Source organism: Haemaphysalis longicornis, unplaced genomic scaffold, assembly GCF_048455015.1.
Source record: "Haemaphysalis longicornis isolate Haplotype H1 unplaced genomic scaffold, Haemaphysalis longicornis Haplotype H1 scaffold_6, whole genome shotgun sequence".
NCBI classification, from domain to species: Eukaryota; Metazoa; Arthropoda; class Arachnida; order Ixodida; family Ixodidae; genus Haemaphysalis; species Haemaphysalis longicornis.
In genome coordinates this window covers 126,766,248-126,838,336 of record NW_027526407.1, presented here as the reverse complement: position 1 = coordinate 126,838,336, position 72,089 = coordinate 126,766,248, and the positions used below count along the sequence as shown (strand labels likewise).

The window sequence follows — 72,089 nt, the reverse complement described above, 5'->3', positions numbered from 1 at the left end:
CCCTTTCTCACGGTCCTACCCCCAAAGTCATCTTGTCCGATTCTCAATCTGCTATACGGAACTTTGCCCGAGGGCTCATATCAGCCAAAGCTCTCAAAATTCTTCTGCACAACCCCCCCAAGACGCCCGTGGAGCTCGTGTGGACGCCCGCCCACACCGGCTTAGGGGGTAACGAGGCGGCCCATACAGCAGCTCGAGATCTTACTGTCCGAGCAGGCCCTTCGGTTACCCCTAACCACGGAGCGCAATCCACACGACATAGCCTTATTACGTACGCGGCTATCACCGCGCACTACCGCCTCCTTCGCCTGAAATACCCCCCAGCCCACTCCTCCCTTTCCACAAAGGAAAAACGCTTGTGGCGGCTCCTTCAAACTAATATTCTTCCGTGCCGCGCCAGCCTTTATCGCATATACCCTGATCAATACCCATCACCCCTATGCCCCACTGCGGAGATGTCGACACCATCTGCCACGCTATGTGGGCGTGCCCTCGAAACCCCTTACCCCTAATCCCCTCTGTTGATCAATGGGAGGCGGCGTTGGGCGGCTCTGACCCCGGGGTCCAGAAAGCCTTGGTGGAACGTGCTGCCGAAGTCACCGCTGGGCTGCACCCAGTGGTCACCAACCTTTCCTAAATTGCACACTGCAATAAAGTTTATTCCTCCTCCTCCTCCTCACCGCAAGGAAAGTCAGTGCGTTTATATTCTACTGTTTTCTCTAGATTGTAAAGCGAGATTTTTTGTTCCAAATCGTTGCTACCTGAGGTCTACCCCGCCTTGCAATCAAATACCGAAAGGCACGTTTCCTGTAAAGTGCAATAATTCACCTTGCTCTAAGCTACGGCTACATTTTCAAACATGTCGCGATCTATGATGGAAACTGTTGCCAAAGCCCTTTGGATATACTACAAGGCAAGGCCTTTGTTCTTATTTTCCCTATTTTTCTTTTTTTTTATTTTCCTCATTTTTCTTAATACCCTGGTATTACTTTAGCGGTTTTTTTTTAAATTCGATGAACACCCCCATTCGTGTTGTAATCATGTCGCAGTACAGGCCAGTAAATTTTGTACTTACTTAAGACACCGAGATTTTATTGCTCCTTGCTTGGATAACGACGAAACCACGGATAAACCATAGCCGAGTACCGAAACATAATGACTCTGGAACCATCGCGGAGTCTCCAAGCGTAACCAATCGTACACTTTTCTTAAGCAAGGATGGCCGCATAACCAAGCACACACTTAGCTGAACGAAGTATTTCCAGGTGGGGCCGCTACCTCCCTGTTTGCCCAATCGTCGCGCCCGTAGTGCAAGCGATTTTTATGAGGCCAGCACATTAGCCCTTCAAAGATGCCGATTCCAGGCAATTTTTTCAAGTGGGGATGGGCCACAGACAAAATCGCAGAAACTACAACTTTTGCCAAACCGCTAGAAGCATGTAAACCTGTAAAACTGACTTGCTGCTCAGAAAACCCGGGTTCAAATCCAGTCAGATCATATTTCTATCTATTTCAAACAGAATGGTAATTTCTGTCAACCCGACAAGAAGAACAAGGTTGTTATGAAATGGGGCGCTGAATGCCTTCATTTTAGTGTTTGCAGAATTTGGAACGATTATACCGGTGGTTGATGTAACTAAATACATATTCGGGAATTAAAAAAATCCTGTTGGGCAACGTGAAACGTAAAACCACTGCCACCTACACCAACTGGTGCAGGCTAGAACTTTTGAAATTTCCGGGCATTGAAAGAAGCCTGGAGATTGCAAAGAATTGTCTAAAGGTTTTGCTGTCATAATATTAGAACTCCTCCTTGAATGGACGCATACGCGCTTGTTTAGCCATGTCTACATCAAGGGTTTCGTTCATTTTCGTATTGGGGCGCTTGATCTCGCAGTCCAATTGTACGCCAATGGATCAGTCTTCTAGAGTTATGTGCCACCGCTCGTTCTTTACGCCGGGTATTGTGATTCTTAAATATAACAGAACATTTAGCTAAGTGTGTAATATGCACTCTTCAGCTTCCTCATTTCCTCTCCGGTTGCATCGGTGTGCCCGGAACCCCGTCTCTCGTCCTGACTTTATCGCTCATTTGGTAGAACGCTTCGAAGGCAGGTTGTCTAGAATACTATTTTCCCCCTGTCACACGCACGCTGACACCAAAGTTAGTCTTCTTGCTTAACTGGCCATTAGGTGTTTTGATTTACCATATCAGCATCCTTTTAAGATAAAATTCTGGCAACACGGGAAGCATACTCGTACAGCGCTAAAGTGGAACACAAACGAGCGTCATTAGTTTTAGGGCAATTCTATACTCATGGGTACAATTACTGCAACTTGTGAAGTTTTGCATCGAACATCTGGAAGATGTACGTTTGCATATCATTTTCTTACTTGTACTGGGTACCAAAGAGAATTTTAACATTGCCCTTTTGAGCGTACCTTTTTTTATAATTAAGCATAAAGTTTTTGTTTATGCTTTGGTGGAAAAGTCATCATTTTCAAAAAATCTGCTGCAAGGACGATACGTGGTTTTCAGGATAATCTGCATAGACGAAATCACGAAAAAAAAATCTCAGTTTTACCACACAATACCCTTGATGGAGTTCGAACCTGACAAGCTGCAGCTGTTCTCTAGTCTCGTTTGAATGAGGATCGTAGAATACTCCAACTGTTGTATTACTTAGATATTGCCAGTCAGTCCTATATGAAGATCAGTGGCCACGTTGACTCTGCTGTAGATCTTCTACCGTCGTGGTGCTGTCTCTATTCCTGCGGTGTATTTGAAAAAACAGGTATGTTTTTAGGTAATAATAACCTCTTTGGAGTAGCGGTAATTTTTTATAGTGAGTTGAATATTATGCCCTCCTATTTATGAAAGTGTTATACAAGTAGGACGTTTTGAAGTTAATGTATAAACAGAGCGTTTTTTTGTGTAGGTTCGCAATTTTTAAGTATAAATATATGTTGTGCGTGATTTTGTTTTAAACATTCAGGGGAAGTGTGACATGTCGTGCGTAGGTAATATATTATACAAAATATAAAAAAAGTACATTTAATTGCCATTTCAAGTAAAAATTACGAAACTACCAGTACAGCATCTACAATAACAAATTTTGGACTTTCAGCTCTGATTGAACAAAATGAGTCTGCATAACGCACGTATGGCTACAATATTGTGGTCTTGCATTTCCCCTTTAAAACTGTTACCAACTTTTTTTTATAATCTTGAACTAGTTAAATTCCTGAAAAATTCCAGCATTCTTTTTTTTGGAAATGCACTCGGGAATATGACTTTCCCTCTTTTTGCGCAAAATGCAATGTAATCCCGTTGTTACGATAAGCACCTGCTTTGCCAACAAACGTTCTGATGTCTCCAGTTGTTGATCAGTGATATAGGTTTAGCACACGTAGCTTCTTATTACTTCTTTTCCAAAGCGACTCGCTTTAATATGACTCCGAATAAAACAAAACATCGTCATTGGAGTGCATATTCTGCGTTATAAATTGTTGCAACAGGCGGTGATATTTAAAAAGTACTGTTTATACCTATTGTGTCATAAAAGAAATAGAATGGGCTGTTTAAAGCACCACAAACTTTCTATGATTACGTTTCTCTAAGAATACCAAAACTTACGTTGTAAATTACAATTGCCTTAAACACAAAATGACCAATGCGGCGAATTGTTCAATAAATGGATGAAAAATGCAAGACCAAATGCAGTACTCTACGGCAACATAACCATTAGTAAGTTTGAGTCTGATGCAGCACCATTCACAATACAAGTAAGAATAATATGAAGTAATGTTGCTAAAAAGAAACCTGCCTTTCCGTTGTTTCTGTTTGTCTAAAATTATTTCCACAAGTTTAGGCAACATTTCCATTACACCAAGAGCGTCTTCAAATTCTACGCCTAGCAGCGGGCTTTTGTTCTCCGGTGAAGTATCTTTCTGCGAGGAAAAAAAGTTCAAAAAATGATCGTCAAAATTGAAATTTGAACATTGGCAAAATAATTTCTCTTATGTACTGACCCATCAAAACATAATTTCATACCTTATGACCTAACATTGCGCTGCTAAACTGGATATAATTTTGTAAATGTGTAAGAGTTATTGAAGTGTAAATTATTTCACCCGCAGTATATCCAAAAGACTCCCACCTCCACTCCGTGAACTCCTGTGTAGATGCGACGCCTAGGCGGAGCGGCGAAGGGACCGCGTTTTATAGCGCGCATAACGTCTAGGGGACTGCGTAAGCCGGTCCCAGTCGATGACGACGTTGGCGTACTTGTAAAGCGGCGTGGACTCTAGGTGTTTGAGCCAAGCGTGGATGTTGCTTCGCTGGAGAACGGCACACCGGTTATATGCGCAGCGCGCCCGAAAGAGAGGAAACCGCGGAAGAGAGTAATGGACATGCGCCGGCCCTAGCGCGTCTGCCGCGGCTATGACGCAATGTGCCGCGGCTATGACGCAACGCAATCCAACACAATCCACTTTATTCGAATCCAATGCAAATCCAATGCAATCCAACCCAAGCCAAGCCAAGCCAAGCCAATCCAATCCAAGCCAATCCAATCGAATCCAATCCAATGCCCCTCGCGAGAGAGTGTTCGCTATCGGAGAGGAGAGGGGGTGAGCGGCGGAGAGCGCAGCTGGCGCGGCTAGGAGAATGGGGGAGGGGTGGACAACGACGACGACAACGACGCCGTACGGACAAGGCGAGAGAATCAGATGCTGTGCATCTAAAATGCTTTGATTGGTAAAAAAATGTTAAGACAGTCGTAAAGCTGCCCGGCAGTAATGTTCATTTCTTGCTATCATAGTTATAAGATAACAAGTGTTTATAAAATAACTTATATTGAATAAAAGCAAGGATTGGGATTTTGACGAGGGGTTTTATGATATTCAGCGGATTCAGCCTAACGTACTAAAAATAGGTCTCGAAAAAGTCAAAAGGTGCAGTCCTGAGCTTCTACATCGTTAAAACATTAGCAATGAAACACATAAGAATTGTATAAAGAGAGCACTACAACTGCGATTGCTCCAAAAGGTCATTTGGAAATCACTTTGAAGGCGCCTATTTTTTCCAAAGTGTGACGGAAGCAAAGGAAGCGCGGATGTCATGTTTGTTTTATAACTGTTGGGTAGTCAACCGCGCATGCGAGGTAATACTGCTTAAGCGCCGAGTCATCTCTTTTTATTAAAAGGACTGACTGATCTGCCTGTTTTTCTGTTCCACTTTTGTTTAATGTAACAGCAAGTTATCAGCAAGGCCAAGTGCGCTTGTAAGAAAAAAAACGGGATGCTCTTGAAGAGATTTTTATAAGGACTTATGAAAAGTTGGGCTTGAATGTTTGTATTCACTTAAGTATCACCAGAGCGAGTCCAAATCCCCAAGTTATTCAGGATACACCAACGAAAGCAGCAATTTTGAAGAGATTTTCAAGTTTTTGCTGCCCGTGATCTTTATTCTTGCTCTGAGCGACGTCTGCGCCGAGGCATACCGAAAATGCAAATAGGAATTAGAGAGGGTGACTATTATCTCTACCTTTATTGTAGCGCAGTAGAAAGTTTCTCGGCGCATTTTTTGTCCTTTTGTTCTCTCGGTCAATTCAGCAATGATTATTCCCTTATGGCACACACCAGATTTGGTTCACAAAACCTAGTTTCATGTGTCTGCAAATGAAGCGAGCAATAAGGAAGGTGAAAAGTAAATCCCGTTATAGTATTTCTGTTTATTTTGATTCATTCAACATAAACAGTATCATACAGAAAACCACGTTGTATATTGTGATGTGTTAGAGGAAACAGATCTGACAAACCATACTTGAGGGTAAATCGACGTGTAAAAAATATGTCGATGGAGTTACGGACACTTTGGTGGCAGCTGCCTCAGGGTAACAGCTTTACCAGAGGGTTTTAACAGCATAAGTAACGTGTTTCCACGGCGGCAGTTCGCATTGGTTATGTTGGCAGCAGCTCTGATCTTTCTAAAAGATATTGGGTGTAAGAGAAGTGTTGCTTGCTCGATTACGGGGGGGGGGGATAACACGATCTGAAATTTTTACACAAAAATCACTTGGGCATGACAAGAAAATAATTCGTTCTTGTCTGAGAGTCGACGGTTTGTTGTAGAGCAACGACGAGCTTTTAATGCTGGATGAAGGCCCTTGTAATGGCGAAATCACGTACGCCGACAAAGGTCGATTATGACGCGTATTATTTTGTCGGCGGGATGCTATGACTGCAGTTCACTCACCGCCACCGTTCTGAGAGGGCGCCATCTTCATGAAAGTCCTTGTGCAGGAAATCGATGGAAGGCGAAAGACACACTCGGCCTCCAGATATTTCATGCTAGATTTGTAGATGATGCCAACGCCGTGTACACGCATGGGCATGTCCAACGCTCCATACGGCCAGAATGGTTCTGCAATTTGGCGAGCCATTATACCACATAAGGAGTGGTCTTAAACAATATTATCTAATATAAACGTATGACCAAAATATGGAAACAAGTCTTTTAATAGCCACGGCTTTTTGGAGGAATCTGAGCAGTTTTTCTGCCTTGGGCCAGGTTACAGCTTCTGTATACGAATAGTTCCTCACGGTTGCTATTCTTTTAATAGCGAAGTTGCACTTGGTTGAATATTTCATGAAACGAGAAATGATAACGTGGGCGTAGTGACGTGGATAGAGCATCGCGTATCGCGGGGGAGAGCAAAAGCCAAGCACACTGCAGCGCAATGGGGAGAGCGGGTGTGGGAGCAGAGCGCAGGTGGGTAGATTCTCGGAGCGGATGAGAGGGGACGGCCGACTAGACAGTGCGCACATATATATCAGTGCCCGTGGCGGTGGCGTATCGAATATTCCCAAAATGTTTAAAGTCGCCTGCACTCCCAAAGAAGTTGCCCTGCGTGAGCGCCAGCGACGCTCTGTGCTCAAACGGGTGTAATAAAAGGAGAATATGCGGCATTTGTAAAGCTGGGTAAAGCGTACCTGTTTGTTTAGGGAAGGCCACCAGCTTCGCTGTAAGCATCGGCGTTTCCGACATTAGGGCAGACACACTGGGACACTTTTTGATGGCTGCGGAACACACGCGTGTGCGCTTTTCGTATCGGCGGTTGTGTCAAAATGAAAGACTACAGACTGGCTTTGCGGCGTTGTTGCTATTCACGGAACGTTCTTGCTTCACGTCGTCCCAGCATAAAGTGTGCTGTATTTTTTTGACCACGTAAATGGCTTTTCTCTACTTGAGTAATTTGCTAAAAGAGGGCGCTTCTAGTCGCGCCGTCTCAGAAATCTTCGTGCTCTGTGTTTGTATTTCGGCGCAAAAAGTTTTCAATTTTGAAGGTTTTCGCCGTGTCGGGCAGTACCCCATTGGCGTTTTAAACGTGGTGGAAATTCTAAACTTTATACTCAAAATGGCGCCTTTTGGCTTTGTGCGTTAGTCTTGATTTTAGAATTTTAGAATTCCCTCAACAACTGACTGAAATATGTTAAGGGCTCATCGAAGATACTTGGAAAGATGAGAGCATCGCTAACGTATTTAGCGAAGCTGTGTCATTTTGTATGGCCAGCATTGTCTATACCTTGTCAAAATGTTCTTGCTGGCATTTGAGTACAATTGTCTCCTCGAAGGCTGCCAGGCAGGCTTCAGGGCAGGGCGGTCCCCTAACGATCAAATCGTCAAGCTGGAGTGTTATATTAAGAATGCTTTCCTCTACAAAAAAATATTGTATGACGGTATTTCTTGATCTGGAAAAAGCGTACGATACCGCGTGGTGGTATGGCATCCTAAGCGGCCTAACGTCCTTCGGAATGTCGCATAACATGATGAACACACTTGCCAGCTACTTGTCTTAAAGAATCTGTACAACAAAGAACTGCACTCTCAAGGGTTCATGTGCAGCAAAATGAAGTGCCACAAGGTGGAGTTTTAGCTTGCACCCTTTTTTGTGAAAATGAATTCCCTTAGGAAGGCGCTGCTACCGTCGATTTTCTGTTTAGTCTATGTAGACGACGTTCAACTCTCTTTTAGATACTGTAATCAACGACTCAGTGACAGAGCATCCGCAGCTGGTTTTTTGCGATTTGATCAAAGACTAAGAGTGAAATTTGGAACAGATACTAAATGCGAAAGTGGCTCTATGAACTCTATGTTTTGCTCACTTGAATAGGCGTGTGGCGAAGGATGAATTGGTTGTCAATGTGCATGCGTGTGTATTTTGGTTTGACATGAAATGGCTTAAGATTTGCTGGCGTTTATTTTGAGAATGTTAGAGTTAGACAAATCCCAAAGTTTCTCATGCCCTTTCTATGCTTTACCCACTATGTCTTGTACTGTTTTTTTTTCGCGACCAGATACAAATAATCTGGTGTCAACCGCGTAAAGAGTAAACGTATTTTTATAAATTTTAGGTAAATCAGTAAGATAAAAGTAAAACAGAATTTGCCCCAAAATGGTTCGTGGTGCCCCCCAGATGAAAATATTGAAGAAGATAACAGCCTTTATTCCACTGCAACACAATGGTTCCATAGCTCAGGCGATATTTTACAGGGTTGCAAGATAGCCAGTGCACGCAAAAGTTGTCAAGTTTGTGTAGGAGTAATTAGTGGGCTTGTCCCACACGGGGCACCTTGAGCAATCTTGGTGACGGTGTTGGCGACACCGCGGACCCACAGCCCCCATACATAAGCTGAATGCAGCCATGGCGAGGTGTTTTTAGGGTGAGGGGTAGAAACCTCAAAAGGAGGCCGTCGGAGCCCAGGTCAAGCTCCGGTGTATGGGCTCCCTGTCTGTTTACCAGGCAGGGAGCTCCGGGACCTCTTGAGCTATCAGGGTAAGGCTCACGAAGAAAGTATCCCCGTCCCCTGGTTTTGTACAATGATATATGACAGTTTCTAACCCCACCCCCAAACTTGATCCTCGACCGAAAAGGGGCTCCACCAAAGTTTCTTTTTAATCTCTCGCTAAATTGAGTCTTCCGCAACCGAGCACCTATCCTCGATTCATAGCAATAATATCGGTAAACTAAACAAAACATCTTGCTTTACAGTAGGTATTTCTTATTTCAAAGTTTCTTGGGGGTATCGTTGGAGAATCGTATCAGGCCAAAAAACATCGAACCGGTGAAATCGTTGTCGAGGTCAGTCGCCAGGATCTGGCCAATAAGCGTGTCGCGCAAAGCAGCATCGCAGATCTGGCCATCCGAGTCACGACCCACCGCAGCCTAAACAGCTCTTAGGGCTTGCTCTCGGACTATGACCCACTGAATGAAACAAGGCAACTTGCTGGAGGGCTTTCGTGGTCAGATTGTAACAGCGGTCAGAAGAATACTTATAAAAAAGACGATAAACACATACCAACAAAGCAGCTAATCATACCCTTTGACAGGTCGAGCTTTCCGGAATCTATCAATGCAGTTTTCGTGCGCGAAATGCGCCCAGCCCAACCACCCGTGCTAAAAGTGTAACGTGCAACAGTCTTTTTGCGTAAACTACCAGAGTCCATACATGGCCTACTCCAGAACACGTGAAAAATTCCAACTGGAAAACAAAATCTAAACAGCAAAACCCATGAAAACATCACCTTCTCAGAGGCACAGAAGAGGTACCTTCCCTCTGGGCAGGTACGCGGACGCCGCTTGCCGAAGGGCGGAGCGGAGTCTGGTTTCGGCTGGGACCCAATACCGATAGTCGGACTTTCTCTCGCCGCTCCCCCACTTCCCCTGGGTTGACTTTTGCAGCCCAACTCGTCTCGGCACCGCTCACTCAGCCAGCAGCGGCAGTGGTGGCATCCACGGCCGGTAGGGATGCTGCTGCACCCACTCTTTTCTCCTCTCCACCAGCTTGAAGCACACGCGACGTCCCGGAGGAGATTGAGACGGAGGAAACCGCAGTATTTCCCACCCCCGCCGCACTGGCTCTGCAACCCGGGGCACTCCTGACGCCCTCGGCGGTCGCCACTGCAACGAAGGGCACCGGGAAGTTTGCCAAATCCAAGGGGTCCGGTCCCCCAGGCATCCTTTCCAAAGCTGATGACTATATTGTTGTGGGACCTTTCCTGTGTGCTGCGGAGCGGAAGGAGCGGGTCCCATCATCGAAACATCCCTAGAAGTTTAAAAAACCGCTTTCAAGAGTACAAGCTCCGAAAGGCCTTACATAAACAGTCACACTCATGAAGCTCGAACACATCATAATGGGAAGGAAAAATATAGTTCAATGGAACTGCAGAGGCCTACTAAATAATCTTGATGACGTGTATGAGATTCTGTATGGTAATTAGCCAAGTTTATTGTGGGTCCAAGAAACAAATTTAAATTGTAAACAATCAAATTTATTAATAGATATAACGTGTTGAGAAAGAATAGGGTTGGCTGCACACTCTTCGGGTGGTGTAGGCATAATAGCCCCGAAATCTCTAGCATTCCACCCTATTGCTTTCAACAACGTCCTTGAGGCTGTAGAAATACGCACAATAATTTTTAATGGGTTGATAACAGTATGTTTCATTTACATTCGTCCTGATTTTGCACTTTCTAGCTCTGACTTCGAGGCGCTGGTCGACCAGCTGCCCGAACCGTACATATTAACATGCGATCTTAATGCGCACAACTCTCTTTGGGGCTCTCCTTCCACAGATGCCCCAGGTGTCCTCATAGAGAAATTTCTTACATCTTCAGTAGCATGCCTCTTCAACACAAATAAGCCCGAAGACGCTATTATAGGGCACAACACACACTCATATCTTGACCTGGCTATTGGCTCCACAGTTCTCTTTCCTCTTCTTGAGTGGGATGTTGGCACTAACCCACATGGTAGTGACCACTTCCCCACCTTACTAACATATAAAGGTAAAGGCCCATGCAGTCCATCTTCCCAAAACAGGTTCAATGAAGCAAAACCTAACTGGAGCACATTTACAGAGACATCCAAACTCCACCACACACCCATAAGACACCTGCACGTTAAAGAAGCTACCCAACTCCTCATGGCGCACATCCTCGACGCCGCCGAAAAGTCTATTCCCCCCGCCTATGCTGCCCCGTGCCACCAGAGGAGGCCGTGGTGGAATGAAAACTTTAGGCGCCCGCGACAGCCCCAGAACAAGGCGCGGGGTATCCTTCGTAAGTACCCCAAGTCGGGTAACCTCATTTTGTTCATATGGGCCACGGCGTTAGGAAAACGTGTGCGGCCGGAGGTAAAACAAGAGAGTTGGAAAACCTTCTTGACATCCATAAATTGTTAAAAAGACACACAAAGTTTGGACACGAATACAAAAAAGAGAGAGAAGAAGGGTAGCAGGAGGGAGAGGCCAAAAAAACATCCCCCTCGCGAGGGGCACGATCAAATGCAGAGCATTACCGGGGCCGCACGACGTTAAGTAGTTTGCGTTACGTTAATGTTGTTGCACTTCTTGCTGTTGATTGTTGTAATGTAATTAAATGAGGAGACGTAATTACGTGGTCACGTGACATCATTTATTGGCAGGTGGGTATGACATCATTTATTCGCAGGTGGGTATGATTATTGTGGCGCAGTGGGAAGAGCACCATGTACCTCGCGTTCCGCCCACAGGTAGTGAATGCGTTGTATCAGCAGCTTCTTGACGTATTTTGAATGAGTCAAGGATATAAGGCGCGTTCGTAGCCCTCCGTTCTGTGTCGGCTTTGTGGCGCAGTGGGTAGAGCACCATGTACCTTGCGTTACGCCCGCAGGGTCGTGGGATCGAAACTAGGCGCCGGTAAGTATTATTTTTTTTATATAGTTGTATTTGTAGTTGTAGTTTTTTTATATAGTTTTTATATATGTGGCGCACTGCGCACAAAGGGTGCGGACTACGATGGACAACTAGAACGGGTGACATCGTGAGTTAAAGAAATGCTCTGCCTTTAAAAAGGACCATAAACACACTGCCTGCCTCTGGTTAGTACAACAGGGGACACATTGGAAGACCCGGCTAACGCACTTGCACACCCTTCGAACACGTGTCCAGTTCAGCACAAACAAACACTTTCATTAAACACAAAAGATCTTTTGAAAAGAAGTCCCTGCGTGATAACAACAAGGCGCACACATCTTACAATTCTCCTTTTTCAATTCATAAGCTGAAGGCTGCTCTGAGCACATGTAAGCCTTCAGCTCCTTGTGCAGACAAAATCACATAAACCATAGTACAACACCTACACCAACATTTTCTTGAAGCACTCCTACATCTAGATAACAACATATGACTTTCGGGGCACATTCCTCGTTCTTGGAGGGAGGGCATAGTAGTGGCTTCCCCGAAGGAAGGAAAGGATCCTCCCTCTCCCGCTAGCTATCAGCGCATCGCCCTTACAAGTGGCCGGTGCAGGCTCCTCGAGAAGATGATAAACATGAGACTCGTGTACTTTCTTGAGTACCAACCGTCTTCTCGAGAGCCGCCCGGCAGGCTTCAGGGCAGGGTGGTACACTAACAATCAACTCGTCGCGCTCGTGTTTTATGTAAACGATACTTTCCTCCACAAACAATATTGTATGACGGTATCCTTTGATCTGGAAAAAGCCTACGATACCGCGTGGCGGTATGACATCCTAAGCGACCTGAAGTCCTTTGGCATGTGGGGTAACATGATGAACACACTTCCCAGCTACTTTTCTCAAAGATCCTTTCTTGCGCGAGTTGAAACTCCACTCACTACAGTTCATGTGCAGGAAAATGGAGTGCGGCAAGGTTGAGTTTTAAGTTGCACCCTTTTTTGTGAAAACGAATTTCCTTAAGAAGGCGCTGCCACCATAGATTTTGTTTTCAATATATTAAGGCGAGTTCAACTCACTTTACTATCCTGTAACTTGCCTGTCTGTGAGCGCCAAGTCCAGCTTGGTGTTAAAAAGCTAGCCGGCTGGGCAGATACCAATGGTTTTAAATTTACTCCAGGGAAGTGCACTTGTGTTTTGTTACCCAAGAGGCGTGGCATCCGGGGAGATCCAGAGATTAAACTCAGTGGTGTCTTGATTCCTGTCGAAAAGGAACACAAGTTTTTAGGTATAATCTTCGACGAAAAGCTCACATTCATCCTGCAATAAAACAAATAAAACATATTTTCTTAAAACAATGACTATCCTGAAGGTTCTCTGGCACATTTTTTTGGCGCTGACAAACAACTTCTTCTACGTGTTCTTACCAGCTTGATAGGTTCCTGATTGGACTATGGTAGCGTTCATTACGGGTCAGCCAGTAAAACATCATTCAAAATGCTAGACCCAGTGCTTCATCTGGGGCTCCGCATTGCGTGTGGCCCCTTCCACACTAGCCCGGTCGAAAGCCTGTATGCGGTGTGTAACAAATGTAAACTACAACGTCAGCGAGCATACACAGATCTCTTTTATGCTTTTAAAATTTTATCAATGCCTCACCATCCTTTTAAATCAGTTTTCTATGATACATTCATGACTGAACTCCTTTTAAATTGACTATCGTTCTCTGCGCCCTTCTCCCTCAGAGTCAGGGAGGAAGCGTCACAGTTTTCTCTCTCCTTTTTAGACACCATCCAAACTTTTGTAACAGATTTTATTGCACCATGGCATCTCCGCCTTATATCATGCGACACATCTTTTACACATATAGAGACAGACCGAGCTCCCACATGTGCAATTCTGCAACAATTCTTGTATTTGCAGCAGAAGTATCTTTACGCAGAGGCGTATGGTGTACTTCCTGTTGTTAACCACATACTTCAGAGCCACATCCCACAATCCATGATATATACAGATCCCCTAAGTGTTGTGCGGGCATTGTCGTCGACAAAGCCATCCAAAAACAATGTTGTCAATCTGATAGTCAAGGGTATTATGTCTGTGTATGTCTACAAATTTGAACTGGTCCTCTTCTGGGTCCCTGGCCACTGTGAAGGAAAGTTTGACATCCACCTCAATGCAGCCTGGCAACTGCCAGGCTGGCCACCTGGCCACTGTGCTATAGCTGGGAACGAAGCCGCAGATCAAATGGCTGCTTCTGCTACACTCTTTAATACAATTGACATAACCACATTACCCTACACCGATGTGAAACCACATATCAGAGAAAAAATTCGCAAAACATGGCAAACACACTGGAGTGAAAAACAGAAAACAAGTTTCACGTAATAAAACCTAAACTTTGGATCATACACCTGCGACGCAAGCAATAGATGCACTGAAGGCGCCTTGTCCAGGGCACACACATGCAACGCACTCGCACCTTCTCACTGCATCTCCATGACCGCTGTGCAGCAGGTGAGGAGAGGCCCTATCCATGATCCATATCTTCATACAATGTAAGGCACTAGACATTGCACGACGCAAACACTTCCCACAAATATACACAAGACGTATTCCACCACACCCGCCATGCTTCTTAGGAGACGATGCCATGTTTTCTGTTTAGCGCACCTTTAGGTTCCTATCAGAAGTTTACTACTTACAACTCATCTCATACCACAGGGAGTTTTACCCCTGGTCTTCTACACCAAACACCTTTTTTATCTTTTAACCACTGTTGTTCATCACCCTGGCCCTTTACACCTACCATCCTCATATATTTAACTGCTTTTGATTCGTGTTCCCTTCTCATCAAATACCTTGTGTTTGGCGCTCTTTGCCCATGTCGGCTTTGCGCCAATAAACTCAAACCATCATCATGAATTCGTGGCTTGAGAAATCAAATGCCTTTCTGATGGCTACGAAGATCGCCAGTGTGAGCTACATTTTATCAACACTTCTACTTAGCACTTCTTTTTAGTAGCAACGCCGTCTCAGTGGATAACACCAAGCACAAGCAATGTCGTTGTTCTACCATAGTGTCTTTTATTGAAAATTGTTTCATATTAAAAATTTTTCTTCATATTTCAAAAAAAAAAACAAGTAAAGAGACTGCCGTGTAGCTCCTGACAATATTTTTCTCACCACATCAAATTACCGGTATTTCATTTATGTAATTGCACAGAAAAAACAACCTGGTTCCAAAATCATATAAAGATATGTGCAAGATGCGGAACACGAGCATCAACCATAGGCTACACCAGAAAAAGTTGAAGACTATATACTTCGGTGGCCCTTTTCGTTTTTAACGCAATGAACATGCGGTAGAATTTCTTAGTAGTTTTGGGGGAGGAAATACGGTGTTAATTGTCTGGTATGTAATTTTAGAGCGATTTGATGTTTTCGGAGGTAGACCCGAGTTTACAAAATTGGCATTGAAATAATCTGCTAGGGCTACTTCTGTTAGCCTTATAATTTGTACTTTAAGCATTTTCAACACTTTATTGACAATCTTGCAAATATTCGTACTTTTTTGTTCGGTATCGTGCCATAAAGAAGGTTCATGGTACATCAACTCTGCCTGTCTTCATTCCGAATTTATTTTTTGCTATATTTTTAGAATTCAGCCAGCCTATGAGGAACCTGACGTATAAAAAACGCGGCTTGTAAAGTTAGGTTTTAGCGAACCATGTTTGTTTGATAGGCACCTATCCAATGAGGCGTAATATTTTTCCACTTCACTATACTAAAGAAAAGATAATTAATATACACGAAAAAATACCTGAAATATTTCGCAGTATGAGTACTTTGCCTTTTTCATATTTTATATCGTTCACACGTTCTTCTCCAGCACATGCAACTGGAAGGCGTTCATGTTCGCCTTTTAAAATGACGTATATCTATACTGAGGAGAACTCCAAGTCTGCGTTGATTTGGTATATGTTTAGGCGTGAAATGTTGGTCCATGATTGCTACTTTCGAATGGTATGCTACGAGCTGCTTGGACCATGTCATCAACGCTGATAACGAAAACATCAAGAAGGAAACGGCTGGTCTGTGTAACTTCGTTGGGCAGGCATAGTGCGGTGTAGAACCCGCATGCGCAGATTTTCATGGTAAAATGCTGTGGAAGGCGGTGGTCATCTATCAAATTTATGCTTAGGTCGCTTGCGTCAAGTTCGTTGTATTGCTTTAGTGTTATGTAGTCAAGTAACTGATTCATAAACCGCAAGGACGCACGTTTGTTAAGAAACGTTAGTTAAAGTTTGGGCCTTCACTTGCCAGCTAACTTTCAGCAGGCCTGAACATTTTTTGGTTATATCAGCGTCAGTCGGAATGCGAATACTATCGGTGTTTTTCAGTTTGCGTGAAACGGTGTCGTCATTCCTGATCCAGAAAAACCGCTATCAGCATTCGTGTTTCTTCACTGTAGCTAGCGCAAGCAGTATCTTCGATTTCAGGCAAAGATGTTCTTACGGAAAACACAGTGGTTCACCCACGATTTTATTCATGATGCTCTTTCCAATAAATTTTCGGGATATCTCTAAATGGAATTGACCTTGTAGTATTTTTAAATATAATGACATAGTTCTACTTCCAAGCTTCTGGATTTGGGCCCAATGGCCCGCCTCCATGTCGCCGGCGGCTTTGGGTTCGCCTATCACATCAGCTATCTTACTGACCAGCTCATCATCGTCTCCGTTTTGCTTTTGAGGAACTCGTCAAAATGAAACGTTTGCCGCCGCGAGTGCTGCTCACGCTCAACAACCCTGTTTCAAAGTCTACGGTGCTACGAATTTATTCCGTGCATATGGTACGTTCATTTATTTCTTTTTGCTTATTCCAATACCTTCAGGGCCAAGAGGGCGCACGTGATAGAAGAGGTAATACACGCTGAGCTTGACTTGGCTGCCTTCAATAACAAAGAATCAGTGATGCTTTTCATCAAAGCGTGCAGTTCGTTGCATTCCGGTGGTGGCTTTGATACAAATGTGTTGAAGCACACCTTTGTGCGGCAGGATGACACTGTAAGGATGAATTTGTTCAAAGTGCGTGAGGACACGTATGAAGAAAAATAAAAAAGGTCGCGCTTGACTTCACTATTAGTCACATACATTTGATATGAAAGGAAGAATTCGGCTATTTTTCCTGTTACTGAAACGTGAGGTAGGTATATATTCCTTTTTATTGAAAATACACTCGATGTCCCAGAGAAGTTGCACACAATAAATATGACAGCACGGTTCCGAATGCACTCGACGGAGTTAGATAGAAAAAAGTAATTAGATATAAAATAGGAGAGGGATATTCTGGTCTAGATCTGACGAGGGATTCGTATAACAGCAGTTTTAAAAAATTAGGCTCCAGGAAAAAGTTACAGCGAAAGACCCCAAGCACGCAATTTCGTTATTGGCTACGTAATCAACACGCGTTTGCCCCAAGAGCTTAATGTTTATGTGACCACAACGTTTGTAAATTTTAACAGCGTCGAGATCGCAAATAGTTTGTAGGTATAGTGAAGCTTGCTGTTGTTGCCTTTGCTTTAATTTTCATACCTTTGAATTTATGCACATTCAGTGTCATAACGAATATTCACAAATAAAAGCGTTGTTTAGTACAATTTGAAGGGCTGAGCCATCATTATTATTAGTTATTCATCGATAAATTACGCAATAGTCTGCGCATATTCGCTTTGAGGAGGCGTTGTTGTTAGCTAAAACGCTAGATATAATTAGAAAAGAAGGGGCCAAAGAAAGAACCTAGTGATACACCGGAAGATACAGGGCACGCAGTTGAGTTATAGTTGTTATTAAAAATGTTCTTGGCTTAAATTAGCAAGTCGTTTTTATTTCATTTCTGGGTGTGATAATTATAGATAGTTTACCTAATTTTAATATCAGAAGGCAGTGAAACACAGTCACAAAGGCTTTTAAGTCAAGAATGATGCAGTGAATGCAGCATCGGTCCGTAAAAGATGCTGCTGCGGTGCTCAACAAAAAACAGGTGCTTTGTAACAGTAAACATTTTGTTCAGAAGAGTGACCTTTCCTGAAGACGTGTTGAGGTTCGTTGAGGACACTCTTTGAGTCATGACGGGAAAGCCTAAAGTTGCAGATAACGTGCAGTATGCATGTTTGTTGAGTCTGGGCCGACGTGTTGGTTACAATCAAATTTAAGAGATAAGCAGAAAATGGAGTGACGCGCATGGAATGACGGGCATCGAATGTCTGGGTGAAAATATATTCATCACTAATGGTAATAAATGCAGCCCTCTTAGATGAGTTCGAAACAGATGGGGTATGGTTGGAACCCTAAGATGCTTAAGCAAAGTTGAAATAGCCAAAAAAATCGGGAAGGCTGGATAGCGTACACTTAGTTTGTTTAGGACATCGTATAAGGAATTACCTAACTTGGCGAGAGAATTAGGAGGGCGATAGCACCCGCACACAACGACATCCTATGAAGTGTAACACGTGCGCACAGAAATTCAAGGTGCCCCACAATGTGTATAAAATGAATTGTATTTCCGGTGAGCAAAGAATCAAGACTCCGCCGCCCGTTCTTGATTGATATAAAATTTCTTAGCACAATGAATACTTTCAGAATCGCTAATTCTAGTCGATAGGCATGCTTCGGTTATCACAAAGATATCAGCGTTGCAGTCATAAATAATTGACGCGAATTCTTTGCGCTTTTGAATTGCACTACGAACCTGGCTATAGAAAGCTGTTGAGGGATATAGCACACTTTCAAGGAATAATTTCAGCAATGTGCCCACATTCAAAGTCACTGCATTCAAGGTGGTTATAAGAGTCCAGCTCTATGCAAAATCGCAAAAAAAAGTATCTTGATATTGCAAAGAAAAGCGCAGTTCCCATTCATCCAGCGCTACGTACAGCATGTAAGTGTAGCAACACAGCAACCGGTGTCCCTAGGAAGCATGACGCTCCCTCCCAAGTTGGATTGAAGTATGAACTTTTTTCCAACTGCAAATTTGGTTGAAGTTACCGCACCGACAGGATGAATTACCAAAATATGTCAGCAGCACCACTAACGGTTTTTTTTCCCGTCAGGTGCTATTATTTCTGGGTGGTTTTCCGGTATGGTTTTCTGGATGGTTTTCCTGGATGGTTTTCCGGTTTTTCTTGTACTTCCAGCATTAGTGGCCGCGACAGATCATACCGTGACCACCCATACCAAAACAATATAATTGGACTGGCGGATATTTCGTTCACGATTAACTGTTTTCAATGAATCTTTGGGAAGCACATCACTTTGTTTTACTTGTTCTCCGCCCGGTCTTGCTGCACTTCAAAAAGAACTTCTACTTGCTTGGCTGGAAGATTTTACGGTAAATCTTCCTTGCCTTTGCTAAGCGTAGGGTTATTCCTTGAGGACCTCAACTCACGCTTTTGTGTGTATGCATTCGTATTAAATGCTTCGGTCTGCTAAGATGGAGTTAACAAAAGTGGTCGACCAATTTACTTTACTTGAAAATTGCCTGTTTTGAGTCCTTCTTGAGATTTAGCAGTTTCCCTTCCGTTTCGACAGAGCAAACTGTTTTCGTTTTTCCGAGTTTTCCGCTTTCGAGATTTACCCTGAAGCCTTCGAACCAAAGACATCGTTTCGCGGTCATCGAAACCACTCGGACATTCGACGACGTCCGGTGGAGACAAACCAACTTAATTCTGGTTGCACCTTCAGGTACATAAGTTTCTTAGAAGACCTCAAGAAGTTGCGTGTCCTCGTTTGTTATCGGGATACATCTCTCACATTTACAGTGCGTACAAGGCAATGATTTATCCTCAAAATTGAACATGGCACTGAACAGCCTCTGAGTCTAGTGGCACAGGTGAGTCTTGGGTGCCTTCTATGACATTAGGAATGACACCTATTCGCCTACTTTTTATTATTGTACGTGCCTCGACATCTCTTATCTGCCGAAGAAACTCTTTCCGCTGAGCTGCAATTTGGGCAAGCTGCCGTTCTTGCTCAGTTTATGCACTGCCCTTTCAGCCTTACGCTGGGCATCAAGCTTTCAGTGTTGACCTCCACCAATGCGGGAAGTTCGCACTCCCTCAAGCCTAAACCCTTCCCTGCAGTTATAAGCTCCTAAAGCAACGTCATGCCATCCGTCTCCGCCAATCTCGTGTGTTGGTCTCGTTACCTCTAGAGGTGTTATTGAGAAGTCCTCTCGCACACGATACTTGTGATGATGTCAGGGTTCGGTTTTGGGAACAATGAGACTCGCGCTCGTGAGACGCATACACGGCGTAGCAGCAAGTACCAGAACACGTGAAACGACATTTGTGCACAGACAGACGAAAGACAGAAAAAGTACATGAAGAAGATATACCGACTCAGATCCTACTCGCGCTAGTCCTACCAGCGACAACAGTTACGCAGCTAGTCAAATCAACCCACAACATCACAGTTTATGCTGCCTGGTAGAAACTCAGGTTCAGGCATGCGTCGTCTTGCTAGAAGTGAAGCGAGGCGAAGGCGATGTGGTCGCAGGCGTAGTCGATAGATGGAACGCAATTCCGCCGAAGCCGCTGCCTTTGACTGGCCGGAGCAACAGACGACCCGGCAACGGGGCCAATATAGAGGACGTGCCAGCGCCAGCGCCGCTCCAGAATAAGTTGGGCAAGACCGCCGGCAGAAGCCCCTGCGTTTCCTCGGCGATTTCACGGCCCCACAAGTTTATGAGGGTACCCTCAAACAACCAAGAAAAGCAAGGCACTTATTCTTGAAAGCCAACGTGGCATGTTAACACAATATAACGACCTCCCTCTTCCAACTTGACTGGGAACAAGTGTCACTCATGACAAAATGCCGGACTGCATATTTTCCTGCAATGCACGCTATCTAGAGTGAGAGCACTTACCAAACACTCTCGCAAGTGATCATTACATCCTAGCCCTCGCTTTGCCACATCTTCCCCTTCGATGACGCATCAGACAAGCAACCCTCATAGAATGCTCATATTTCCGCAACCATCCCATGTCCCATCCTCCTGCGGACGAAGACCTCGAACGATGGACGGCCAAGCCAACTGCTTTAGTGCGGAAACAGTAAAATCATTTCCCTCATAACTGCCAATACTTTAGTCAACTGTCTCTTTGCTCATCTGTGGAAGGCCCTGCAAGGCCTCGTCAACAGTTCGAAAACTCCAAACCATAACCACGCCTTCAAACGCTGGATAGCCAAAATAAGCAAGCGGGCTGTTTAACATGCTGAGAACCCAGAACGTACGATCTTTCTGAGACAAAGTTGAGGTACTTTGATCACCAAGCACAGATGGCATATTCTCCGCCACCTTTTAGGGTCCAAACTGTCCAAAACCACAGCTCAGCAGCCGCTACAACGACTCATTCATCACCATTGGCATCAACATTACCCCTTAAAGAAGTCCGCACAAAACGTTTTGGTTCCCAAGAAAACTCGCTGATTACGACACCTTACCTTATCTTGGCCTTCCAAACCCGATATCGAGGATTCCTTCACGATCCAAGAATTGGAACAAGCCTTCACGTTCTTAACACGCCACACCATCCCTGGAAAAGACGTATAACAAAACAAAAACTCTTCGAAACCTGGACGATGAAACTCTCTCATCCATCCTTACCCTCTTTAGCAAACAGTGGGAAGGTGAAACCCTCCCCCAACAATGGCGGTATTCAGACATATTACTTGTATGGAGGCCCCTCAAAGCGGTAGCCATCGAAACCTCAGGCCGATTTCTCTTACTTCGTGCCTGTGCAAACTGTTCGAACGTGTGGTGCATTATCGCCTAACAATCTACCTCGAAGACAACGATCTCTATCCCCATACATGTTCGGCTTCCGTGACCACGTATCCGCTCGAGACGTACTTATCTAACTAAAAGAACAAATTATTGACAACCTATGCAAAACCCAGCCCAGCACCATCCTCGCTCTTGAAATCCAAACAGACTTTGATAACGTTGCGCATGAGGGTATCTTGCGAGGCCTTTAAACAACGAACTGTTTGCGGCAACTTATAACGACGTCGTCTAAGGTTTCGTGCGAGGTCGGGGTACCATAATACGCCTTTGAGCCACACAATCCAGATGGGTTGCACCCTTTCGAAAGGGATTGCCTTTCCAAAAGGCAAAACGCACCCTTCAAGGATCTTCCATTTCCCTCTTACTTATCAGTATCGCCCTCCTCCAAATTCCAGCCAAACTTTCCAAAACAAAAAATCTCCACCACGCATTCTACGCTGATGACTTAACAATCTGGACCAACACCGTATCTCCGGGACAGTAGAAACACAACATACAGCAAGCCATCGATTGCACGCTTGAATATCTACTGCGTCGAGGCCTCACCTGTGCGCCCCGAAAATCTGCATTACCTATTCTCCCCGCGCGCACATGCGGCCTTTCTTCATAACAAAACGCTGACCCGGTGATCACCGTATCCTCCGTTCCCGTCGCACAAGTGACCACTCTTAGAATTCTTGGTGTTCCCTTGCCAGCCGACGGTTGGGGAGCCGTTTTTCTTCTGCAACTCCACCTGACCGTCCCCAGCGTATGCACCTCATTAAAATAGTGTGCACCCAGCAACACGGCCTCCGGGAGAAAGACACTTGTCAAATTACTCATCCGGTCCTGATAGGTCGCACCATATATGGGGCATCATACGTCCAACTTATACCAAACGCAAACTCAAAACTCGACGCACTAATTCCCAAAACATACAAAATTGCTTTTGGACTCCCTCCTACCACGCACGTACTACGACTAGGTCTCCCCAATACACTGTCTGAACTACTCAAAGCCCACCAAGTCGGCCATCTCACTTACATATCCCTCATCCTCCCCATCCCCATCGTTTTAACACACATGAGTCATTCTTTTCCTAGTTCATTGGACGTACCACAACGCATGTTCCCCAAATTCTCGCAAACGACCAGGTGTCGCTCATTCAGCATCATATGCACACCGCTTACAACGTGGGTCGAAGAGAAGCACGCGTTCGTCTCCTAGAGAAACGACACTCCAACGACCCCGGCACCCGATGCACGGATGTCGCAACCTTCTACAACCGAAGAGCAGGAGGAATAATTGCCCTGAAAGCTATATGCTGTATCCGGACACACGCCACCATCGCTGATACCAGCACCACTACTACCGAAGAGACAGCCATAGCTCTTGCCGCAACCACGGCGCCTACCAGCCATGTGACCATCCATATCGACTCAGAGCAAGCTTGCGGAACTTTCTGATCGGATTCATTTTTCCTCCCGCCCTCAAATTTCTGGAGACAATGAAGACATCCAAATTGTTGACGCCAGGTCATACCTCAAATCCAGGGAATGAATATCGCGGCCGGTGGCGCACACCGCTGCCCCCGATTTCCTTCTCGGGGCAATCCCATCGGGGGCGAGCAACTAGGCAACAGCGCCCTCTAACCTTGCATTTCCAAGTCGCTGAACCGATAGACTGCACAACTACCTTTAGAGCCGCCGTCGTTGACCACCCATTTGTCCCTCCCTCAACACATGCGACACCCGAATAAGGCGCAGTCTCCAGACGGGAACATATTTTAACATCCCTATTCTTCCCCATATATCCCCCAATACATACCCTTTCAAAACCCCTATCTGCCATACTCCGAATACCGTCTTGTACTTACCGTCTTGTACGGGCATGCTCCGAACTCCCGAACTCCTCTCATTTCGTTCCCTGGAGCAGTGGGATTGCGGGCTGACAAACGCTCAGCTCGGGACTCAGGAACACCTGATCTACTGAGCCAGAGCAGCAGCGGTGACTCGCGGTTTTCTGAACGGAGACGAGGACACACACATTATTTTGTTTCGATTGTTGGCTGAAATAAAAACGTTTATCCAACACCACCACCAGCATCTAGAGCAAAGAGAGCAAACAGAAGTGATTAACCATAAAGTTCTTACTAAAACCTGTACGCCAGGCAAAGAGCCAAATCGAATAAAGACAATACTGATGGCGGGTGTATAGGACAAGTTTTTGGTTATGCATGTTAAGAAAGAATGTTTGAAAGAGTACTTATTAAAAATACAAAAAACGTTTTATGGACCATAAAATGTATCAAAGCAATAAAAGTATTAAAAACGTCCTATGATTTTATATTTTCTTATAAGGATCCTTGTATTGCCTTGGTAAAAACAAAAAGTAAAGCAAAAAGGGAAGTGGTGTTGCCATGAATCCATGCTATCAATTCTAAAAGACAACACTCACGTCGTGTGCGCCAGCCACCTATCTTTAGTGTGTGCAATATGGCATGCATGTGTGGTAAGACCACTAATCTTTTTTGCCTTTTTTTTCTTTGCCATCCTTTTCCGCTTTCCACTCCTTCCTCACCATCTTCAACACTTTTTCAGCGACTGATGCAATAAATTGGTTCGAGTACAATGCGCCCTCAACTCTCTTTTTCTGCAAGCTGAAGGTCTTACCCACGTTCTCACAACTTTACTTCTTGGTCTCCCGATGGCAACACTGCCGAACTGATCTGTGGAGTAAAACACACGGGGATGTTTGTGAAATGAGAAATAAATGTTGTGTACAAAATTACGCTTTCCACTGGCAAATCATACATCTAGCAGACTGTCTCACAGCCCAAATAAAAGCTTCCGGGAGGACACGTACGCCTGCTCATTGACAAACACGCCAAACAATTTGGAACCGCATCGTGCACAATCTCAATGCACGCCGGAGTACCAATTTTTTGGCACTCCGGCATGCATTGTCGGTGTAAATCCGGCAGGACAGAATGATGGCTAAATTTTCACTCTGCTCGCATCGGCCTGTTCGGCCAAGATCTATACTGAAGTCGATCCCTCTCGACCGAACCCGAACCAAACCCAACCCTCCTGTTTTGATCCTAAAAACCATGCCTCCAAAGGGGGCGTTCAAGAAAGAACGAAACCCCATTTCAACATGATATATATAGAGCACAGATTGGCTACAAAAACCAACCAATACTAAACATGTGTCCACCCGTGGTCAAAAGCCCCAAACTTCTCCCCCATGCAACTCCTATTAGGTTTTCGGCCTACTTTATTGCAACCAACAAGCAAAGACAAGACATCTGCTACCCAAAGTCACTGACCACGCGACGTAGCCACACCCTTACGTTAAGCGGGCGGCATATGCTCAAAAGCCAAATCCGAACGCTTAGAGCGGTCCTGGAGCGGCTAAAATGTTAAAGTGTACTCGCCCTGTCGCCACGCCTTTGTCCGCGCGTGCTCGAGGGCACAAGAAGGGAGCTGTGGGTAATCCACTCCCAGACTAAGGGACGAAGCTGTGCTCCGGTGACTCGCGGGAAGGGCTACTTTAAGCCCAGCGACCATTCTAGAGGCGAATGACCCATCAACGAACAGCACCGATACCGGATTCACAAATCCTCAAAAACTATGCCGCGTGCGTTTCCCACACTAAGAGACGGCACCCTTTCGCTTCCCGTCAGCTCGTACACCTGGATGAGGAACGACTGAGCCACTTCCCAATATCGGCAAGCCATAATAGGGGCGATGTGCGCTGTCCGAGGAGGACCCCCTGCCCCGGGGCTGTATTTCCTGCTGTTCACTAAGACTGCCCGGTCGAGCTAACCGCATACCAACGCAACATAGGCACTCGGGCTAAGCACCCCCGTGTTTTACCGCACAAAAAGAAGAAACGCAAAGCATGCAGTAGGCGGCCACCAACTTCGCGTCCCTGCGGTTTTATGAAAGGAACGCAGAATGACAGCTACAAGCAGAGGCGACGCCGGTACATGAGACTCCGGTGGCTTTCATCAATTAAATTAGGAGCCCAACTTAACGGCAAGGTAGGGGGCCCAGTTTCAAGAAAATAAATTCTTCGAAATGCGTTTTTTATGAAGTGATTGGGTTTGACGGTGATAACTTGGCATACGTTTTACAGGAATTCAAACTTGGTCCACAACAATTCGAAGCAATCAATAAATTACGGGAGGTGTATTTTTTGGGGCGAGGCAGTAAAAATGGTAAGCAAATAGATCTACTTAGTCCAAGATGTGACCCCGCACCCCAACCATGATGCAGAGATAACTGAAAAATGCACCACTCTGCGAACCGGCCCTGTCGTTCAACCTTGTATTATTTGGATTACCGGACGCCGATGGCTATCCGAGGGCAAGATAGTCGCATTTTGCTCCAAAAAATCTTTTGCTGAACAGTAATAGCCCTGATATTCAACGCGCGCATAGGCTAGGACGTTTTCGCGCGGAAAAAATCGACCCATTATCATTAAACTTACGCACTTCAAAGGTAAGTCAAAAAGTTTATTCAGCGGGACCAATACTTTAGGGTGTGTCATTCTTAATTCGTGGGTATTTCTCTGAACGCACACTAATCTGCAAGAAACTTCGTGCACACGGCACTTATTCCAACGCTTCCTCCAAAATACGCTTTGATCGGCTCATATTAGGCGACAAACATTTCATGTACAATGCGGAATCTGAAAGCATCGTAGAATTGATATCATAGCGGTGCGAAACGGCTTCAAGCCTTTACCTCGGCAGTCCCCAGAGTCATCTTATTCGGGTATTCTTAACTACAACCCCACTTTCATGCAGCAGCGGCCATTTCAGCTGACGCCTCATTTCCAGCGATGTCCGATTTGCCTGGGACCCAACAAACAGTTACCTCAAGATTTGCTCGACAAGCCCGACATAATTGTCTTAAGGAAAAGATTGATGACCTACTTTCTACATTTTTTTCGGACCTACTTTCTACATTTTTTTCGTCCGTACGACACCTATAGAATCAATGTAAATGACGGAGTTTGGAATATGACGTATCACAATGTTATTCACAGCAAGTAAAATTTCATACGCGTCTACTGTGAAGATGCTACAAGTTACTTTCATGAATTCAGAAACTCTAAAATTGGATTCTTGCACAGCACATGACACGGCGGAGGCAGTTTTGGAGGCGTCGCTTGAAATTCTGTACACTGGTACTTCTCCTGCAGTGACAGAAAGTGCTGCAGAAGCGCCTTCTCGGGTACCCTATTTTTGTAAAGATGAAAGACTAGTAACACGACACTGCGCGAAGCTTCCATGGCGCTATAAAATCAATGCATCATGATTTGAAGGTGTTTAAAAAGGAGACGTTAGGTGGAGCCGCCTCCTGTCACTCTTTGTTTGAAGGGAACAGAAATAAATGGGCGATTTAAAAAGCTCGGTGATGTGGTGGTATGAATAAAAAAAAAGTTTGAAAGCATGGTTATCTATTGATGAGATTTCAGAAGCATATAAAAGAACAACATGAGTTCGCTGGAGCACAAGGCACAATTTCTCGCATTCCACATACAGGCTTTGGACAGGGCCTGTGCGGGCAGGGCTTGTACATGTACAGTAAATAAAAGTTGTGCATATCACTCATAAATTTCATTAATATATTTGGTACTGAAGTATCCTTTGAATTCTGACTATAATACCCTAAAACCAGAGAGTTAAAGTTAATTTTAGCTTTTCGTGTAAACAATTTCAATATTTAGGTTGTCATTCTACTCACTGTTGCTACAATATTTTCCTACGCATTTACGAAGGCAAACCGTTTTCGTATTGCTCCAACGGCCAGCGGGAGCCACATAAATGTGCAATATTATCAGAAATATATGGTTGACAGTGCCTTTCGCCTTTTAAACATAAAGCTTCATCAATTTTCTTTTATTCTGTGGATACCAACAAGCCAAGATTTTCTTTAAAACTACTTTCTGGGAGGTATTTTGTGTAAACACTCAAAAGAGAGCGCTCAAATTCTACGTCAAGATGAAACGGCTTTACCAATTGGCTTTTGTTACATATTGGTGCTACATGCACTGTCGAATATTTCTTACGCTTAAATATTCATTTTTGTCAGTGAAAGAGGTATAAGCCTTCGTTTCTAAAGAAGATGAACATTTCCTCAAGCAAGAAATACAACTTGATATATCAACAAAAAATCACGGCAAGGTGCCAGCACGTGTTATTATGTCACAAAATATTGAAACATTTGTGCCTTCGGAGGAAAATTCCAGATCAAAGACGCCAGTGCTCCTATAAATCTTGTCCTCTACCGATTCATTCATTGTGCCACAAAACTACTGGTTCAACGATCACGAAAATGATTTAAATAGCCTCACCATTTTCAAAACCTCAGCGTTTTTATGGCCTGCTGCTTTAAGTACCTTCCGCATCGAGATATCGAGAGCTCCAGACACAGTTCAAATTCTTGGTTTCGAATTCCTGTAAGCGCATTTCACGTCATTCCGCAAGCACCAAACGTTTTATAAAACCTTTTGGTGAACTACAAAAAACATTCTGCCGGAGGAAGGCTGGCAACCAAACTTCAGCTTTGCGTCAGTGTGGTGTTAATCACAATGCGGGAACTTGTTTGACTAGAGCTATGTTTAACATTACTGAAACAAGGCGACAAGCCTGGGCAGTTTGGTTGAAACAAAGAGCAGTTTATTGAGCTGAACTGCACGCTTTTACTTGTACCGGGAGGTGAAGCAGAATTTTTCGTTCTTTTTGTATTCCAAGCAATCCAAACCGTAGCAGCAGTCACTGTGACGGTAACACTGTAAAATAACCACGTAAAGCATAAAAAACTCCGAATACAAACATAAATAATGTTCAGAATGAAAAATGACTTTAAGAAACTGCGATGAATTGAGCTTCTTTAATAGTGTGTAAACTACAACTTCCTGCATTTTTCAGAAATACCTTATATCTCAAACGTAAAATATCTTGGTAAAACAGTATCCTATAAATTGCACTTGCGCTGCATGCTAAAAAGCGCAAAGTATTACAGATACAAAGACAGAGAGAAAACGCGAAATAAAAGTGGAGTTTTTTTCGCGAAAAAAAGTGGGCAATCTAACCTAGTACCCTTATTCAACTTAAGCACATCGGTAATTTATGGAGTGCTACGGATTGTTGTACCTTTATAACTTCTTGTTTTGCCATAAGGCATGCTCTCGCATTTAAAAAAAATTAAAATAATGTTTCTATATTGAAAGCTAAACCGGAACTTGTGTAGTTTTCTAGCATAAAATAATTTGGCGTGTTGCCGAGGATGCAATAAAGAGAATATCTTAAGTGTGGAGCTTGTTTTCAACTAACCAAAAAAACCTCGTTCGTATCATATTAGACTTTGTTGCCAATTCTGGGTGAAACAATGTAATTGTAACAATCAGTTACTCGAAAGGACAGCATAAATAACACACGGCGCGCAAAATGGCAACCAAACATTTTTCTCACATTTAGACCGGAAGGACTTCATCAAGAATGCTAAATCATCGCCATCACTGTTTTTACCTTGCAGTGACAGCTTCCTGGCCCTCAACGCAGAGGACACAACTGAAACCAACAGGACTGAAAATCCTGCCAGCGTTTGACAACCGAACCCGAAGAGGACTTCGTGATCGAACACTTTATCTCGGCATAGACTTTCAGCATACTGAAGTACAACCGGGCCGTGCCCTGTATGTCAGCGTGACTAATGAGCAAACTGTGCATTGCAGGGAAACCAAAGCAGATGATGGTAGGACGGTAGGAGAGAATGGGTGTTGTTACGAATCGGCCAGCGCCGCGGTACTTTCCCGCAACACTCCACGGCTGTGCGGCCAAGCCACCTCGTGCGCCTTTCAGCCGTGAGGCGCCACCCTGTCGGTGACAAGTTGTGCCAAGCCGCTTCAGACATTTCCCTCTCGGCGCATTCCAAAACTTCGGCGGCTGGCGGCGAGGCTCGTCTCCACGCTCTTCAAGGACACAGGGGCCCCGCGAACTCTAAAGAGTCCTCCTCTCTTCCCTCTCCCGGACTCGACGTGCGCCAAGGCTATGAACGGCTTACTAACTCTGGTAAGAGCGTTGTGTGTGTCTGTGACGTTCGTGGCCTGTTGCCGCTTGTTGCGTTTTGAACCACTTTTGGGTATACATAGACGCCCGCAAGCGTTGTAAACCATTCCTGTTAGAGCAGCGAATCGATGCTCTCGCTTTGCTCGAGTCCTGTAGAGTAACCTCGCCCGTCGGGGCATTGTTCTTTGGATTCGCGGCTGCGGCTCGGCCCGCTCGGTCACAACAACTGGTGGCAGCGGTGGGATGGCAACTTCGTAATACCTGAAGCCAGCGGTGTGAGACCCAACACCACGGACGTCAAGGCGGTTTCGGGCTTCGCAGAATTCACGGCGGTCAAGGGTGAGTGCGGGACTTTTCTTCACTGAGTTTTACCAGGCTTCTGAGGATAGCTGGTAGGGCGTGTGTTTTTGTCGCGTGGGTTATTCGCGCAAAACATTTGTGGTGCAGTGGTAAAGCAGTACTCTAGACCGGCCATGAATTTGAAGGCGTTAAAAAAACCGCAGTTGTTGGAGCTTGCAAAAGAGTTGCGCTTGGATGTTACGGACGCACTGAGAAAGCCAGAGCTGATACAGGCTATACTCGCAGTTGGGGCTGACGATGAGCAGCTGTCGGAATGCATTGAGTAGATCAATGGCAGGGAGACCGCGAAACGTCAGGCTGCAGAGGCAGAGGCTGAGCGCCAGCGTGAGGAACGCGAGGAAAGAAACCGAGAACAGGAAAGACAGCGAGAACATAAGCTTCTACTTGAGCGAGAAAGACAGGAACACGAGGAAAAGATGCGAGAGTACGACCTCGAGCTCAGGCAAATGCGAAGAGAAAGAAGGAGGCTCCAGCGAGAGAGACTCCAACGGGAGAGTAGGGCACTAGAGCACGAGATTCAACTCTTGCGCGAAAAATCGAAGCTCAGAAAGCCAGAGTTAGAATTGTTGCTCGAAAAATACCTCCTTTGTCGAGGAAAGCACCGTGCCAGCGCTGCCAGTAGCAGATGCTCGGGAGCGCGAGTCGGAGGCGACGGTTGCGGCCCAGCAGCGCGGCAAGGTTGCTGAGAGAGACAACGACGGCACATTAGCTCAGACTGTCGCCAGAGGCGGCAGAGGGCAGTGCGTGTCCACTGAGTGCGATAATGTGTCGGCGTTTGTTTTGGAGATCTCGGCGGAGTGTTCGGACGGTTCAAATTCGCGGGAGCCTTTGGAACGGCTACCGACTTGAACGTGAACATTTCGCGAGAGAGCGACGTTTAGCAGGAATGCGTAAACGATGAGGTTACCGAGGCCGCATGAGTCCGCCCAAACGGAGGAAGTTCCTTCGGACGGTAGTGCAGAAACGAGCGACGTGGTGGGAAAGCCTGCAGTCGAGGCAGCAGACGGTTTGCAGGGTTCCGTTGGGAGTCATCACGATCTCGCCAGTGAGCAAGCCGATTCCGTCCTGCCACCCGCTCAGGTAGCTGACGTCGAGCAACGGCCAGCCGAGCTCGCAGAAATTCAGGTGTCTAGTGCGGCCGAGCCGTCGTTTGTGACAGAGCAGCCTGGTTGTAGTGTAGTTCTGGCTTTGAGAAAGAAGAACGGCAACACACTTCGGCCTTCCCGTGCCAAGGCTGTTGCTGAAAACGCGAGGGATCACGAGATAATGTCTGTTGGACGTTACGAGGTGTCTAAAGATGTCGCCGTGCCCTTGTCACTCCCAGCTGATGCTGCCGATGATAGGCCAACATCGGCTGAGCTAGTTGAGGTTTCCGGGTCGCCTGTGGCTGAGCCGAACTCGGGAACCGACCAGCCTAGAGAAGAGAACGTAAACGCGTTCCGCTGTTCGCTTGCCGAACGCGTTCGCGAAAAGGCGAGCAACGAGGAGAGAGAAAAAACTTCCGCGCGTAATTGTGGCGCGTGTTTCAGTGCGGGCAAAGCCGTGAGCTCACATCGCGCCAGGGGAATGCGCCTCTAAAAAGGAGTGCGCGCCTTACGTTCGAACGCTGGAAAATCTCGCTCGCTCCTCCGCGCGCTCGACCTTTGTCGAACAAGACGACAGGTATAATTACACGCGGTCGCAGCAGTCTCTTTCAGAGAACAGGCGCACCTAAAGTGCGATACAAATTTGGGAAAGCTCGGAGCAATGATGAGAGCTCGAATCACAGCTCTCACTGCGAGAAGTGGCTTGTAGACGCCTGACATTCTCAATTTCATTGTTTTTCCTGCAGCAGGTTTCGCCCTTTGCGATTACTTTTCTTTTTGTGTGGGACATTTCTATTCACGCGAAATGTCACCTTTCAAGTTTGTTACTTGTGTAAAGTACTGCTGGCCAAAAATATAACTAGAGTAGTTAGTTATTCGCGTACTTTTTCGCAACTAAAAGCCTGGTAGAGCTTCAGTGTGGATTTGTCTTCGCACTTGCCGGCGATGCGGTTGTGTCTTCCCGTGTTGTTTCGTTGCTTGCCTGACCAAGCCAGAGACGTTCTTGGGGAGCCACTACTCGTCCAGTGACCCGGCCGGTGAAGCTCCAGCACGGTGTCGTACAGCCCAGGCCTGGAGTCGAGCGTCTGCCGAACATATCACTTCGTCAGCATCCCTCCCGACAACGGTTGAAGACCCTTATCCATCGGGATCTCGGACCCCCGGCGGAGAAGCTGTTATGAATCGGCCAGCGCCGCCGTAGTTTCCTGCAGCACTCCACGGCTGTGCGGCGAAGCCACCTCGTGCGCCTTTCTGCCGTTAGGCGCCACCATGTCGGGTCAAGTTGCGACAAGCCGCGTCAGACGCTTCGCTCTCGGCGCATTTTAAAACTTCGGCGGCTGGCGACGAGGCTCGTCTCCACGCTCTTCAAGGACACAGGGGCCCCGCGAACTAAGCAGAGTCCTCCTCTCTCCCCTCTCCCGGACTCGACGTGCGCCGAGGCTAGGAACAGCTTACGAACTCTGGAAAGAGTGTTGTGTGTGTCTGTGATGTTCGTGGCGTGTTGCCGCTTGTTGCGTTTTGACCGTTACCGCTTTTGTGTATAAATAGGTCCCCGCAAGCGTTGTGAACGATTCCTGTTAGAGCAGCGAATCGATGCTGTCGCTCTGCTCCAGTCCTGTATTGTAACCTCGCCCGTCGGGGCATTGTTCTTTGGCTTCGGCTCACCTCTCGCTATGAAGTAAACAGTTACGTTGGCCTATCAGCTCCGGACCTCTTCCCGGCTGTGGCTCGGCCCGCCCGTTCGCAACAGTGTGCTTTGCGCAGTGCTCTTGGCCCACCTTGCGCGTAATGCTTCACGGGGTGACGTGTTTGCTGTCACCACTTTGCAGCGAACTCAAAGACGCCATCAAGCCATCGCTCTCTTCCATGTCAACGCTGCGCTGTCGGGCCCAAAACACAGAATTTGCTGCTTTGCTACACAATGGCAGCTTGTGTTTCCTGTCGAACTCAGCATTACGTGAAAAGTTTAAGGCGAAGCACCGAATGCTCGCTGAGGAAGGAGGTGGTCCTGCTACAGAGAAACCTCACCACGTGTGTTCTCCAGAGTGTGAAGCCAGCACGGACACAATTTGAAGACATGCAAGATGACTACCGCACACATCCCTGCATCGTGCCGTTTCTTCATATAAGAAGTAACTCGTTCTGCACGTGCCTGTGCGTGGCCGCATGAGGGGTTCAGCCCCCGCGGAAGCCTGCAGCACCGGCTGTCAGCATGCAAACTGTGTGCCGCAAACGTAGCCCGCCGTTCTGGAAGGAATTGTGGGTCGAATCACGTGAAGATATTGAACAAAATATACTAGCGTAATGCGCCCATTCCTATTGAACTTTATGCTTGTTCCTTTCCCGACTGCATCCCACTAGGCTTGTGAAACCCGGTGGAGGTGGCGGTGTACGCGGACCCGCAGCCTCATCAAAGACGGACACACAGTCAAGGCGTGCCTCCAAGTGGCTCTGGGAGCAGTTGCAGTATTCCTCGAGAGCCGTGACCTGGCTATCTCGGAGGCCAAAACGCAGTCCCTTATGCTACACTCAGGAGTATGCAGGTCTCGATGGGCGACACCGCCCATCACACTCAACGGGCGTCCTCTTCCCTGGCGGCTGGCGGATGATCAACGCTGGCTTACATGGCCGCCAGCTGTTAAGGCCCTCTGGGCACGCAGCAGACAGAACTTCTGGCTCGTGGCAATGGCTGCTCCCACCAACCGGCGCAGCGCATGTTTTACGGCATGGCCTTCGCAGCTGCGCTGTACGCGCTTCCACTCGACTACCTGGGACCTCGATGCTGGCAGGACCTGGAGATCAACCAGCGATACGCCAACCGCTGTGCTTGGGCCTCCCCTCCACGTCCGCGGTGGTGGTCAGCAAATTACGTGATGTGATAGGCAAACCCAGAGCCGCGGGTGAAGTAGAGGCGGGCCATCGAGTCCAATTCGGGAGGCTGGGAAGTCTAACAATGTCGTTATGTGTAGAAGAACTCTAAGTTCGACTCCACTTTAGAGATATCCCCCAAATTCAGAGAAAAGAACCTCCTCATTGAAATATAGGATCAACCACCCATTTCTAAATGAACATCTTTCACCAACATTGAGGCTACTATTTCCGGTTTCTATAGTCAAGAAACAGGAATGCTGATGATGGTTTGCTTGGACTAGGAATGACAACACTGTTGCAAGCAAAAGGAAAAACATCGATAGAATACGCAACGTGACTGACGCTGACGTAACCAAAAAAGTGTAATCCCTGCTGACATCTAGGTGGCAAATGAAGGCCCAATCAACATGCAATACAAGAAATTAGCATTTCCAGAAGATCTAGGATTTTTTTCCTGTGAAAAAAGCCTAACCTAAGCCATTCATATTATCGGTTGCTCTCTATTACTAAATAGGATGAAGTTTTATATACCCTAGTCAAACAAATTTATTTTAAAACGACATGATGTTTTCAAAAATGTCTCGTATCCCCAAGATAGCAACGTGATAGTCGTGCGATGTTACAAACGCTACTTTTTTAATCGGGCAAAATTAGTGTTGAAGGAGGACTGATGCATGTTCGCCCGGGGTAGGTCTTGTGAAATTAACACATAATTCAAGTGTAGTACTTCTGACTAAGCAATACAGTAGTTACAACACAAAAGCGAGCGTTTTCCGCTAGTTTCACGTGCGTTCGTGGTGATTATGAAACAGTTACTTGGCGACGAAACACTAAACAATACAACGGACTTAGAGCAGGTGACTTGAACATAATTTTGATAGTTGGCAATAGCGTTACACGGCATTTTGGCATAAAAATCGGCGTATGCGGGTACTGCAACGCAATATCGTCGCCCGTCTTGGTGTTTATGTTAACAGTTCGGATGCCATGGTTTAAATCGCTGGTCCCATAACATTTCATATTAGTGATAATGTCCCCACATTTCGCGCTTACACGTGTATCAAAACAAAACCGACATGGAGTTCTCAGTTTACGTATACGTAGTATTAAACATTAACATGGACGCCTTTCAGTTGAAAGTGCTGGAAAAAGTCTGGTAAACTATATAAAATAGAAACAGGGCAAATGACTCATACAACAAATTTTAGGCAGATATTCTTTCGTGCTACATATTACCTTTTGTTTTAAAAATAATTAGGGGAAAAAATATAAGGACTGCTTTGATAGGTTTCCATCATAAAAATATTCGTAAAAACAAATCTGTATAAGCCATGTTTGTATACGCGAGATTTCTCATAAACTGTCTGAAAATTAAAAATATACACAAAAATAAACAGTTCAACGAAGAAAAGGAACCTTGATGTGGTATGAACAGTCCTCCCTACACGATACTGAACAAAACAGTAATAATGTTTTGAAAATTATTGATAAAAGCTTGAAAAGGGGGGAAAAATACGGAGGCAATGATAGAGCTACGAGTACCAAAAAAAGGCCAACAGGAGTAGCACTAGCAGAATATTTCAATTTCCATTCTGTGAACCTCATGAACAACATCAAATTGCTCTCAAATTACATACAAACCAATTACGACGGTATTTCCTCGACCAAAACTACTAAGAAATTCTGCCGCACGTTCATTGCATTTAGTACACAAGGGCTACAGAGGTACTATCTCCCCTGTTTCGCAATTACAGCTTACTTATCTGCTGGGTGATGCGGAGCAGGAACCTTTTGAGACTTGCAACGCTTTGGAAAGCCCGTCTGTGATCACTCATTTTTACGAAAACGCCTGTTGCGGCGCGTGTCCGCCGCGCCGAGACGATTACGACGACGAAGGCGGAACCACGAGGCGCACGCTCACGTGCGGTCGTGCTGGAAGAATAACAAATCAGTTCGAGCTCAAACGCTGTCGTGGCTGGTTGTCACTGCGCCGGTAACGACACGATTTGGTGACGTGGACCGAACTCGCCCCTTCTGACCGCGACATGTCGGACCCTTCGGCTTCGCCGGATTCTGCGGGTCAACTACAGCCCGGCGCAGATCCGCCCGCCCACGACGCAGCTCCGCCTGCTCAGGCTACAACCGCAGCTGTGCACAGCACTACGCTACCCCCGTCTTGGACTCGGAACCCGCGGACATGGTTCAAGCAGGTTGAAGCGCGCTTTTGTCTGCATCGCATTACCAGCCAGGAGACGAAATATAACAGCGTCGTGACCTCCTTGCCAGGCAGCATCGTGGACGAGCTAGTCGACATCCTCGACGCCCCACATCCTGATGCGCGGTACGACCACCTAAAGGCAGCGATCATCCAACGCCACTCGGAGTCGGAGCGCAGCAGGCTGCAGCAGTTTCTGAACACCGATGATCTCGGTGACAGGAGACCCTCGCAGTTGCTACATCGCATGCGGCAGCTATAGGGCGATCATGGCCAGGACCTTAACAATCCACTTCTTCGGGAGCTCTTCCTTCAACGCCTCCCCCAGAACATGGCAATGGTACTTGCGGTAGCCGCTGACATGCCACTCGACCAACTCACGGAACTGGCTGACCACACCGCGGACTCTTCCCGGTCCCTAAGCATCGCCGCAGTCACCGATACGCCCACCACCTCAAGGGACGACTCCAGGCTTGGTCGACTTTAGAGCCGCATTGACGAACTCAGCCATCAGCTGTCATCCCTCGCACCCCTCTTGCACCGACGGCCGACGTGCACCCCGCGACCAACGGTAATCGCCATCCCCGTCCCGTTCTCTACATCGCTCCTCCGCAACACGCGGTGAGCCTCGCTCTTCGGGCGTCTGTTGGTATCAACGTACCTTCGGCACTGCCGCCCGCAACTGCAGCCAGCCTTGCTCATTGACGGGAAACTAGGAGACCAGACACTGGCGGGGGCAAGTGAACCCGGTCATGCATTCAGCCGCCTCTTCTACGTCACCGACAAGGTTGCCGGCCACGGCTTCTTGGTCGATACGTGAGCAGAGGTCAGCGCCATTCCGGCCTCTACACTAGACCGACGACGCCGAGAAATGACCTCCCGTTCATCGCCGTCAACAACTCACCGATCAACACCTACGGCCAGCAGTCGCTCAGAGTCACGTTTGGCCTACGTCGCACCTTCCGGTGGCTTTTCACAAATGCCGACATCAAGCAGCCCATTCTCGGTGCTGATTTCCTGGCTTTCTACAATCTGGCCGTGGACGTGCACTCTCGACACCACGTGGACATGACCTTTCGGTTCATGGCGTTCTCTCCTCTGACACGGCGACCGGACTTCGAGCCTTCGTGCCATCTTCCGCGTACGAGAAGATACTTGCAGATTTTCCCGCGATCACAAGACCCCACACGGGAGAGTCCCCGGTGAAGCACACCATCACCCACCACATCGTCACGAAGGGACCTCCCGTCTCCGCTCGAGCGCGTCGTCTCGCCGGATGGCGTTATGTCATTGCTCGTCGGGAGTCCGAGCACATGCTGTAACTGGGAATTGTCCGTTCATCACCGAGCAACTACGCGTCAGCCCTGCCTATGGTACCCAAAAAGAACACCGGTGACTGGAGGCCATGCGGTGACTACCGTGCCCTCAATGCGATCACCGTGCCAGACCGTTACCCGCTCGCTTGTTTGCACGGATTCACCGCGAATCTGGCAGGCTGCAAGATATTCAGCAAGGTGGACTTGGTCAAAGCTCATCACCAGATACCTGTGGAGCCAGCAGGCACACCAAAGACTGTCATCATTACACCATTTGGTCTCTTCGATAATGTCCGCTTGTCCCCTGCGCAACGCCAACCAGACTTTTCAACGTGCCATCGACCAGGTTACCCGCGGCTTAGACTTTGTCTTTGCCTACCTCGACGATCTCTTGATCGCAAGCTCATCACCATCCGAGCACGAGGTGCACGTGCGAGGCCTTTTCACTCGGGTTGACGAATATGGTTTCGGCATCAACCCCAAAAAGTGTGTCTTCGGCGTGCAGACGATCGAGTTCCTGGGCCACTTGGTCACTCCACATTGCATCAGACCTCTTAACAGAGGTGAAGGCCATTCAGGACTTTCCACAGCCCTCCTAAATTAAGAAGCTGAGCGAATTCTTGGGCCTGCTTAACTTCTATCGGCGGTTCATTCCCACCCATGCCGAACTAGTCCAGCCCCTCACTGATCTGCTGGCCACCAAGACAGGAACTGCAGGGCACTTCGGGTGCAGCGCGCAAGCAATGTCCTCCTTTTCTGCGGCGAGGAAAGCCCTCTCTGACGCGGCCATGCTTAAACACCCCGTTGCTGATGCTCAACTTCGCCTTATCACGGACACCTCCAGCGTGGCTGTCGGTGCTGTGGTTTAGCAGTTCGTCTCGGGTTGGCAGCCTCTTAGTTTCTACTCCCAGAAGCTGAAATCTGCTGAGACCAGGTACAGCACATTCGGGGCGAGCTACTGGTCGTCTACCTTGCTATCAGACATTTCCGGCATTTCGTGGAAGGTAGGGACTTCTACGTCCTTATGGATCACAAGCCCCTGACGTTCGCCTTCCAGCGTAATCACAGCTCGTACTCGTAGCGTGAGAGCCAACGCCTCTCCTTCGTCTTACAGTGTACTGTCGATCTCCGCCATGTCAGCGGCCCGACCAACACTGCTGCTGACGCGCTGTCTCACGTCGAAGCCGTTTCGACTTCACCCCAACCGATTTGCATGGAAGAGCTTGCTTCTGCACAGCAACAAGACCCTGAGCTCCAGCAACGCCGCTCTGACACCTCCACGCTGACTTTCACAGATGTGCCGTTGCCGTTTACCGAAGGCACAATCATATGCGAGATATCAACTGGCGTGTCCTGACCTTAAGTTTCAGCGGCGTTTCGTCGAGCCGTTTTCGACGCACTGCACGGCAAGAGTCCCCCCGGCTTCTGAGCAACTCAACACCTCGTCACCACTCGGTGGTTCTGGCCCTTCATGAATGCAGATGTCCGCCGGTGGGCACGCACCTGCCTCCAATGCCAACGTGTCAAGGTAACCAGGCACACAGTCACTCCTGCCTCGCCATTCCATCTACCCGACAGCCGTTTCGCGCACGTACACATTGACCTGGTCGGCCCCCTGTCGCCGTCGCGATGCGTCGCCTACTTGATGACGTGCGTGGACCGCTTCACGCACTGGCCAGAGGCAATCCTGAGACTTCATATCATGGTGGAAACAGTCGCCAAAGCAATTGTTGGTGGTTGGCTGTCCCGTTTCCGCTGCCCTGCTGTGGTCACCACTGATCGCGTGCGCCAATTCCAATTCGCCCCCTTACACGCTCTCGCTGCCTTCTTGGGAGTACGCCACATACACACCACCTCCTACCATCATTCCGCCAATGGGATGGTGGAACGTTTACACCGCCAACTCAAGGCAGCTCTCGACACCTACGAGCCAAGAGAACAGTGGGCAGACCACCTTCCTCTCGGCTTGCTCGGACTACGCTCGGCTTTTAATGCAGACCTGCGTTGCACATCTGCCAAACAGGTGTATGGCTGCCCTCTTGGTCTCCTGGGCGACCTCCTCACACCTCCGCCTGCCGATGGTTCTGCGCACCCCGTCGGTTGTTTGGCTGACCTTCGTCGCCTTTTCGAGCAAATCCGGCCCGTGCTTCCTCGACAGCGCAGCGGCCACTCCGTCTTCGTTAGTCAGGAGCTGTCATCGTGCCCTCACGTGTTCGTGCGCCGGGACGCTGCCCGTCGACCCCTGGCTCCCGCTTTCGATGGCCCATCCCGCGTCATCGAGCGCACCCGAAGACTTTCACCCTCGATATCAACGGCGGCCAACACGTCGTCGCCGCTGACCGAATTAAGCCTGCATACCTCGCCTCTCTCCGACCCAGCCAGACCTTCACTGTCTCAACAACCATGCCCAGAACTTTGCACCATCAACCGTCGAAAGCTGTCACGTGGGCTTCAACAACGGACTCCGGCTATACGGGAGGGAGCCCTAAGCGGCGCGCGTCCGCCGCGCCGAGACGACGACGACGACGAAGGCGGAACCACGAGGCGCACGCTCACGTGCGCTCGTGTTCGAGAAATAAAATATCAGTTCGAGCCTAAGCGCTGTCGTGGCTGGTTGTCACTGCGCCAGTCACGACACGCCGATACAAAAGCGTACAATCGCCATTGATGTACGCGTGGGTGTCTCAGTTATCAAAAGGTGGACCAACGTGTGTGATCTCATGTCGGAAACGCTGATATTTAGTGCGAAGCTGGTGGCGTTCCCCAATCTAAGAGCTACCCTTCACCCAGCTGTTTATATACAGCAGATTGACTCTTCTTCAAGCTCATGCGAGCGGAAGGTATCACTGGCGCTCACAACGGGCATCTTCTTTGGGAGGGCAGGCGACTTCAGCAATTTTCAGAACACTCAGAAGCCACCACAAAATGCACTCATTAATATGCGCGCCTCTTCTAACCACGTATTGTGCACGCTCTCCCGTTTGCCGTCCCCTCACATCCGCTCCTTCAATCTGCCCTCCTTCGCTCGGCTCCCGCTCCCGCTCTCCCCAGTACGCTGCACCAGCGGCACTGTGCTTGGCCTTTGCTCTCCCCCGCGCTAGGCGATGCTCTCTCCAAATCACTACGCCCACATTACCATGTCTCGTTTCATGAAAGATTCAACGAAGAGCCACTTCGCTATTAAAAGAAAAGAAGACGTGAGAAACTATTCGCATATCAAACACCTGACCAGTCGAAAGTAAAAAATCTCCTGAACTTGCGGGAAAGAGGCGTTTCTATTGTAACGGCTTTTAAATATTTTGATCTTAAGTTTATAGCAAACATTAGTGTTTTAGACAAATTCTTATGTGGTATAATGGCTCTTGAAATTGAAGAACTATTATGACCACATTGAACGTAGGAGCATGCGCCTGCATGTACGTGATATTAGCATCATCTACAAGTCCAGCAAGAAATGCTTGAAGGCCGAATGCATCTTTGGGCACCCATCGATGTACCACCCCAGGAATTTTATGAAGATGGTGTGCTTCTCAGAACGGTGGGGGTGAGTGAACTGCAATTCCCGCGGCCCGCCGACAACACATTACGCTTCATTATCGACTTTGTCGACGGACGTGATTTCGCCGTTCCAATGGCCTTTATTGAGCACTAATAGCTGTCCTAGACAGAAAAAGCTCAGCTATCTGATAAGAACAAATTATTTTTTGTCGTGCCCAGGGATCTTTGTGCAAAAATTTGAGATCGTTTCATGTCCCTACTTCCCCCCCCCGTAATCGGGTAATGTTGGCACAGCAAGCAAGCCTTCTGCTAACCGCCAATGTCTTTCGGAACAACCAGAGCTGCCGTAAACACCACCAATGCAAAACGCTGCTGAGGAAACAGTTACTCAAACATCCCTCATGTAGATCTGTATGGTAAAGCAGTTACAACTCAAGTCTCTGTTACTCAACCGACATATTTTATACACGCGCGTTTGCCCTCAAACAAGGTTTGTCCGATCTTTGTCCTGCAACGCGCAACAATATACAACGTCGTTTGTCAATGATAACACATAATGGTGAATTATACACAATACAGATAAATAATATGTCGGTGTGTGTCATAGACCTTCCCTACCTAGCTTTATTTGCAGGCAGATTAAACTAGGGTTTGAAAACGAAATGTGGTCTGTGCCACGAGGGAATAATCCTGCCTCATGTGACCAAGTGAATAAAATTACAACAAATGCATCGGCAAACATTCTACTGCGCTACCATAAAGGTAAACATCATACTCACTCTGAAGAATTTGGGATTGCATTTTCGATATGCTACAGCGCAGACGCCGTTCAGATCAAGAAAAAAGATCACGGCCAGCAACATCCTGAAAATCTGTTCAAAATTGATACTTCGTTAGCTGTATTCTTAAGAACTTGAGAATTTTGACCCCCTTTGGTGGTAATAAAGTCAATACAAGCATTCAAGCCCAACTTTCCACCAGTCCTGAAAATCACTCTAAAATGCCATTTTTGTTTTTTTTTTCGTACAAGCGCACTTGGCGTTCCTGACAACTTGCCTTTTCTATTAAATAAAAGTGGTACACGAAAGCAGGAAAATCAGTTCATCCTTTTATTGAAAAGAGATGGCACGGTGGGAAATCGAAAGAACCTAGCAGGTATCTACCAAACTGTCTACCTAACAGTTATACCATTACTATGATACGCACATTTTATCTGCTCTCATCAAGCTTCACACAAACGACGCGCCTCCAATGTGATTTCCAAAAGAGTTTATTAAAAAAATTGCAGTAGTAGCGCACTGTTTATACAATTCCTAAATGATTATTTGGCAACATTTTAAGGATTTGGAAGCTCAGGTGTATACCCTTCTAATTTTTCTAGACTGTTATTTTTAGTGCGTTCAGCTGAATCCGCGAATGATTATAAAGCACCTCGTTAAAATCTCATCCTTTCTTTTTATTAAAATATAAGAAACATGGTATCAACTCTTGTTATCTTTTTTCAAGATAGCCACGATTCGACAATATTTCCTTCCTGCTTTACGAGTGTCCTGAAGATGCTTACCAAGCCAAGCATTTTTGGAACTACTACGGGTAAAATATTTCACAACACTTCAATTACTCTGGGAGACCTAGAAACTTATATTCAATCTATCAGCGTAATCGTAGGCATTAAAGATGGTAAAATCATATTTTTTGTGTCAGCACTTTGGATAAATGCGTTTTGCAAAGCTTAAATTTTAGGTGTTACTTTCATTTTTCAAACCAGTTTACCCTGAATCAAGATACTTCACTGGATAAGAAAGGGTTGGTGCTAGGCGTAGAATTTGAGCGTGCTCTTGGAGTAAAGCAAATATTGCTTAGGCTTGCGGAAATCAGTGTGGACAAAGGAAAACAACGAAAAGGCCGCTTTCTTCCAATCAAAGTTAACTTGACATTACTTTTACTTTTATTGTGAAGGACCTGGATAAACATCTAACTTACGAATGGTAATATTACGATAGAGTACTGCATGAGGAGTGCCTTTTATAATATTTACAGCGCAATTCGCGTGATGTGTCATTTCTTGTTTAACGCAATTGCAGTAAAAGTCAATTCTGTTTTTTCTAAACATAAACAGAGAATTTTTTGGTGCTTTACACCTTTGGATTTGTTTTTTTTACGCAATTATATTGGCTAGAGGTTTTTATTTACCACCACTGGTTGCACCAATTTATTAGGCTAAATATATACTTTAATATTTATGTAATATTTTGATGGGAGTCGCATTGAAAGGAGTCGCTTTGGAAAAGAACGAATAAGAAGCTACGTGTAATAAACCTATATCACTGAGCAACAACAGGAGACATCAGAAACCGTTTGTGCGCGAAGCAGGTGTTTATCGTAACAAAGTGATTACATTGCCTTGTGCGCAAAAGGAGGTAAGGGTGCATTTATGAGCGCTTTTCTAGAAAAAAATAGTCATGTAAATATTTAGATTTTTACCTAATTGCAGATATGAAAAACGTCGGTTAAAGTTTTTAAAGGAGAAAGGCAAGAACACTATTTTAGATGCGAGTGCATCTCATTCACTCGCCTTGTCCCTCCGTACGGCGTTGTTGTTGTCTGTCCACACCCCTCCCCCATTCTCCTCGCCGCGCAAGCTGCGCTCTCCGCCGCTCACCCCCTCTCCTCTCCAATAGCGAACACTCTCTCGCGAGGGGCATTGGATTGGATTCTATTGGATTGGATTGGATTGGCTTAACTTGGCTAGGCTTGGCTTGGCTTGGCCTGGCTTGGCTTGGATTGAATTAAAGTGGATTGTGTGGGATTGTGTTGCGTAATAGCCGCGCCACGTTGCGTCATAACCGCGGCAGGGGGTTCACGGCACGTTTCACACGATGGAGAATCAACCTAACGGAAACAACAACGGAACCCCCTATGCGTCGCATCTACACAGGGGCTCCCGCGAGGGGAGGTGGGAGACATTTTCGAGGCATACGTACGTAATGCAGGTTCATATTGTTCAGTCAGAGCTGAAAGGGCAATATTGGTTAGGTTACACCGGGTACTATTATTTTCGTAATCTTTACTTTTGCGATTGCAATGAAACGATAGTTATATTTTAAATATTATCTTACGTACGCAGGCCCTTTCTCACTTCCCCTCAATGTTCGAAACAAAACCACTCGAACCATGGTATTTCACCTTAGAATTCACCTTAAAATATATTGTATATAAGAAAATTCCCTACTGGTACAACACTTTCATAAAAAGCACGGCGTTTTAACGAACTCGTATTTGAAACATTTCCGATATTCGCAAGAGTTATTATTTACGTATAAAATTACCTGATCGTTCAAATATTCCCCACGGTTGCAGACACCGCCACGACGGTAGAAGACCTAGAGTAGAGTCAACGTGGCCACTGATCTTTGTTTGCTATTAACCGGCAAAATCTAAGGTAATAAAACAGTTACAATTTTCCGCGATCTTCATTCAACTAAGACACGAGAACAGCTGCAGTTTCTACGATACAAGGCTCCATCAAGGGTATTGTTGGGTAAAACTCAGAGATTTTTTTTGCTTTGGTTTTTGCAGAATACTCTCAAAGACACGTATCCGTTCGGAGCAATTTTTTCAACGCGTGGAATAAAAGTTGCAAGTATTGCCTCAAAGCCTAAACAAAACACATTAGGCAAAATTATGAAAACAGGCACGATGAAAATGTTCATGTAAAATTCTTCTGTAACAGGAAGAAATAAGAAAAAGATCTGGAGAAGTACACCTCAAAGAGGTTGGAAGTGAAACTACACGAGTTGCGCGAAGTGTACCCGTGGCCGTCACATTTACTTGAGCATAAAACTATCCTGAAAGTAATGACGGTTGTTTGTGTTTCGTTTGGGAGCTGTCAGATTATGCTTTCCGCATTGCGAGAATTTTTCTGAAACATAATGCTCATATTGTAGTTCACAACACCCTAAATGGGTAGTTGAGCACGAAAACTCACTTTGGTGCATGCGTGGGTTTCAGAGGAGAAAAAATGTTTGCCAGACAGCGTGCCTTCGAAACTTTCCATCCTGTGAGCGATAAACTCGGCAGTAATGACGAGTTGTCAGGCACACCGGTGCAACGGTAGACGAAGTGAGTGAGCTGAAAAATGCGACTGAAAACCGAAAAAGAACACTTTGCATAATTTTTTATATCGAAAGTTGTAATACCAGTCTGAAAGAACAAGCAGTGGCACAGAAGCCTACATGACAGATCTATTCACGTTGAATTGGACTACGAGACAAAGCTCCCCAATCAGCAAGAGGATGCCCTTCGCGTCCTTTTGTTGAAAAAACGCGTATGCGTGCCTTCAATGGGGAGATATATCTTATAACATCAAAACATTTGCTACATCATTATGAATCATCAGGATTTCTTAAAATGCTTGTGAATTCTCAAGTTTCTATCATGCACCAGTTGTTGCAGGTGGCAGTGTTTTTGCGTTTCACGTTGCCTAACAGGATTTCAGCACAAGATGTCACTTGGGCTGGAATGCGTACTCCTTCAACAGTACAGAGCTTGCTCGAGCGTTTCTAAAGTGGTTCTCCCTGAAAATCTTGGGCTATGAAGCCATACGAGGCTTAACCGTCGCTGAGGCAGCTTTGCAAGAAATTGAAATTGGTTTAAAAAGGTGTATGTGAGAAGGCAAATACTAATATGTTTTCAAAAAATTATACTGACATTTGGTGACATGGCATCAGCCACTTCACTGACAAGATGGCTCACTGAATAAAAAATAGCTTGCCCTAAATACCCTCCGACTCATTTTTCCTTCTGGTGCTATCATATCATTTAAAAGCAGCCCAAATTCACTGGGGTGGACTTGTGTATTGCGATACATTATCATCATCATAATCATCATCATCATCATCATCATCATCGTTGTCGTCCTATCTACGCCCACTGCAGGGCAAAGGCTTCTCCCATTAACCTCCCATTTTCCTGGTCCTGTGCTAACTGCGACCAATTTACCCCGGCACACATCTTGATCTCTTCTGCCCATAAAACTTTCTGTCGCCCCTGCCACGCCCGCTTTTTCTAGGGATCAAATCTGTTACCCTTAGGCCACCTGTTATCTTGCCTTCGCATTACAGACACTGGCCACGCCCATTTCATCTTCTTAATTTCTACTAATAAATACTTTACGCGCGTTTGTTCCCTGACCCGCTCTGCTCTCTTCGTTTCCTTTAATGTCCCACCTATCATCTTCTATGCATTGCTGGCTGAGTTATCCACAATTTAGGTCGAACCCGTTTAGTGAGCCTCAAAGTTTGTGTCCCATAGGTGACTACCGGTAAAATGAAGGTGTCACACACTTTCCTCTTCAGGGACAATGGTAGGCTGCCATACATCATCTGGGAATACTTCCCGAATGCACTCCACCCCATTCTTATCATTCTAAATATCACTCCCTCGTGATTGGAATTCGGGTTCACAACTTGGCCTATGTTCATATATTCGCCTACCGCTTGCACTGCCTCGCCACCTATCTCTAACCACTTTGCTCTCCCGAAGTTATTGATCATTACTTTAGTTTTCTCCGTAATTATTCGCAGGTCCACGATTCTGCTGTATTTTTTCAGTGTGTTATGCCTGCTTTGCAAATCATCCCTCGGGTTACTTGGCCAGGCAACGTCATCAACAAATATGAGGTTACTGAGGTATTCTCTATTACCTATGTCTCTGAGTTGTTCCCAACTGAATACTTATGGCGTAGCGGTGGCGTAGAGGCAGAACCTCCGCCTCGCGCGCAGATGTACCGTGGTTCTAATCACGGTGCAAGACAATTCCCACTCAAAAAAAATCCGCGTGTTGATACAATTGCAGAATGAGGCGTTAGGTGCGGCCTGAGCTCGGGGACCATTGCTCGAAACGCACTCCTTCACCACAGCACTATTAGCCACCCTGGTGTTGTATTGCCACAACCTGCATTTAATACACCAATACACCGATGCCCTCGATCTGCCGTAAAATCTTCGCCCTCCATTATACACTTTATTTGCACGTGCGCCACTTTACAGATTTGGGCCAGCCCTCGATTTTTCCTGCCTCAGTCATAGCTTCCGATGGCAGAAGTGACGTATTTTTGTGGACATGGAGGCTTAATATGCGCGTCCGATAGCGCATGGCGAGCTGCCTCGGAGATACCGAAAAATGAGCCATGTATATACTTGCAGATATGTGTTTGTGTGTGTGTTTTTATATACAAGAAAACAAAGCCCATTATCTTGCTTGCCCTATCAGGCACCGGAGAAGGCTGATGCAGCGACCAACTGAGAAAATTTTGTACTGAAAGAGAAGCGTTTTTACTTCTTCTTTTCTCTTTTTTTTCAAATCTTTGTATAGTGTATTCTGTACGTAATGTACTTTGTACTGTGTCAGTGTACTGCTTGTGTATCGTTGCCGTAACGTTTAGGCAACATTGTACATATATTTCACCAGTGTAAAACTTGCTTTATTTTTTTATTACTATTTTGTGTGCTTTTACACGGAAAACTCGCTATCGGGAATATGATCTTGCATGAATTCTCTTCAAAAAAACTTCATGTGGCACTGTATATCTCTCTTTTTGTAAGTGTTACTAACCCTTATGTACACCTAATTTTTGGTAATTATGTCATGTAGCTCTAATTACGTTACTTTGCATCCTATGGTGCTTGCATTGCATGAACTAGCCTTTCTGCGTCCGACTCGCGGACGGCTGTCACGTTTTACGCAGGAAAACGTTTTTGCGATTTCACTTCACCTGGTGTCGTTTGGGGCATTCTTCGAACTTCTTTCATCCCCGCATTTTCCCGCTGCGGTTCCCGCGCCCCTCCCGCCAAACAACCACCCTTGCCTCAATCCTCCCGCTCCTTCCTTCCTTTTCTTTTTTTGTGTGTGTTAACGCTTGCACAAGGCGTCCGTAATTAACTCTGGGCACTCCCGCCCTTTTTGTATAACCAGTTAATTTCCAGTAAAGGGACGAGCACGAAACGAGCCCCTCCTAAGTCCCACACTTTCTTGCTTTCCCGTGGTTTTTTCGGTGCCATGCAACGCTTTCTTGTTACCTATAGCATCGCCTCTCTAGATTGCGCCCCCTTTCCCCTCTGTTCTCCAGCACCACTCCAACGCCCGTTTTTCCCACCCCTTTCGTTCTGGGGCTTCGTATGCTTCTGTGTCGCGTAGAGACTACGTTTTTATTGATACATGTTCTTGTTCCGCCCACAGTTTACTGTATTTAAACCCAGTTGATCTGCCCTCTTTGTATGTTTGAAAAAGACCGGCTCCCGTTCGAAAGGTTAGAATAAATATTATAGTGTTTTTCATTGTCACTTTCTATCGTATATATATATATATATATATATATATATATATATATATATATATATATATATATATATATATATATATAGACAAAGTAAGAAACCTCGGTAACAGCAACAGCAGACCGTTTATTTCGACGTTTTGACTTCAAGACAAGTCTCCTACGGGAATGATGGCTTCGGTCGCTTCGGAAGAGAGCATATATGTGGAAAGCGGAAAACGGGTTTACGAATGGCCAACGATACCACACACACCATACGTGAATAACACAAAGACGAAGCGGGAATACTGATTATTAGAAGAACGAACAAAAAATGAACAAAAAATGAACAACGAAGAGAGAGATGCCAAGATAGTTGGGGAAAAAATGAACAAGAAAGGAAGAAGAAAGAGCACTGAACAGGAATTCGAGTGGTGGCGGAAACGCGAAAAGCTCAACAGCGTCCGAAAGTGGGGTTGTAGAACAAAGGAGAGAAGGCAATATATATTCCGCAGCTATCCATCACCATGCAAACGCCCAGATGGTCGGAGGGATCACGTTTCCGTTGATTGAAAGTGCGTGTCCCGCCATAAGTTCCGAAAGTGCGAACAATACATTTTACCGCCCGTTTATGGGCCCGTTCCTGGAGATGAGGCAATTAAAGGACATTTGTGGTCGTGCAGAAGAAAATGGTCCGCTACAATTCCACCGTCCCACCGTTCCGCCGTTCACACAATTCCACCGTTCCACAATTCCACCGTTCCGAGAACGGGGCGCTACGCCGAGTTTTCAGGTCTTTGTTAAGAGCTGCCACTTTGCATTTGCAGCTCAGCGACAACCCTTGCGTCGTCGGTGTCTCCCCTCCGCTGAGTGGGCGATGCGGGGTTACAGCCAAACCAGAACGCAAGCTGCTCAAGAGGATGGAGAGGAAAACGGAGAAAACAAATCCCGAGGTTTCGGTAGCCGGGCTTAGAAGACGGCTGTAGATGCAATGGAGGGAAAAATATATTTGCAAGGCGTCAAAAATCCAACCAGTCCGCGGGGGCCAAGAGTAATATCAACGGCAAAGATATGTACGCTCGCGTAATAACGCAGACCCCCGAATTGTATTTCTTATTTTGCGGATTATGGGCAATATCCAAACGTTCAAATCTCCCAATCGATTTTTGGGCACGTGTTTTGGGGAGAAGGTAAACAGAAGTTATTGCTGAAACAGCACCGGCACTAAGCAACATTACTTAATTTTAAGATTGTGACGGAGAACTAGAAAAGGTTTCCAAAGTTATGATACAATATAATAGAAAAGAGAGTGACAAACAAAAAAAACAAAAAAAGAGAAAAAGATAAGAGTGAACACGAAGAGCGGAAAAAGAGAGAAGGAAGAAAACTGGAATGACTGTTACTAACCCGTCCGCCAGCCCGTGCTCCTTGCCACGGGGAGAATGCCTTGGCATTGTCGAGCCCATGGACTCCTTTTGGGTCGTACAAACCCATCCGCCAGCCCGTGCTCCTTGCCACGGGGAGAATGCCTTGGCATTGTCGAGCCCATGGACTCCTCTCGGGTCGTTGACGTCCCAGACAATACACGTGATCATGGCATTGCTGCGCTTGCCCCTTTTACGACGACACAACTTTCCAACGACGTGTTTCGTGCTTCAATCGACGATGCTCTCGAGCCCGCGCAGAAATGTCAACTTCTGGAACTCCTCAGCCGTTTCCGTTCGTCGTTCGACTGCGCACAACCCTCGCTTGGCGGTACCTCTATCGTCCCTCATTCCCCCATTCCATCGACACTGGATCGCATGCGCCGCTGCCGCAGCGACCGTCTAGGGTGTCTTCTAGTGAGCGTCAAGTGATCGACGAGGAAGTACGTGACATGCTCCAACGGGACATTAGTCGACCATCGAACAGCCCATGCGCCTCCCCCGTTGTTCTCGTAAAGAAGAAGGACGGTTCGATTAGATTGTGTGTAGACTATCAGCGGCTAAACACTATTACGCGCAACGACATCTACCCTCTACCACGCATTGATGATGCCCTCAATTGCCTACAAGGCGCTGAATTCTTTTCGTCCCTCCCTGGACTTACGCTCTGGATACTGGAAGGTGCCTGTTGCGGATGCTGATCGCTTGGAAACGGTATTTATCACCCCGGATGGCCTCTTTGAATTCAATGTCATGCCGTTCGGGCTCTGTAACGCCCGTGCCACTTTGGAGCGGATGATGAACGGTGTGCTACGAGGTTTGAAGTGGAAGAATTGCCTGTGCTATCTTGACGATATCGTTGTCTTTTCCCCTGACTTTGAAACGCACCTTGCACGTTTCCAACAAGTACTGACCTGTATCGCCAACGCCCAGCTATAGCTCAACCTTAAAAAGTGCCACTTTGCAGCGCGTCAGCTCACCATTTTGAGTCACGTCATGTGTAGGGACGGAATACCCCCGGACAAGAGCAAGTTTCTGGCTGTGGCCGAGTTCCCGAGGCCGACATCTGTGAAGGCTTTACAGAGTTTCATCGGACTCTGCTCTTCCTCCGCTTTGTACCGGACTTCGCGTCCATCATATCTCTGCTTACACGGCTTCTCGCTGACGGCGCCGGTGATATATCGGCCTGGTCGCCAGCGTGCGATGACGCATTTATGACCTTGCGGCGCCTCCTCACTTCAACGCCTATTGTTCGGCACTTCGATCCGGGTGCTCCCACGGAGATCCACACTGACGCCTGTGGAGTTGGCTTCGGCGCAGTTCTGGCACAACGGAAACCTGGGTTTAGTGAGTACGTTGTAGCGTATGCGAGTCGCACGTTGACAAAGGCGGCATGCAACTACTCCGTGACGGAAAAGGAGTGTCTGGCCATTGTATGGGTGTTGCGAAAGTTTCGACCCTATTTCTACGCCCGAACTTTCCACGTCGTCACGGACCACCATACGCTCTGCTGCGCTGACGCTCTGTCCCGATCGCCGCTTCAGTCTGAGGTTGCCTGTGTTTTTGCTGAGGACAGCGTTCTTTCTGCTCTCTCTTTCGAAGATTTATACACTGAGAAACACAAGGATCCATGGATCTCTTCAATTATTTCCGTCCTCTTTGGGCCATTCCCTCACCAAGGATCCCGTGCCCTTCGCAGACAAGCTCCCCACTTCGCACTGCGTGCCTGCCTTCTTTACCGCCGCAACATCCTCGATGAGGGACAAATGGCTACTTCTTATCCCGCGCCATCGCCGTGCGGACATTTCTGCTTCTCTTCATTCTGACCCAACCTGCGCTCCCGCGGGTGTGTTGCAGACGTACCAGCGGGTCCGTTTGCGTTATTACTGGCGTGGCATGTACAACTTCGTTAGGATGTACGTCCAGCCATGTGCCAAGTGCTAGTGCCGCAAGTCTTCTCCCGGTACTTCAGTCGGTCCCTTACAACCGTTACCGTGTCCAGCGAAACCCTTCGACAGTGTTCGCAATGACCTCTATGGACCTCTGCCCTGTACGCCCAGAGGGAACCGCTGGATTATTGTAGGTATCGACCACCTGACGCGCTATGACGAGACTGCGTCATTGGCCACGGCTGCAGCAGGAGACGTCGCTTCTTTTATTCTCAGTCACTTTATTTTGCGACATGGAGCACCTCGCGAGCTCCTTAGTGATCGCGGACGCGTGTTCCTGTCCCAAGTTGTTGAAGCAGTGCTCAAGTCATGTCGCGTCTTGCATCGCACCACTGACTACCATCCACAAACAAACGCCCTGACAGAACGGTTCAATCGGACGCTAGGGGATATGGTCGCCAAGTACGTCGCCGACGATCACCAGACCTGGAACCTCGTAATACCCTATGTCACCTACGGATATATACCGCCACCCAAGCCACAACGGGTTTCTCTCCCTATTTTCTGCTGTACGGACGTGAGGCCTCGTGTACTCTGTAAACCATCCTGCCCTACCGACCCGATCCATCAGATTGTACGCCCCTTTATGATGCCACGAAGCGCGCGGAAGACTGCCGACAACTGGAGTGACGTTTCACTGCCGAAGAAAAGTGGAGACAAAAGTTTCCCCATGATGACGTTGCTGCCCTCTACTACACCGGGATTATCCGGGATTATCCAGCAAGCTCCTGTAAAAATATCACGCACCTCACCGCGTTATTGAACGGGTTTCGCCAGTCAATTACGTTGTAGAGCCTATGACCCCTTCTGCGGACCACCGAAGGCGTTGTCGTGAAACTGTGCACGTGCAGCGTTTGAAGCCTTACCACGAACCGATCGTTTCTTCCGCGCCATGACGCAACAGCGAAGATGGCCCTCTCTTCTCCGGGGGGGGGGGGTAATGAAATGAGAAATTGGTGCAACCACTCGCTAACCCACCCGTATGGCTGGTTCACGAATCATCACTAGCAGCGGCCGCGAGACAGAAGAAGCAGAAGACCAGTCTGCCCGACATAGCCTGGCCTACCAGTTTTTTAGACTGCGCTTCGCTCCCAATAAAACCCCCTTTCAATAGAGATATATATATATATATATATATATATATATATATATAACAGAAAGATTCGGGACGAGGGACTCGGTAAAGACACTTATCAAGGTTTGAGTCGTCATTGCCAGTGCTATTCGGCTGTTTCGTTAATATTTAATAGTACCGAATGCCGTGAGTTTGTCATGTTTCTTTGCAAATATAGGTCGAAAAAAATCCGCCGTTTTTTCCGGAAGCGGTAGTCAAACCCACATGTCCGCTGATATATATATATATTTATATATATCTATATATATGTGTGTGTGTATATATATACACACATATATATCTAGGACAGAAAATAAGGGTTGGCTGTCAAGAGAACCTCGGAAAGCAAGCAGGAGGTTGTGGTGGGTCATAGAAACAGAAGAATTTTTTGAGTCAGAAAGAAATTGATGAAAAAATTTCCGCCGGATGGTATCCTAACCTACGACCTCCAGAATACCGATCTGGTGCGATAACCACTACGCTACCGGCGGGGCTGTTTCCCCACCAGCTCCTCAGGTATTTATGATAAGGCATTTTTATTTCCTTTACTTGGGGGTGGTAGCCAGCGTCACTCGAACTACACGGTGTGAAGGGGACCTCCTTTTTAAAACCCCGGGGCGTGCCTCGAGTGCATACGACATGTCTAGAGTGGTCGACCAGCGTTGAACCCTGTTAAGCTACCTTTGGCACCAAGACTGCCACAACAGAAAACAAAAAATACGTTAACATAAGTACCCGAGAAACTGGTGGGGAAACAGCCCCGCCAGTAGCGTAGTGGTTATCGCACCAGACCGGTATTCCGGAGGTTTGGGTTCGGATCCCAACCGGCGGGCATTTTTTCACCAATTCCTTTCTGACTCAAAAAATTCTTCATCTGTTTCTATGACCCACCACAACCACCCCTTGGCTTTTCGAGGTTTTCTTGACTGCCAACCCTTATTTTCTGTCTTATTTCACCGAGCCCCTACTTTCCAACAATTCTCTTAGTCGCTCTATATATATATATATATATATATATATATATATATATATATATATATATATATACACACACACACACCTAATCAGATTCAGAAATGCGGGGCTGGTTGTATAGAGATAGAAATAGGAGTTGGTAGTCAAGAAAACCTCGGAAAGCAAAGGGAAGGATGTGATAGGTCATTAAAACAGATAAACAATTTGAAAAGAAAGAAAGTGAGAAAAAATGCCCGCCAGATGGGATCTGAACCGACGACCTCCAGAATACCATTCGGGTGCGATAGCCACTACGCTACCGGCGGGGCGATTCCCCCCCCAACTTTCGCGGGTATTTATGTTAAAGTTTTTTTATTCCTGCGCTTCGGGGTGGTACCCAGCGCCACTCGGACTACTCGGGGTGAAGGGGACCTTCTTTTTAACCGGGCCGTGACTCGATAGTCTACGACATGTCAAGAGTGGTCGACCAGCGTTAAACCCTCTTAAGCTTCCTATGGCAGCAAGACTGCCATAACCGAGGCCCTCGCTATGCATTTAGCGAATGAGAAACCGAAATGAGGGCTCGTTGAATTGAGACAGAAATAAGAGTTGGCAGTTAACAAAACATCAGAAAACACAGGGGAGGATGTGGTAGGTCATTAGAACAGATAAAGAATTTGGAAAGAAGGAAATAATGCGGAGAAAAATTCACCACTGTCTTTCCTCCTTTCCCAATTCCTTATCTGTTTTAATGACCTACCACGTCCTCCCGTCTGCTTTCAGAGGTTTTCTTCACTGCCAACTGTTATTTCTGTCTGTATATATATATATATATATATATATATATATATATATATATATATATATATATATATATATATATATATATATATATATATATATATATATATATATATATATATATATATATATATATATATGTATATATATTCATACATACATATATATATATATTCATACATATATATATATATATATATATATATATATATATATATATATATATATATATATATATATATATATATATATATATATATGCTTTCCGAGGTTTTCTCGACTGCCAACCCTTATTTCTATATATATGTATATATATATGTGTATAAATATATATATATATAGATATATATATATATATATATTTATATATATATATATTTATTTATTTATTTGCAGCGGCGATGTATATATTTATTTATTTATTTGCTTGCAGCGATGGCGTAGAGGTAGAACACCCGCCTCGCGTGCAGAAGGACCGTGGTTCGAATCCCAGTGCCGGACAATTCCCACCGGATTAAAAAAAAAAAAAAAAGTCCGCGTATTGATGGAATTGCACAAAGGGGCTTGGGGTGCGGCCTGACCCCGGCGACCATTGCCGGTAATGCACTCCCTCACCAGAGCAGGATTGGCCACCCTGGTGTAGTACCGGCCACAACCTCCCATGAATACGCCAACTAACCCTCGGCCCTCAGTCCCCAGCGGCTGCGAAGCAACTGACCACGGCGGCGGTCAGACCTGTGACGCAGCAGAGGGTGCTAAGAATCACTGGATCCGGACAGGCCGCCAATGGAATCTGAACCTGGCAACGTTTAACGTGCGAACCTTATCTAGCGAAGCAAGTCTCGAGGTGTTGTTCGAGGAAATAGAGGGCATTAAATGGGATGTAATAGGGCTTAGCGAGGTGAGGAGGGCAGGCGAAGCCTTTACGGTGCTGAAAAATGGACACGTCTTATGTTACCGTGGTCTAGAGGACAGAAGAGAACTGGGAGTGGGATTTCTAGTCAATAAAAGCATAGCTGGCAACATAGACGAATACTACAGCATTAACGAAAGGGTAGCAGTTGTTGTAATTAGGCTCAATAAGAGGTACAAGCTCAAGGTGGTGCAGGGCTACGCGCCCACATCCAGCCACGACGACCAAGTAGTGGAACGTTTCTATGAAGATGTGGAATCGGCAATGGCTAAAGTAAAAACGCAGTATACTGTAGTTATGGGGGACTTCAATGCTAAAGTAGGCAAGAATCAGGCTGGAGACAAGGCAGTTGGGAACTATGGTTTGGGCTGTAGAAATAGCAGGGGGGACCTACTAGTTGAGTTTGCAGAACGGAATAACCTACGCATAATGAATACCTTCTTCTGTAAACGGGAGAGTCGGAAGTGGACTTGGAGGAGCCCGAATGGGGAGCACAAAAATGAAATAGACCTCATATTATGCGATAACCCTGGCGTCGTGCAGGATGTGGAAGTGCTCGGAAGGGTAAGGTGTAGTGACCACCGTATGGTAAGATCTCGAATTAGGCTAGAGTTGAGGAGGGACCGCAACAAGCTAGTACGAAAGAAGCCCATAAATGAGCAAACAGTAAGACGTAAAGTAGAAGAATTCAGGATCGCGCTGCAGAACCGATATTCCGCCCTTAACGAGGAAGCCGAGCTTACGACACAGAAAGCCAGTGACAACCTTACACGCATTCTCACGGAGTGTGCAGTAGAAGTCGGGGGCACTATGGCTAGACAGGATACTGGTAAACTTTCACAGGAGACGAAAGATCTAATCAGAAAACGGCAAACCATGAGAATCTCTACCGCAGCTGACAAAATAGAACTAGCAGAGCTCTCGAAGTTAATCAATAAGCGCAAGACAGCTGACATACGGAAGTATATTATGGAGAGGATCGAATACGCTGTAAAGAACGGAGGTAGCCTGAAAGCAGTAAAGAGACGTCTTGGCGTGGGGAAAAATCAGATGCATGCACTTAAGGATAAGCAAGGCAATGTCATCACAAATAGGGATAAAATAGTCACAGTGGCCGAGGAGTTCTATAGGGATCTGTACAGTAGCCGGGACATACAGGATAATGCCGAACGAGACAGTAGTTCAGAGGAGATAGACATCCCACCAGTAACGACCGAAGAAGTAAGGAAGGCTTTGAAAGAAATGAAAGGGGGCAAAGCACCTGGTGAGGATCAGATAACAGCAGACCTCTTGAAGGATGGCGGAGAAATTGTACTTGAAAAACTGGCAAACCTGTATACGCAATGCCTAATGACCGCAATGGTACCGGAATCTTGGAAGAACGCGAACATCATCCTAATCTATAAGAAAGGCGACATGAAGGACTTGAAAAACTATAGGCCGATCAGCTTACTGTCAGTCGTCTACAAGGTATTTACCAAGGTAATCGCTAACCTAATCTCTGCAACCTTAGATTTCAGTCAACCTAAAGAACAAGCAGGGTTCCGTAAAGGTTATTCAACAATGGACCATATTCACACGATCAATGAGGTGATAGAGAAGTGCGCTGAGTATACTCAACCCCTATATATAGCCTTCATAGATTATGAGAAAGCATTTGACTTGGTTGAAACCCTAGCAGTCATTCAGGCATTACGTAACCAGGGGGTAGATGAGCATTATGTAAGAACACTAGAGGATATCTATAATGGGTCTACAGCTACCATCATCCTCCATAAGGAGAGCAGTAAAATACCTATAAGGAAGGGTGTCAGACAAGGAGACACAATCTCTCCAATGTTATTCACAGCATGCTTACAAGAAGCATTCAGAACGTTGGATTGGGAACAGGTGGGAGTAAGGGTTAATGGAGAATACCTCAGTAACCTCAGATTTGCTGATGACGTTGCCTTGCTAAGTACCTCGGGGGACGAATTGCAAAGCATGCTTTCCGCACTGGGCGAACAGAGTAGAACCGTGGGCCTGAAAATTAATATGCAGAAAACTAAAGTAATGATCAATAACCTCGGGACAGCACAGCAGTTTGAGATAGATGGCGAGGCAGTGGAAGTGGTTAGCGAATATATATACTTAGGTCAAGTTGTTACCCCAGATCCCAACCATGAGGCAGAGATAATTAGAAGGATCAGAATGGGGTGGGGTGCATATGGCAGACATTATCAGATAATGAATAGCAGCCTACCATTGTCGTTGAAGAAAAAAGTGTATTACAGCTGCATCTTACCGGTACTCACCTACGGGGCAGAAACTTGGAGGCTCACTAAGAGGGTTCAACTTAAATTGAGAACGACTCAGCGGGCAATGGAGCGGAAAATGATAGGTGTAACATTAAGGGACAAGAAGAGAGCGGAGTGGGTCAGGGAGCAAACTGGTGTTAAAGACATATTAGTAGAAATTAAGAAGAAGAAATGAACTTGGGCAGGGCATGTAATGCGAAGGCAAGATAACCGCTGGTCATTAAGGGTAACAGAGTGGATCCCTAGAGAAGGCAAGCACTGCAGGGGGCGGCAGAAAGTTAGATGGGCAGATGAGATCAAGAAGTTTGCGGGGATAAATTGGTCACAGTTGGCACAGGACCGAGGTAAATGGAGAATAATGGGAGATGCCTTTGCCCTGCAGTGGGCGTAGACAGGCTGGTGATGATGATGATAATATGCTTTCCGAGGTTTTCTCGACTGCCAATCCTTATTTCTATTTATATGTATATATATATGTGTATAAATATATATATATATATGTATATATATATATATTTATATATATATATATTTATTTATTTATTTATAGATATATAAAAAACATATATATCTATATATATATATATATATTTATATATCCATATACAAATACAGAGAGTGAGAGAGAGGGAGACAGAAATAAGAGTTTTATATGGGTGTGCGTGCGTGAAAACGAGAAAAAACCTCTAGCAATCTAGCGACCACAATTATTGACATCACGGTAACGAGGCCAGCATTTGGGAATGCGAAATACTCGACTGGATGGCACACCTTCTATAGGTGCAGGAACCCAGCAGAGAAAGGAATTATGATGATTATGTTGTTGGATTTGTAGGGAGCAATGCTAGTTTGGGCAAAAAGCCTAAGACCTGCAAGCCAGACAAATAGTACATACAAATAAAGACAATGTTGATGGCTGGTGCAAAGGGCCAATTTTTAATTATGCATCAGAGGAAAGGAAGTTTGGACAATTACTTTTGCCAAATTCTCAAAAACACGTTTTATAGAAACCATGGTGTCGTTTCCAAAAAACAACGATGGGTAGAGTAGGATTTGTTCTTTGTGGAGTTGGAAAACTGTATGCGTCGTATTGGGGCGAGTGCCGTTCACGTGATTAGAATGTGAAGTACGAATAGAGTCTCTGCATCGCTTACACACAGTGGTCTTTAAAGTAGAGAGGCGATACGAGTTAGTTGCATCTATGTGCTCTATCCGAAGCCTACGCAGCGCTACTTCAGTATGTCGGAAGAGTGCCCCACACGTTCAGAGTAAAAAACAGAACCATCAAAAATGTAATAAAACCGTGTCAGGATCATTATATTTATTTATATCGCAGCTTATATAGCCCTGGTAAAAAGAAAAAAGAAACAAAAAAGGCCAGTGATATTGCCATGCATCCATGCTATTCATGCCAACAGACAACACGCACGTCGTGTGCGCCAGCCATCTTTTTTAGACTGTGCGATGGTAACACCACTGCCCTTTTTTGGTTTTTTTTGCCATCTTTTAGCGCTTTCAGTCATTCCATGCCATCTTTAACACTTTTTCTGCGACTGATGCAATGACTTTGCCCGAGTACCGTGCATCCGGGTACCCTGCATACCTCGCAATGAAGTGTCGCTTCCTAAGTGGGTGGCTCCGGGAACGAAAGTACGTGTGCTCATTCATAAACGCGCAACGCATCTTGGAACAGCATTGTGCAACATCTGAATGCATGGTGCAGTGCTGTAAAACGTGAGTGCTCCGGAGCTCAAGGATCAAGATGGAGCCTGAAATTTGGGAAACCTACAGTGTGGTGTCTGGGAAAGAAGGAGAATACGTCAGCCCTCCATCGATCGACATTTCAAAAAGGAAAACAGCCTTCTTGTCGCAGCAACAACAGAGCATGCGCTCCATGCGAAACCGTGTCAAGTTTTATCACGTATCGCCTAGCTTCATTTTTTGCGAGCTTTTTTCATACAAACACGTATGCATGTGTTCTATTTGCGTTAATAAATCAGTTATTAGTTGCGCTTCGTATCGTTTTGGATTTTTTCTCGTCGTATAACGCGCTTCTGCCATGTTTGCGGCTGTAAAATGCGTCAGATAAGAGTACCAGTACGGCTTCAATGGGAGCAATCACTAGCCGGGGCGTACGCCGTTGATGAACGCCCTCCGCATCGCTGCAGACACTCAATACGATGCGCTTTTACCCCACCTTTGGAGCTCTCCTGAAGAATGCATGTATTGTAAGAGGCATATTCACATCCGGCCAAGTGTCGCCTTATTCGGGACTGTGCCCACTACCCGCAACCAGTCGGGGCTTATGGCAACAGCACTTTAACGAAAACTTCCTAGCGCTTCAGCGTCAGTCGGCACGCATTCTGCAAACTCAGCCACGAGCCTGCGCTTCCGGTGCCGGGAATGTAAAGTATTTACGTATAGCCAGCATACAATTTTTTGAGACTTCATTTGAAGAGGCCTAGATGAATATTTTTATCCTAGTGCTCGTGCATTAGGTGTCCCTCAAATTCACACAATGTCTTGTGTCTAGCGGATGCATTTCTTACAGAAAAATGCTCAGAGAAATGTGGTCGTATTGCTGACCACTGATCCTTCACCAACCGCAAAAAATGCTTCCTGCATCCTGGTTTTACTCTGTGCAGAAAAAGTTTTGGCTGAATTTATTTCTTGAGTACCTATATTAATTTTGATGAATCTTCTACAGCTTTCAATTGGCGTTAGATATTTGTACTATCATACCAGTCATCGAAGCGCAGCATGTATGGTTGTGTGCAGCTACTAGAATTTACACATTATTAGAATCTACAACCTAACGAAATAAAAGCACATTCCTCCAGTTGGAAATCGTGTCGCGCCTTAGTTTCAACCGTGCGGAGGAGTTGCGACGACCACCTGGCCCCGGAATCTTAACGCTTTGCCGACGGATTCTGTCAGAGGGTCGGTGCGCCGGGCAGTAGCACAGTTAGGCAAGCCATCTTTTTCTTACGTCACGCGAAACGTAATCGAAACTGGCATGAAGGAAGCAGCCGCAAGACCCCATTTTGGGATATATATTTCCAGTAAATAAGTTCGCTTAAATGCGGGGAGAGTGGTCTAACCATGCCCCACAGCGTCGCGACTACAATTTTGCGTTAGTAATCCCGCAATGTTAACAAATCGCTTAGTGTCTGTTTGACTATCGGACATGGAGGGCATGTAAGTCATCACAGCCACATCCTTTTGTGTTTCAGCTTCAGTTGGTCCTTAAATGTGGTGGACAATGCACCGGTATTTGTTTTCTTCGCTTTCCCTCGGGTATAGAAGGAAGCAATGCCCATAGGTATCCTGATCCCCCTAGGCACTCTTACTGAGTCAGGAAACGGGGTAACGAGATATGATAGCTTGACCTCTGCAAAGCGTTCGAAAAATATGCCTGCACAATTTCCCCTCTCACAAGCTTGCTGCCCACTGACGTGAACAGAACCATGACTTTAGATTCTAAGCGCGAGGTTAGTAACACCAGCCCGTGTAGTCCTCAGAGGAGCAAATCCTAAAGTCTAGCAACCGGATATGTTCCCAGTCGGTCATCACGTGAGTAACTACAGGCAGCCTGAGGCACCATGGAAAGTCTTGAGTACCGGCGGAACCCGCGGGTGGGCATTTGCGAATCACAACGTAAAAAAATGAATTAGCCATCTACTTAACAAGTGCTTACGACGCATCACTGGCTCAGTCGTTCCTTGAACGCCCGGTTCATTTTGCTAGTACCAAGTCACTGAAAAAAGCCTTAAGGACGATACGATTCAGATGCCTTATTTTGAATGTAGACTCTTTCGTTCTATTCTGAGAACTTTTACGTCAGCTACTACAATAGGAGGTCTGGTGACGTGTTTACGGCAACATGATTACGCGGACGGGAGTATTCCAAGCTATAAACGCACCAAGTTATTTATTAACGCGATAGAGTCATTAGGCTGAGTTTTTCATTTTTCCCGGGGTAATCAAGTGTCCACGAAAATACGTTACCACTGCCAAACGGAAACTACAGCTCAGGCATTCAGATACGAATGGTTAGTGGATAGTGGGAATCAGGGTAATAATGCTCCGTCGAATGCTTTGACATAAATTGTGCGTGGCGATTAGGAATGCGTCGCATCTTCGCAATAACTTGGTTCTCCCGCAGTTGGTGCATGCGCCAGTGAGCCACTGTAAAATTGATGCCGTTACTCGGCTCATCGGTGACTTTCCTTAAACTTTAAGTGTCTTGTATCAGCCGTGCTCATGAACAGACTACAGAATAAAGTTTCCATCAACCGGGAAGTACGTCTGCGCCAACAAAAGAGAACTCGCTCCTAAAGCTGTAATCGGACGTAGTTATTCAAACCAGAATGTGCAAAGGAGAAGGCCGGCCCGTAGGCTTGGCGACATTATTACTGCTCCGCAGAAGACAGAAAGGGTACGTGGTGTCGTCAATAGCCGCATCTGCGCACTCAAACTCCTTCTATCACACAAAGTCGTGGCAGGTAGTTTTGTTAGGTTAAACTTCAGTGCTTTGAGAGCATGAATGACGATTGCATACAGGTCAGTTCGAAGTTCTCTATTTACTACGAGGTTAGGCTGTCGCGTCTTACATCTTAAGACCTAAACTCAAATGTCCACTGCAATGTTTTAATTATTCTAATTACCTGCAACAGCGATAAGCCGTTACAGCAGGGGGCATACGGAAATACATGAAAACAATTCATCATAAGGGGAAATAATGAGACTAGGGTGAATGACATTCATGCTCTCCAGGAGCCCCCTGTTCTAACTAAAACGAAATAAAAATTGTTGCACTAACGAAGAATGGGGTTGCAACGCTCCGCAGGCAATTGTTATAGATTCATCGCTATAAACTCATCCAGTGAAAAGAAAGAAACTAAACTATAGCTCACAAATCCTGATAATGTGAACCAAGGCAAGGGGGACAAATGCCGGACAAAGAACAAAACAAATTTCTCAAAAGCAGAGCATGACACAAGCAAGGACTCTTTCGTAGCTTAAAATATCACGACCAAACTGTTATCAAATAGCTGCAAGTGCCTCAGAAAACACAAGAATGGAAAATTGCGCCCACCTCCTTCGTGGGGTTCACTTGGTGTTTCCATTGGATTGATTCTGAAATCGCGTGAAACGTGTCGGGAACGCGTGTAATTATTATGTTTTATGATTATTATTACGTTTTATTGGCCAATCTTGGTCAATCTATCTATGTGGTATATTTGGGGCTTCGCTGTCGCAACGACCTTTATACTCCATGATTGTTGCTGTAAGTGGGAGCTTCTTTTTATTTATTGCGATTGTTAATCATTGCCCCATCATGCGTTGTATCAGTAGCTTCTTGACGTAGTTTGAATGAGTCAAGGGTATAAGGCGCGTTCGTAACATTTGATTCTGTCTCGGCTTTGTGGCGCAGTGGGAAGAGCACCATGTACCTAGCGTTCCGCCCACAGTGTCGCAGAATCGAAACCGGGCGCCGCTAACTTTTTTTTATAGTGTAGGGTGTGGACGGACAATAACGCCGTATGGAGGGACAAGGCGAGTGAATGAGATGCAGTCACATTTAAAACTGGCAACTGAAAGTTAGAAGGGTTAAGCTTCAAGAAATGCACGTCCCTGTTTACAAACCGAGTCTGAGGGTCCTCTAATAGAATCGCCGGCTTCTTCCTATCATTTTTACGGCACCCAGGATTTCTCTATACCTGCCACTATGCGAACAATGCCACTAACCAAACAAATAGAAAAATTGTAACACGAATAACAAAGCTGTTCCGATCAACGTAAAAGCTGTTGGAAGTGATGAAGAGTGATTAGGCATACGGGCGTTGGCGCCATCTTCACCTCTTTGCTACTACCACAAACGCTATTCCCGTCTCTGTCTCACTCGTACTTTGGTGAGTTGAACAGACGTTTGTTCAATGCCATTGAAGTTTGCCACCGTCATAGTGCTGACGAAGCTACTCCTGCGACAGCTCATATCCATTTATTTATCTTTTGTTTCCCTTTCTGCCTCGAACTGCAGGAGTGGTAAGGCTGTTCATTTAAAACTTCTCTCATTTGGCACCTGCTAATGCCTTTCTGCGCCATTTTGAATGCGACGTTTTGTTTTTTGGGTGGTGGCGACTTTTTATCGCCCACTTTGGTAAAGACAAACCCAATGCGAAGTCATAAGAAAAAAGACTTGAGGATTGCGTGTAAATACATATGTTACTGCGAAGCACTGTATGTCGTACTCTGAAGTTTTCAATTCATTGAGGCCTAGGTACTTTTATTTCTGTGATTCCTTTGGTATTGCCTTCTTCACAAGCTGGACAATAGGCTAAAAAAGCCGGCCGCATCGTTATCAGATGTTTGCGGAGAGTCAGCAGAAGCGCGAATGGGCGTACAAACGACGAAAACCGTAAACACCGAACGTGTGGCCCGCGCTGTTGCAGACTCAAATTCCCAACACCTGGTCATGTAGCTGCGACTAGAAAATAATTTATATACCATTTTTTCTCTTCACTGTGCAGAGCAAGTTGCCCTCTAACAACGCCGACGGTATGTCATACTTCGTCTTCAGCATGAAAGGCTTTCTGAGTGACGTTTTTGTGAGTATATTTCTGCCTTAGCACAGCAAATCTCCTGTTGCCGGTATATACGTGCATAGTTTTGGGTGGAAGGAAAAGGGCGTGCACCTGCATGTGGGCTTGCTGGTGGGAGATTCAAACGTGGCTCTATGCGACTGTCAGTTGTTCTTCAGGGTGAGCGGTTTGTTTTTGGTAGGTTTATTACACCCACAGTAAGAGGCTTCCGACGCAGGAGGGAATATACAGCTTCATGTATTGTACGATCAAGTCCTTCCACGTTTTGTTCAGATTATGTATTTTAGTACATGATCTCAATTGCAAAATACAAAAGTATTTTCTTTGTGATCTCTTTAAACAGCGTCTAGCTTCGCAGCTCATGCTTCTTCAGATAGTGGAAGTGCACTGCATTTTTGTGTCTGAAACGTGCCTGCAGTTTTCTTCGCGTTAAATATTGAATATCTCAACAACCACAGCAGTTCCGAGAATTTAAAGTAGTTCTGGGAATAAAAACCTTTTTTCCTGTATATCTTCAACGCTTGGATGAAAGGATGAATGGAAACTCCAGCGGTTATCAAGCCTCTCTGGGCATAACGCAGCGGGGCTCGGCTTTTCTTGTGGCGCCACCAAAATGCGGTAGCTAGAGAGCATGCCGCGTACGAGCTACTACGACAAGCCGGCCCCTTAAGTGCCCTGCGCTTCAAACATCCCAGAGAATGCGCAAAGAAGTTTGCCCAATAACACCAGTGCGGCAATAGACATACATTTGGTCATCAGATATATGTGTACTTCAGGTTCCCAGAGTATTTTTATATATAGGGATCTTTCTTGATCACACAGCCAGCGTGGTTCACGCTGAACATTCTCAGCGGAACAATATTCGTGTATGGTATCATCTGCATGAATGATCAGGAAAAGCTTCTGCATTGGGTGTTCTTAACCATCTCTGTGCATTGTCATATTCACCTTTTTTTCTGGTTTTCTTGGTTTGAGCAATTCTATTACCGTATATTTTTACGTAACTCTTTAAATTGATGTTCTTTGTAACTAAACTAACCTTAACCCATAATCAGCGCCTGGCCCGTCCGAACACGACTTCTTCTTAGTGTTCGAACTACACAATGTAAGGCTACTTGCAAGAAATGTCCGGTGCAATTGGCCATCTTTTCCAAAAGTTTTCAAATGTAATAAAATTTCTCCCGACAATGTTTATGCAACGCCATACATGTTTCATTATTGTATTTTATGACTAATGCCCTCAAAGTTGTACTTTGCGTGAATTAGAATGCCGAAAGTTTCTCCTGGAGTTCTTATATAATCGGTGGTATGTTACAACGCGTCTGTGTCAATATTCTAGTAGATAAATCCCTTGAGCCGAATTTACCGGACGCCCGGCAATACCTCTTTTTTTTAGATGTAAGAAAAAACAACCACACCAGAGGCCTAATGGATGTTCTAGGGGTACATGCTCTTTATTGGGGATTGTGTTTTTTTCCTTGCCTAAATATATCAACATAATCTGTGACAGTTTTTTAGATGCGAAGCATCTCATGCTCAGGGCTTTGTCCTTCCCGCTCATGTCGTTGTCCACCGAACACACCCCCACTGCGCCTGCCTGGCCAGGCACCGCTGATGATGATTGTGGCAGATTGCCCCTAGGTCTTGGCCAACCAAAGAATTCAATACGAGCTAGCTTCGGGTTCAGCCACCGTCGTCATCTTCCCGTAGGGGAACCCTGAGTAGTACGCGAGGCATTCCTCCTGTCCCCTCCGAAGCTCCTCTCCGGGATCGCGCAACGAATGGCAACACCTGCGGCTCCGACCGCGATAATGCGAATCAGCTTAGGGGTAGATACACAATGGTAGCAGCTGCATACTCCGCTGGGGGCGCCACTGTAGCTCCCCGTTATATATGGCGTGCACGCGCGCTCCGCTCCCCTCATTTGCCTCTCGCAACGCCGCGATTGAACTGAAAAGTAATGGCAACTTCAGTGGAACCTGTGCCTGCTTCGCATACTACTCAGGATTCCCCTAGGGGAAGATGGTGAATTTTTTTATTGGAATAGGCGATCGTTTTATAAAGATTTCTGATAGCGCACAGAAAAACTCATCAGAAGTGGTTTCCCCCTCGACAAGGTAACTATGAAAACACTGGCGTACAACAACGTTTGAACTTTTCTCGCGTGAGATATCTTTCATTAAAAACATGATACACCTTTAGAACTTTTTTGTATTTTTATGTTACATCGGCATCCCCGCACGGGGCACCTTGAGTATTCATGGTGACGGTGGGCAGCGACACCGTGGACCCCGAGCTCCCATACATAAGCCGTGTCCAACCGTGGCGAGGTGTTGCAAGGTAATGGCAAGAAGCCATAAACGGTTGCCGTTGGAGCCTTGGTCAAGCTCCGGCCGATGGGCTCCCTGCCTGTTTACCAGGCAGGGAGCTCCGGGACCTCTTTGACTAACAGGATAAGGTCAAAGGAGAACGTACCCCCGTCTCCCTGCTTGTATACTATGCCGTATGGTATTTTCAACCCCCCAACCTCAAACGTGATCGGCCCCCAAAAGGGGTCGCAACCGAAGTATCGTTTGCCCCACTGCCATCTTTGACATTTCCTGAACCAGATAATTACTCTCGATTTTTTGTCATGGAGTCCCTCAATCCAACCCACCCTCTTGCATCTCAGTCAGTCTTCTTGACCGCCAAGTACCTTGAAGCCATAATAGGAAAATCATATTATAAGTGCAAAAAACAAAGGTCTGGTGAACTCCTAATCGAAATAAATGACAAGCAGCAGTCTGCAAAATGTCTAGTTCAGACTAGACTGGCTGATCTCGACATCAGGGTCAAACCCAATCGGAGCCTCAACAGCTCGCAGGGTGTGATATCCGAGACAGATCTCTTGAACGAAACGGATGCGGATCTCCTTGCCGGCTTGGAGGATCAGGGTGTCACTGCCGTGAGCCGCATCCCTATCCGCAGAGACGACAAGAAGATTCCCACCAAGCACATTATCTTGACTTTTGACCGCGCAGTACTCCCACAACACATAAATGCAGGTTTTATCCGTTGCTCCATCCGTCCATACATCCCGAACCCGCGGCGCTGTTCTAAGTGCCAGCGGTTCGGGCACGGTACAAACTCTTGCCGTGGCCGAACGACATGTGCGGAATAAGCAGCGCATGATCATCCAAGCGACAATTGTCCATCCGATACCCTGTCCTGTGTGAACTGCGGTGGGCTGCATGCAGCGTACTCCCGCAAGTGTGAAAAGTTGCAACTTGAAAAAAAGATAATCAACATCAAGGTAACTGAGAACATCGCCTTCCAGGATGCGCGAAAGAGGTTCGCCTCTTTCCCCCTGGGGAGGTACGCTGACGCGGCTCGCCGGTGGGGGGGGGGGTGGAGCGGCGTCTGGTGTCCACAGGGACCCAGTTTAGCGAGTCTGAATTGGTCTCGCCCCCCTCCCCCGCTGAGTTGCCTCACGCAGCCCAACCCGGCACCACGCCGCTTGCTGAGGCAGCAGCAGTTGTGGTGCAAACCACTTCTGTTGGAACCGGTGCCGCTCCCGCCTCCGCCTGCCCGTCCTCCAGTGCGTTGGAGGGTACCGAGGTGATGGACACCACGGGCCCCGCATCGGCGCTCCACCGCCACCGCACCGCCCGTGCCACTTTTGGCGTCCCCTACGCCCGCGGAAGTGGCGGCTCAAACGAAGGGCTCTTGAAGGGAGCCAAGTCTGGGGGGCCCGGTCCGTCGGGCACCCCTCGGACATCCGACGACGAGATGGATGTCGGGCCGTTCCTGCCTGCAACGCAACGCAAGGAGTGGCCTTCGACGCCCAAGCCAGCAGCAGAAAGGCCCAAAAACCAAAATACTAGAGTAACAGCCCCGAAAGACACATGAACACACATAGACAAAGACTTCAGTAGCTTCTAAATCTCCATAATGGGAAGAGAAAATATTACTCAATGGAACTGTAGAGGCCTCATTAAAAATCTTGATGGTGTCCATGAGATATTGCTTTCGAACCAGCCAAGTGTGATGTGTTTTCAGGAGACACATTTGAATCCCAATCACACAAATTTCTTAAATAGGTACATGGTATTCAGAAACGATAGTGTTGGCTGCACATACTCTTCGGGCGGTGTAGCATAATAGCCCGGAAATTCCAAGCATGCCACCCTGTCGCTCTCAACACAGTCCTTGAGGCTGTGTTGAGACGCTCAATAATTTCTAATAGGTTGATAACGGTATGCTCAATTTACATTCGTCCTGATTATGCACTTTCCAGCTCTGACTTCGAGGTGCTGGTCGACCAGCTGCCCGAACCGTACATCCTAACAGGCGACCTTAATGCACACAACTCTCTTTGGGGCTTCTCCAGAACGCAGGCCCGAGGTCGCCTGACTGAGAAATTTTGTACATCTTCAGGAGAATGCCTTTTCAACAAGAAGCAGCCTACATACCATAACTTAGGACATAATACTGTCACGAAGCCAAAGACGACTCAGTTGTCTTGAATTAGAAACAAGTTTATTGGAGCGAACTTGTGCTCCCCTAAAAACTCAAAAGAATACAAAGACGGCGAAGCAGCGGTCAACAAAGTGACTACCACAGGCGAGTGTCGTCGAATGAATGCCACGGCGTCTGCTGTGTAGGCTTTTATCTTTCGGCGCAAGTCTTTCTGGAACCGTCAATTCACATCCAGAACATTGTAGAGCACAGAGGATCATTCTGGGCTAGTTAGGGCGAAACAGCTGCTTGTCTGAATGTGATAGCCCGTGCGGCATAAAAGTAAAGAATGTAAGACGCGCTTCGTTTGGAACGCCGATAACACAGCCGGCGTGTCCCGGCAGTAAAAACAAACAATAAATAGGCAAACCCATACATGGTTCCCAGCAATACATACTCACATCTCGACTTGGCTATTGGTTCTGCAATTCTCATTCCATGTCTTGAGTGGGACGTGGGCACTGACCCGTACGGTAGTGACCATTTCCCCACTTTCATAATATATATAGGTAAAGGCCCATGCAGTCCATCTTCCCATAACAGGTTTATTGAATCATAAGCAAACTGGAGTATATTTACAGAAACATTTAAACTACACCACATAACCATAGAACACCTACACGTGGAGGAAGCATCCCAACTCATCACAGCACGCATCCTCGACGCGGCCGAAAAGTCCATTCCCCAAGCCTCCAGCGCTCCGCACAACCAAAGGAGGCCCTGGTGGAATGAGTACTTTAGGCGGGCGCGAGAGGCCCAGAACAAGGCATGGGGTGTCCTTCACCAGTACCACACGTCAGATAACCTAATTTCTTTTAAACGGGCAAAGGCTATTGGGAAGCGAGTGCGTCGTGAAGAGAAAAGGAAGAATTGGCGCACCTTCCTCACATCCATCAACTCATACACTGACACGCGAAAAGTAGGGACACGAATACGTAAACTAAAAGGACAACAGACACACAGCCTGCCCCTGGTTAGTACAACACACTCGCACAACACTTCCAACATGTGTCAAGTTCAGCGCACTACACCAACACTTTCATAAAACACAAAACATTCTGTGAGAAGAAGTGCTTGTGAGACAGTAATAAGTCGACGTCATCTTATCATACCCCCTTCTTGATGATGGTTGGATATTAATGGCGCAAGGCCAACTAGGGCAAAGAGCGCCAAAACAGTGGTTAAATATGAGAGGTGAGAACTTAGACACTGATATCAGTAAGCAAGAACAAAAGTAAAATCAATAAAAGACAGTGAGGATGGCTGGTGTAAAGGGCCAGGTTGTGATGGTGCGTGGCATGAAATAAAGCTTTAAAAAAACTACGCGTGATAGGAAATGAGATGTAAAAACTTGATGTCACTGAGAAACTTAAAATTGCGTTGCACAGGAATCACGGGATCATCCGCTAGAAAGAGTGCTGGGTGTAGTGGAATGTGTTGTCTGTAGAGTTGAGGGAAGTGCTTGCGTCTTGTTGTCTGGAGTGCTTTGCATGTAATGAGGATGTGAAGTACGGATAGGTCCTCCCCACACCTGCTACACAGGGGTCTTGGAGATCCGGTGAGCAGATGGAAGTGTGTCGCGTGTGTGTGGCCTATCCGTAATCTACCTAGGGCAACTTCGATGAATCTGTTGTGTGAGTCACTAGTGTATTGTCCTAAGTGTGGCTTTACTATGTGTAACTTGTTGTCTGTCTGTGTATTCCAGTCGGCTTGCCATGTTTTGCGAAGGTGTTGTCGGATGTGTGGCTTGAGGTCAGTGTAGGGTATTGTTGTTATGTCCACTGTGCTTGCAAGTGCAGCAGTGGCGGCCATTTCATCTGCGGTCTCATTCCCCGCGATTCCAGCATGGCCTGGAACCCAGCACAGGATTAGTTGAAAATTATTTGCATATATAGATATTATGAAATTAAAGACAAGATTGACAATGTGGTTTTTCTTGGGTCTGTGTGAAGAAAATGCACGTACAATGCTCAAAGAGTCTGTGAAGATGACGGACTTAGGAATTCGTTTTTTAAGAATGTGCTGAACGATGAGTAAAATGCCACATGCTTCTGCAGAGAAAATAGTGGTGTGTACACTCATGGTTCTGCAAGCAATAAAGTTGGGGCCATGAGCGGCGCACGACACTGTAATTGAAGTTTTCGATGCATCGCTATAGAATTCGGCATATTTATATTTATCCTGAAGCGACAAGAAATGCTGCAGAATCGCAGCTCTCGGAACCCTGTTTTTATCTATTTTCATAAATGAAACATCACAACAAACAGGCTGCAGTTGCCATGGTGGTATAACGTCAGAAAATGATGAAGATGTACAGACATCTAAAAACCCAACGGAAAGACCTGAAGCTTCCTCTCTCACCCTCAGAGAGTAGGGCAAAGGAACAGATGGACGATTTGAGAATAGCTGGGTTGTAGATGTATCGTTGAGGACAGGTTTAAAAGGATGGTTATTGAATGATGAGACCTTAAAAGCATATAATAAATCTATGTACATTCGTTGATGTTCCAGGCACCATTTGTTACTTTCAGCGTACAGACTCTGGGCCGGGCTAGTGCGGAAAGCCCCACACGCAAGGCGGAGGCCCAAATGGAGAAGTGGGTCAAGCATTTTTAGTGCGGTTTTTGATGCCGACCCATACACAACACTACCGTAGTCTAGCCGAGACCCGACTAAGGCGGTAAAAACGCGAAGAAGGAGTTCTTTGTCTGCACCATAGGACTGGTGGGAGAGGACTTTGAGAATGTTTAGTGTTTTCAGGCATTTATGTTTAAGTTGTTTGATTTGTGAAATGAACGTGAGTTTTTCATCAAATATGACACCTAAAAACTTGTGCTCCTTTTTTACAGGGATAGAAGCGCGATGAAGGGTGATCTCCGGGTCTGCCTTAATCCCGCGCTTGCGGGAGAACACAACACAAGTACTCTTTCCAGGGTTCAGTTTAAAACCGTTTGTGTCCGCCCAGCCAGCAAGTTGGTTCACCCCAAGCTGGACTTGGCGTTCACAAACTGAAAAGTTACAAGACTTAAAAGATATTTGAATGTCAGCTACATATATAGAACAGGAAATGGTTGGTGGCAGTGCCTTCCGAAGTGAGTTCATCTTAACAATAAACAGTGTGCAGCTCAAGACACCGCCTTGAGGGACGCCATTTTCCTGCACGTATACATTCGAAAGGGCACTGCCAACCCTCACTCGAAAGGTCCTTTCCGACATGTAGCTACT

At 46.2% G+C, this 72,089-nt stretch overlaps 2 long non-coding RNA genes across 2 annotated transcripts; both read right to left on the bottom strand.

The window, feature by feature from the left end:
• Nucleotides 1-21,256: 21,256 nt before the first annotated feature.
• LOC144142200 (uncharacterized) lies at nt 21,257-24,296 on the bottom strand. The gene is made up of 3 exons (XR_013316886.1): nt 24,240-24,296; nt 23,444-23,589; nt 21,257-21,337 (listed from the first exon to the last, which is right to left on the bottom strand). It is a non-coding gene; the product is annotated as an uncharacterized LOC144142200 (long non-coding RNA).
• A 3,946-nt stretch (nt 24,297-28,242) lies between these two features.
• Nucleotides 28,243-44,452, bottom strand: LOC144141930 (uncharacterized). Its single transcript, XR_013316755.1, has 4 exons — nt 44,325-44,452; nt 43,980-44,009; nt 41,775-41,867; nt 28,243-28,371 (listed from the first exon to the last, which is right to left on the bottom strand). It is a non-coding gene; the product is annotated as an uncharacterized LOC144141930 (long non-coding RNA).
• Between the last annotated feature and the right edge of the window lie 27,637 nt (nt 44,453-72,089).